The sequence below is a fragment of the Dromaius novaehollandiae genome, chromosome 2, assembly GCF_036370855.1.
Source record: "Dromaius novaehollandiae isolate bDroNov1 chromosome 2, bDroNov1.hap1, whole genome shotgun sequence".
In the NCBI taxonomy this organism is placed as follows: domain Eukaryota; kingdom Metazoa; phylum Chordata; class Aves; order Casuariiformes; family Dromaiidae; genus Dromaius; species Dromaius novaehollandiae.
In genome coordinates this window covers 10,467,655-10,538,306 of record NC_088099.1, presented here as the reverse complement: position 1 = coordinate 10,538,306, position 70,652 = coordinate 10,467,655, and the positions used below count along the sequence as shown (strand labels likewise).

Genomic DNA, 70,652 nt, shown 5'->3' with positions numbered 1-70,652 from the left:
TTGTGTTTCCTGAGATGACGTAGTTTCAGTATGAGCAAGCCCGGCCTCCTGTAAACACTGTTTACTGATGCAGTTGAGGTTTGAGCATTGTGTAATATCATGTCAAATGGCAGGTCACAGCTGCAACACCGTGCATTGCTGGTGCAAATTCACACCGTTAGGGTACGGTTTGGCTCCAAGAGAGTGGGACAACTCTGAAGACTGATAGCGAGTTTTTTCAAAGCGTGGCAGCATTCTTTTTGCATGGACTTCAGCCTTGATAAACTAGGTAGGTCTCATACAGAAAACCAAAGGGCTAATCCAGGTGGTCATAGAGGTTGATTCATTCATTGATTTTCCTTAGCTCAGAAGCAAACTGTTAGGTCACAGTTTTGTGTGAAATTTTTATCAGGAGCAAAGCCAACTTAGGGATCCCCTCTTCATGTGACAACCAAAACGAATGTGAAACTGCACTGGGTGGTGGTTGGTTGGATGAAGCAGGTTTTGGACAGATACACCTTTAACAGGGGCCAGCTTCCAAGTCAGAAGGATACAAGATCTTCTGCTGATCCAGGCTGTTACCTACCTACTAAAGAGGTAGTTTGATGAGTTTTTCGTGGTTGTCAAATGACATGAGCCCAAGTGATGAATGCACGTCTGAGAAATCTTAATGATTTGTGTGTGCCCCTAGAGGCCACTCTGGGTGTAGTTTTATTAAATGAAAATAACTTACATAACAGTTTGTGTCTTGAATACAGTGAGTTTATGGAAACAGAAGAAACCATAAAATGTGTTTTCTTTTTATGTTTCTTTTTGGTGCAAAAATACATTTATATCACAGTGGAAAAAATGTACAAAAGTCAGAAAAATCAGTGGTGGTTACTCAAGAAGTCTGAATGGTGAAGAGTTCATTATTTTCAGGGAGCAGCGAGAGCAGGGCTGCTCGATGAAGGAAGATGAGTGGGCGCTGAGGGTGATGCCAGCACTGGCAGTGCAGTCCCACATGGTCCAAACATGGTAGGCAGAGCCAAACACTGGCAACAGGGTCTATCAACAGTCCTATACAGGGCAAAGGGATGAATCGTGTCCAGCCAGGAACAGCAGGAGACAAAACTATGATTTAAGTCCAGGATCTATCCAGACCTGCTTAAACATGTCTGCCTGAGCTTAAATGGAGATGCCAGACTGATCAGCAGAGGGTTGAGTGAGTGGTGGTCCCAGCTGGGGCTGATCAGAACATTTGAGGCCTATTAGTGCACTCAGGGCCCTGGAAAAAATACCAAGGAATTTAGGAATATTACTGTTTTATGTATGCCTCTTTTAACACCCACAGGAGTTCACTTCTTTTGCCTCACCAGCTGCAATAAAGTTAGCTCCATACAGAGTTTCCCATCTTTCTCATCTCCTTTCCTATTGCACATTCCACGAGATTTTTTTACTGTCTCCAAATCACAGTTTTACATTGTTCCTTTTTCCCCTTGCAGGCATTAGCATATGTAGACATTGCTTCCAGGTGCAACTGGACTGCAGAAGTCCAATTGTTCTTCAGACTACAATCTGTTAAAGAGATGTAACTGCTCAAAATTTTCTTCACTCTCTGCTACAGATATCAACCTTTTCTGCTTTTTATTAGAAATTACATGTGTAGGGCCATTTCATCTGGATTGGAAAATCACCAGTGACAGATGTTCCATTTCCAAGACAATTCAGTTCTTTTATTTTCAGTATTTGTGGTAATAAAAAGGTTGTGAATATGAATGTCCTGGGGAGTTAGAAACATGAAGAATCCTAGAAATACAGGTGTAGGAGTGACCTCTAGTTCATCCTCATGCTCTATGAAAAGGATCGATTTCTGTAAGTACATATAAAATATCTCTAAATATATATATTTCTAATTATATGCTGATTTAAAGCAGCTTTCACACATCTGTGTCAAATCAGGTAAACCACTGCAAACCAGAAGTTTCGCAATGTGCCTAGCTGCTCACAACAGAAAGTTAGGCATTTTCTCTTGATACACTACATAAATTTCTGTAACTACCTGCTAAACGATTATTTCTATCCTGCCCACAGTGAACACACAGAACAACTGATCATTTTCCTTTTCAAGGCAGCCTTTATGAAGAGTATTAGTTATTCTCTCTCCATCTTCTTTATGTTAGATGGCAAAAATCACTGCTTTCAATTTTTTATCATCTGGCCATATTTCCAAAATACCAATCAGTTTGGTTGCCCTCCTTATGACTCCATCCAGGCTGACTACATTATTCTTTGAGAGCAGTGACCAAAACAGGACTCCCCCTCTGGCATTCAAAAACATTGCAAATAACTTTGATGCTATTTTCCCTTTGCTTTGTTTTTGCCAAAATTAGTAGTAGATGTGCAACATATGTAATACAAGCATAATTTCGACAAGGCAACCAAATAAATTCTGCACTTGGCGGAAGTATTAGTTATATTAGTTACATGCATACATACAAGAGGCATATAACAACACAGATAAGGACGTTGCTTACTACATACAGTCCAAGTAACTATTCCTTTAGTTAGGGTTACCCAGAATTCTTTGATTAGAAGATCACTGTCACAAGGGCAGGGGAACACGTGTTTGTGTACAGTGACAGATTTAACCGTTTGGATTGCAATTTTCCACTTCAAGAATTTGCCTCAATCTGAATCTGGAAAGTATCATTTAAAATAAGGGAGACATTTCTGAGACTATAAAAAAATCTTCTTGTGACTGTAGTAAAAATAGTATGTCTTTATGTGGGGCTTACCATGCTTCCAGAGTAGTTTTTGCTAGTTTAGTTCCCTGGACTGGCTGACTGTGGGACTCGATGAGGTCCAGTAAGAGATGGTGATTGATGGTACAGATTGATTATGTCTGGGCTACATGGCCGTTTTCTACACTTGCTCCACTGAGCATGCTATAGCGATGAAGATGTGACTGCACCATGTCCTAACAACCCTGCACTAGCTGAAGGTAGCTACTGCTCAGTAAGAAATGAACAAAAGGACATTTTCATAGCACCCGTATCCTAGAGGTCCCTGGATGGTGGACATTCTCTGGAAAGACATCTTTTGTGACTGAGCAACTAATATCTGAATCATAACATGTAGGCGTAGTCAACCCCTTTCAACATGCTTTACATCTCCTCTGAAATGTTATATAGGTTTGATAGTCTGCTTTGCTTTTGGCTTTGAAGGGCGGGACAGAGTCTCCTCATCAGAGGAGACTGCGCCTGAGCAAAAAGAAGGTTAAGTTCTGGCATGGGCGTGGAGAGGGGGTAAGGTTTCAGGGGCTATCCAAATGCCTTTTTTTTCCTGTAAATGCATCCTGTGAAAATGAAGAAAACAACACACACAAAGTAATCACATCTGTAGAAAATATGGGCAAAGTGTGATGCACTCCACATGAGAAAGATTATCTATAGACATTCTCATGGGCCGAACTCCTGGTACCAAAGGACAGGCGTAATTCTGTGGTTCATATCTGAGTAGTGCAAGATCATACTCACCTGTACCCCTGGTTGTCTTTTACCTTTCTCACTAGAGTGACTTGGAGCAAAGCTATATTCTAAGTGTAGTTTGTTGATGCCATGGTACTGAGCAGAAGGAAACCAGGGAGGAAGATGTGGTAGGGAGCAATCATGAAAAAGAAAAAAAAGAGAATTCCTTCCCGACAGTGATGAGGATCTTTAGTTTATGGTGTGCTGGCTGCTAAGCGTAACACTACTGAGGTAACTTATTAACTTTTATATTTATGGAGCTGCTTGTGACTTACTGTTACTTTAAACTTGAGGCACCCTCTGCCTCTGTCAGGGACAAATTTAGTAGTTTTCTTAAACTCTCTTTCTACATATTAAAAAATGTCATTAAAAAAGAAAACAAATATTGTGCATATTGTTTATATGCTTTGCATGAGCACCAATGCCCACAATATTTTTTATCGTCAAACTAATCCCCGAACAATTTAATTTCTGATGAATGATCCTTCTGGCCCCATTCTGTCCATTTATTCCCGTTGGTATATTCCCTATTTAGAAAGGGTAACCAATCAAGAGCATATTTGGCAATTGCTCAGTCCTTTGGAATATGATGGCCAAATTGTCACCATCTTACCATTACTTTCCATTCCCTGTGCAATTATAATAAAGTGTTTTAAACTTTTGTGCTGACTTGCTGAACTCAGATACAAGTCTAAAATGCACTGACAGTGCCTCATTATGTGCTGCATTTCTTCTCAAGATGTAGAAACATTTTTTTACAAAAGCACATAAAAAATGAACAGAAAATAAGTTAAAAATACTTTAATTTACAAGTGATTGGGCTTGAGATTAGCGCTGTGATAGGCCAATATCTGATTTCTAGTAATACTTTATTAAGGTTTGCTACTCATATGGACTGATGGTGGGAGGTAATTTTTTTTTTAATTTATTTACTCTGGGTAAAACACTGAAAATTAAATCTATTCTATAAAAGAAGATACTGGCAAGACTGCAGTGTGGAAAGCACTTCACTTAAGCACTTCCTTTAGTTAAACATGAATGCCAACACACACTGCCAAGGAATGAAGACATTTTATTTAAAATTACGCTGGCAAGAGACCATCAAATTATCCTTAACATTTTCATTAAACTGAGATACAGATATAGTTAGGGTAGTAAATCTTTTCAATACAAGGAGTTTATTCCTGAGCCAAGGCCAGATTCAGCAGTAATTGTAGGAACTATTAAGACCTAAAGCCTCATCTATGTTACCCAAACAACTGTTCAAGGCTTTAGCCCAGTTTTGAAAGAGGGACAGGATCCATCCTATACTACCAGCTAATCAGATCTGTGAACTACAGTGATGCATTTGGATACTGATCTGGGGTGATCATCTCATGTTTTGTTGGCTTGATTCAATGAGATTTGAGGGTTTCCATTAGAAATCTCTCAATATCACTACCTGTCTTCCGTCCATGCTCCCAAGGCTTTGAAACAACCAAACAAGTGGTACCTTTTGTAATATTAACACCTTATTCCACTATAGGAATGCCTAAATGAAGATACTAGGGAACGTTATGTTCATAGTTGTTAAGATGAAAAATCATTACCCTATAGTCTGACCTCCTTTATAAGATAAATAGTAAAATTTCCCGCAGAGATTCCTATGTTTGATTCATAACTACTGATTGAACAAGAGCATTTCTTTTAGGCATTCAGTCTTCTGAAGGGTGTGTGAGGAAGGATTCATTATAGTTTTATAGCTATAATTGGGAGACTTTATTATGTTAGTTGGCAAGTGTTAGTTTACCATAAATAGTTTGTATCGTGTGTTTAAAAATTGTAAACACATTTACTTCCAATACTAGTGCTGCAAATATATTCAGCTAAATAATAAAATAAAAATTAGGGTACTCTTTTCCAAGTCCACCTATAGACTTAAATATCAATTTATTTTAATTGGAATTGAGTGTCCAGGATCCTTAGGTATCTTTTAAAGCCCAATCAAAAAGAATAATTGCCATCAAGTGAGCACAAATACAATTTCATATTTACTTTTGTTATCTTTGGCTCACCTTTTCTATACCTGGAACCTTTCGCATTATACAAGCGTTATAGAACTTGTCATTCCAAGCAAATTCCAACTTGCTGATTTTATGCTGACAGGAACATAGGTGCTATGGGCCAGTGCATATCTAGCTGTTGTTAAAACAAGTTCCACTTCATTTCTTATTTAAATTGGTTGGAATGTTCTTACCTTCCCTTGGTGCCTATGTAAACAAGAGCCTTATTGAAATTAAATATTTCATGTAGTTTGATTTTTTCTTTGGTTTAGGTTACCTGAACTTCCAGAGAGACAAACATACACACACACACACACACACACACACACACACACACACACATTCATGTGTATATATATTATTTTCAAGTGTTTTCTTGCAAAGGTTCTTGGAAGAAGAATTTAAAGAGGTCCTTCCTAACAAATTATTTGTAATTTAAGTTTTGTAAGATCTTGAATGCCTGAAAAAAAAGATCCCCGTACATCCTAACTTCTGTTCATTATGCATGAACACTCAGAAGGATTGTTTGTTGTACAGGGCTTTGGCACTTCCAGCAGTGAAAGCAAAATAATGAAAACACAGGCTAACATCATACCCTGGTGGAAGGTAAGTTTTCATTGATTCTCTCTTATGAGATTGAAATGATCTTCAAAACTCCTGGAAACAGTAGAAATTGAAGGCAGCTGATAAGATCATGTCTTGAAGACACATCCAAAAATCATTTAAAGGACACAAAATACGATCTTATGGAAAATGATTAGAGAAAGCAAGAAAAAAAAAAAACAGACACCAATTAAGATAATTAACAGAAAACAATAGTATTCTAATATTTTAAAGGCTTTTGAAGAATTTGCTACAGCTACACTGTGGAATCCTAGAAGATTATTCTGACTTACACTATGTACACCGTTGGAGTTTTTCAGATTACATGTCAGCATGGGCATATTAACTTAGTCCTAAATGAACTATATAAATTCATTTATAAACTTAGATTTTGCATCCTTCCCGTCCACTAATTTAGCTCTGCAGCTGATGAAAATCAGCATAGTTACACAAAACACAAAACTCAGTAGGGGTGAAGACAATTTATGCTGCCTAAGAATAACATTCCTGGATATTAATCCCACCAGCAGTAACAATTCATTATTAAGATCAATGGTGTCATCTAATTTTAGCTATCTAAATGTTAGGCACCTAGCTTAACCTCCTTATCTAGACCTCTCAATAAAGAGAGAGAGGCACTTCGTACCTCTGCTAAGCCCTACCTTAGAAGAGGATCAGCTGCTCGCCCTCTGGATGTGACTCTTCATTGACTGACTGTTGATGATGACAAAAGGCACTTACTGTTTGCACAGCTGAAGTTAGCCAAGATGAATTCACTGCTGTCTAGCTATAGGCAAGCCACACAATACCCATCCGTAAAGAAGGAGTGATGATGTTTAGGCACTTCTAAATAGACTTGGGGATCTAAATGGCAAACGTGCAATAAAAGTGTTCAAGATTATTAGTAATGTCACAGAATGACATTGATAAAAGTGCCAGAGACTGCCGAATAGTTCTCATTTTGCTTCAGTACTGATTCTAAAGGCTAACATCTCGTGCTGTGGAAACACATAGAAATGACATTTGTCTTTTGATCTCTGCCAGTCCATTTGAGTTTTCAAAATACCATCAGGAAGAGACACAGATGCCACAGCCAGGACTTAGGAGACATAGCCTAAATGTCCACCACCTCCTTTAACCCTCTGCGTAATCACGATCAAATCGGTTGGCTAGAAAGCAATTTTGCAGAAAAGAACCTGGGATCCTCACAGACAAAGAGTTGAACATAAGTCAGTGGTGTGCCCTTGCAACAAAGATTTGCTTCAGTATTTTAATCTTTCTTGCAAATCCACTCGAGGATGGGGATCCACAAGATGATAAAGGGCTGGAGCCCTTGATGTACGAGGAGAGGCTGAAAGAATTGGGTTTGTTCAGCCTCGAGAAGCTCAGCTAGAGAGAAGACCTTATTGCACCTAATGTGCAGAGCGTAAAGAAGGTGGAGCCAGACTCCTCTTGGAGGTACACAGTGAGAAGGCAAGAGGCAACAGACACAAGTGGCAGCAAGGGAAATTCTGACTAGATATTAGGAAGAAAATTTTCATGGTTGAGGTGGTGGAGCATTGGGAGAGGATTCAGAGACCTTGCAAAATCTCCATCCTATAGATATTCAAACCTTGACTGCACAAAGTCCTGAGAAAACTGCTCTAGCTGATTCTGCTTTCAGCAGCAGGGTTGGACTAGGTGAGCCTTCACAGGTCCCTTCCAACCTCAACTGTTTTCTGACTCTGTGATTCACTTCACCTAACTTTAGATGCCTACAGTGTAGTCATTCACATCTAAGCTAATTGCCCTGGTTTCCCTTTGGCATCGATGTTGTGACTCATTTGACATTCACTTTAAGATGAGTTATATCAGTCTATGGTCGGTACTGTTGCTCTATTGATGAGACCTCTTTTTATGTCAAAGGAGAGTCTATTCTAACTAGCTACAACTTAGTCATGTCAATCCCACCGTCTTTACCTCGCCTGCCTGTTTATAAAGCAGAGGTGCTGCTACCTCACAAGCACATTGATCAGTGGTTTTACAGAGTAATGCATTCATTAATATTTGTGTTTCACACAGTGACTGTGATGATGGCTGCTATTTGGGGAAAGAGAAGAAAGAAATAAAGCTTTCCAGCTCATGACAGTACTATGGCTGTCTCCTCCCCTAAGAAATGGCAACGATAATTAAAAAAAAGTCTTTTATCTTCAGATATATTTCAGAGCCAATTCAGAGTGAGAAGAGCTTCTTAACATATGAACTTTCAGATGGCTGGGTGGAAGAAAATATGGAGCTTTCCTTTAAACAATTAGAGCCCATTTTGCTAATCAATTTGTCAGGCACCTAGAAACATTTTTCATGATCAGATTCCAAATCGTCTTGAACAATATGAACTAATGACCTTTTATCAGTCCAGTTTTGGGCACTCTGATACATCCCTGCTCAAATTAAATAAATCACAAACCTTAATTAACAAAGACTGGCATGATTGCAAAAGCAATGAATTAGTTTGTACTCTGAGGGATCACAAACGTACAGTAGTTAGAATTAATGGATTTAATTTTAAATGCTGGGGCTCCTGCATGAAAGTGCCTGAGAAGTCCATCCTAGCATTCTTATTACTCTTTAATTATAATTGATGTACCTGGGAAAGATGTCAGCAGTGTACATTTTAATACAGGTGCTAGTCTCCCTTAAGAGCTAGTCCTTGCTTGAAACAGTCAATGATAGGCAACAAGATTTTGATGAAATCCAGATTTATTAGGGTTTTTAAAAGTCATTAATTATTTGGCACTGTAGAGATGTAATCTCATACTGTTTTTTAATGGACAGCTTTATATATTTAAGTTTGAGAAGTGAGATTTATTTTTAGCTTAAAATACTTCTGTTCCTCTTGTCCCCCTCCTGCCATTTCTGTTCCTTGCAGATTTCTCTTTTTTTACCTCCTTTGGCTTAGCTCTTATCTTTCAAGCAGGTATTTCCAGCTATTTTTCATGCTCTTTTTCAGCTTCAAGAGAGGTCTTTACTGCTCTGCTATTGGTATTCTTGTGTGAAGCAGCTCCTCGGTAGTTCAAACAAAGATGAACAGTTAGTCAAGTCTAAAAAATAAAGTCAGCTAACATCAGCTAAAAATAAATTCATCTCTGATTAAATGGCATCAACTCCACTGGCATCGTTTGAGGCTGCGAGCTTGATTTGAACAGAAGTGGCCTGAAAGTTTAATGTTTTCCAAGGGGGAGTCATCTACTACCTCCATCCTACGTGCAGCCCAGCAAGCAGGGCTGACCCCAGGCATGGATGAAGATCAGAACAGCTCTGACCTCACTGCGTACTTGCCCGTGCGATCTGGAAGTTGCAGCTGGCAGCTCCTGCGAGAGGGCACGGGACATAAAAGGTGGCAGCAAGGAGAAAGGGGGTGGACAGTCCTAAAAGTAGATGGCATTGCCCCAACTCTTCTGCCCCTGAGGAGGAGTGGTGAGAGCAGCTCTCCTGGGATTTGCGTCTCTCTCATCCGCCCTGCTTTGTCTCTTCCACCTTCTCGGAGGTGGCCGTGGCACGTTCCCGGCCCTCGTCCTGAGAATAGTCCTTCCCACGATGCCCAAGTCATCAAATTTCCCAGCAAGGCATTCTGCGCTCTTCTTGCAGGATGAGTTTAAAGGAAATATTTGCACTGTAGCTGACTCATAATTGCAGTTCAAACCTTATGACAGCTAGAGCTTCTCTTAATGCCATGACTTCTGGAGTTATTAGACTGCATGAAAGCTCCAACCGTCAGTTAAAGAGGAAAATTAATTTTCTGGTTACAGAGACTGGAAATGGGAAGTAGGTGAGTCCTGAACGCTCATAAAAAACAAAAGGCAATTAAAAAGAATCCCATATGGATTTCGTCATTGACTTTATGAAAGGTTTGTCATTGACTTCAATGCATTCAGAATTTTCTTTATTTCTTTAAAAAAGTATAATTTTTAAGGATGTATCATGATTATCAAGGCCAGATTCATCGTTTTTGAATATTAAGGTTGTCAATACCATATTTTATGGAGCTGTGTAATTCACTGGTATGACCGTTTGGTAAATTTTATATATTATGCATGTCTGGAGCACAAACCTATAATTTAAAAACTGAATAATGTAAACTGAAAAATGTGAACATATAAACCATATTTTGTAATAAATATACACCAGCTTTCATCAGTTCCATTTTCCATGCTTACCAGTTAGTTTCTACAGCTATTGAAGTCAATAACAATGATAAATGGTGCAGAATCAGGCCTTACACAAATAAAAATACTTTAAACTGAGAAATGGAAGTTTGCCTTTTGGTTTTGCTTGCTTGGCACTATCTGGTGTCATACTCTTAAACAAATAAATGTTTTGGCCCAATAAAAACACTAGTCGGGACTCTCGTGTGATACAGAACACGGAATTTGATCCCATTGCCTTTGCCATGATCCATACACTTTGGGTATAGGGCTTGAAAAGGCATCCTAGATCATGCACTCCAATCCCCTGCTCCCACAGGCTCCATCCATATAATCCACTACACAGATTTGTGGAGCTCCATACTGAGACCAGTTGGGCTCTCTTAAACAGAAACTGAGGGGTTTATCCTTCAGGAATTTGGCCAATCCCTTTTTAAGTTAATTTATACTTTTGGCCTCTGCAGCATCCTCCAAGAACGGGCTCCTGTTACTGCATGCCATATGAATGGTCTGTAGGCGAGAAAGTATTGCATTCTGTTTGTTTTAAATTTGTTACTTGGATAATTGATTGATCTTCAGTGTTTACATTTTTTCCTTTTTCCCCACTAATCTCATTAGAAGCTGTTGCAGAATCTGACTGATATGGAGGTTAAAATCTTTCCTCTAATTTCTAGCCTAACTTTGTTCACGGCCAGTTTCTACCCATTTGTTTTTGCAGCAGCATTGGCCTCCGTCTTACCCAGTGTTTATCTCTGTGTTCACAGACAAAAATGTTATTTCTACCCAGTCCAGTTTTGCTAGGCTTTTCTGAATTAGGTGAGGTTTCCAGAAGCAAGCTAAGTCCATTTAATAGGCTCTTGCCATTGAAAGGAATGATACCTGATTTTTTTCTCCTCCTCCTCCTCTCTTTCATGGCCATGCATATGCTCCCTTTGCAAACAATTCTGGATCTGGTCTGACTCTCAGTTCTGTTTATTATACTGGCAGAAAAATAACCCAACAGAAAATGGGATGTGTGCCAAAGAAGTGAGCAGTCAGGGCAGTTCAGTAGATGAAGTTAGACTGGCTCAAGCCATCTGCAAGAATGGCACTGACTGCGTCTTCTTGTAAGATAGGCTTCCCTTTACCTTCATCATCCTAGTGATCTTGTGCCTATTCTCCTTTCCATTCATTTTTTGTTAACACGGCTGACCAGAATTGTACCCTGTATTACAGACGAGGTCTCACCTTTCACAATCACACTCGCTTTTCACTCCTTGGAATACTTCTTCAAAGGCATGGTTTGCCTTTTCTCATCTCTGCATAACACTGATGTCTCAAAATTACCCTGAGATGCATGAGTACATCCTGATCTTTCTCTTCCTCAGACACGTTCAGTTGATAAGTTCAATTTACAGCAGAATTTTCTCTTATTATTCCCCTAATACAGGACACTGTTTTGAATTATGGCATCTCACTTTTATCTCACTTTTGGGCACCAGAACTGTAGGTTATTCTGTACAGTCTTTCTGAAGGATATTCAGATTCACTTCAGCATCGACAGTTCCTCTCAACTTTCTGCCACTGGCAAATTCCTCATGTTTGTGTCCAAGTCACTAGTAGAAATATTATACAAGACAGGCCTGAGACTGGCCAGGTCCTAGAGAACGTCTCTGGTAACCTTCCTGCTTAGACAATTTCTGTTTGACTAAAGTATCTCTTTATTAGCTTAACTGGGATTACAGTCATTTTAAGGAAAATGCAACGTTGCAAAACGGTCAGATTATATCACACAGCTTGACCTTGATTTTTTTCCTCGCTTTCCAAAGTAATTTAAAGCCCAGAGAGAGAAGTGAAAAATATACAGGCTAAATCTTAAAAATTACTATAATCCTGTTGTTATTTTCATTTATTCATATTCAGCTTTTTTAATGGGATTTGTTTCTATGGTGGACTCTCTTTGGAAGGCTTCCTGGAAATGGTATATTTTAAAACTAACTTTAAGTGAAGAGAAGATCATGAATTTGATTCAGAAAGAGACTGACTTATGCATCTGATCTCTTTATTGCTTACAACTAGTGGTAATAATTTTCTGGAAATTATACTAAAGGTTTTAGGAAATTTCTTTGTTATTTATTGTGCAGCTAACTAAATCCCCTGCCTCCAGTTTAATTATTTTTAAATTACATGAAGTGGCAGGTTTAATGTGGTTAGGAGTCACCAAGTAGTATACCACAGATAATCTCCAGATATCTATTTACCCGACTATAGAGGTAGAACCACTAGGTCTTGAATAATTGCTTGTTAGTTGTGGTGAAGTTATTTTTAGAATCTGTAATAAGAAAGTTCAGTCTTTCTTCCTGACTCTGTTTTGAACTGATGTATTTCTTTGGTGAAGCACCTATACTGAGGAGCCATACCAGCAAATACGCCAGTGTGATGCAAAAAATATACAGACTATGAAAGGTATTTGTTGGGCCTGTATTGTCCACTATCTCTCTAGTACTCCAGACTGAAAAGAGAAGCAGATTATATAGATATGTTTAACTTCTGAACTCGGGAAACTTTATTTACTTAGTCTCAGACTGTTACTGCTAGAATTATAGTTTTACAGGGCAGTCTCATGCGGTATTTTATCTGCTAGCAATATGTCTTTGCTGATCATTAATTTACTAAAATGTCAAAATGGAAAATACCTTGGGTAACAATTTCCCCAAACATGACATCTTTTGTAGATTATATTTTGGTTTAAGAAAGTCAGTCCACCAAATCTAATAGCAAGACCTGATGGAAAGTAACATTTTCTGTAACATAACCCTGGTATCTAGAAAAAAATTATAGCAGAATGAATACAGCGAAAGCATAATTATATTCAAAGAGCAGTTATTGCTGTACTTGCATTAACCTTGCAAGTCTCATGCCTAAAATGTCTATATAATGTATTTAACCTTGCGTTTGATAATGAAATATGATGAACAGATCACTGTAGCAAAGTGCGGAAGACGCCAAGGCAACCCTCATCACCAGGCATTCCTGGAGCGCTAGTATCAAATGGTGCAACAGCAAAACAAGAAATATGGCTGCAAACACTTGCAGTATGACAGATAAGGAAAAACAAAGCAAAAGATGAGGCAGAGAGACTAAATGGGCTGCCCAAGGTCACACAGGAAAGCACTAGCAAAGATCAGCAGAGTTCAGCTCGGGTCTTTTTTGTCTTCATACCAGTGAACGGGCTGGGCTGCAAATGTTTCCATTAGCAAAGAAGTTTAACCTATAAGGCAGAAAATGCTATCAGTAGTTTTGCAATAGATTTCTCTTTTGTTCCTATTCAAACATGCCTAAGTTACTGAATGTCACATTGATTCTATTTGTCAACATTTTGCTTTTCATTGTTAATCCATGATCCTTCAAAAATGATCAGATTATTGATGTTCAGGCAACTGAGCGACAAATAACTTTAGAATTAAAACATAATAGCCATATGACTAGTATTTACTGAAAAGATAGCTGATGTCATCATTGAAGTGTAATTTCTAGCCATAGTTCAGTCTACACACAAAAACCTTTAATCTGAGCAAGATAGTGCTTTTAACTCAAGTTGGATAAGGCACCCCGGGTAGAGATGCTGAATTAGCCTGGTCTACTTACAGAATTAGGTAATGTGAATCCAGATGAGCTCTGTTCATCCAGGGCCTTCTTGCACTTTTCTCTATGAACCCAGAAGGAAAGGACATGTTCTTCCACAGTTCCCTGGGAATGAAGTTGTTGAGCAGGCCAGCTTCTACCAGTGCCACAAATTATAAAACTTGGCCTTGGAAGACTTGCTCAGACAAATGGATGAATGCAGAACAACACAGACACAATTTGAAAGTTAGTTCACAGTGTAATTCAATTCAAATGAAGCTAACTCAAGAAAAGAAACCTAAAGGAAGATGCGTAAACTCTGTAGTGATGACACTACTAAGGCTGGATTAATTCATAGGAGTTGTGGACATTGACGCCTCCTAGTATCAGACCGTTATTGGGAAAGCGTGCATTTTCCAGCATCGAGAAAAGCACAAAGTTCCAGTTTAATATTGGGGTGTTAAAACTGCATGAGCCCATTTAGTTATTCAAATCCTGAATCATCCCCTTTTATGATTAGAGTCAGCTTAGGCTGAAAAAAAATCCAAGACTGGTCTTGTTATTTATCCCATGTACTCAGCTTCTATGACAATGAAGCAAACATAGTTTTGGAGGCACGGTTTAATATGAAGCCATCAAAATGGCTCTGCACTGAAGGTTTCATGGAGTTATCCACTGAAGCAGGAATTTAGATATTTTTGTACTACAAAATTTTGACTATCGGAGGTTTTCTGAAAATTTACAAATGCATTTATTATATAGTTTATAAGATGTAAGAAACTCAACATGGTTCTTTTAGGGGGATTCATGTTTTGTACTTATTATTCTTGGTAAGATGAAGTTTTGGTCATGCTTACCCTGTACTCAGGCCTTCCATATGAAGAGCAGTGTTAAAGGTAAAGGATACAACATTTCAGTGATTTAATAATTTGAAATCTGATTACTAGACTGTAGCAAAACAATGACGGAAGGTGCACTGTATGGATCTGCTGATGTAGCATTTCTCATTCCTTGGATCTGCTATTCCTAAAGACTTCCTAGAAGCTGTGTTTAGTTTTCTTTCTCTCTTGTTTGTAACAGTAGCAATATACTATTTTTAAATACTGGGACTTAAAAAAAACCTACAAATTTGGGAAAAAAGCAAAAGTCAGTTCAGTGATATCTTTTTGTGCTTTGCCTCTGCAACCTTCAAATCATCATCTGAACGGTATCACTTGATGTTCCACTGCTGCTTATTTTAGAAGAAACGCTGGCTAATGTGGCAAATACATCTGATCACAAATGGACTTAAGATTCAGATGACTAATGGATTTGATGAAAATATTGAAAAGGAAGCCCAGCAGTTAGAGCTGCACTGACATTTGCATTTAAAACAGGAATTAATTTTTTTCTATTATGTAAATAATATGTGTCTGTCCTAAACTCTTACTCACAGGAAAAAGAATGCGTTAGCTGAAAATGGTAGATAAGGTCATTAAATTATGTTCTAACCATTTTTAAAATAGTTTCTTTGGAAAATTTTATTGGCAATTGAAATTCTCCCTTGGATATGTCTAGCAAAATAGCTTCTAAAGTCTGTAGGTTGAAAAATGACCCATTTGTAGATTATTATAAAATCTAGGACCTGGACTATTTTAAGGTTTATTAATGTATAAATGTTGGCTCTATTAAGCGTCACCACAGTTTCTGTTTATGTCACAGAGCTAGCCATATAATACTCTTCCCAAAATGTATCTGACGCAAATTACTTTTCAGATTAATTTGTCATAGAGCCTTTTTCATGGCAAATATTGCATCATATAATTGATTTGGTATTAATTACTTGTGATGAAGACTAAGCTATGCACTGTATTTCTCCAGGACAAGTCACACAGAGAGCATCGGAGATAACATTTTATCAGAGGAGTAACTTCAACTTGGCCACTTGAGTGATTGAGCATTTCATGGACTGAGTTATAAACTTATCTCCTGCAGGATGAGAGCCTCTTGGCTGAAGAAGTCCCTTGCTATGGTCCCATCACCACAGTCCAAGCCCAGAATTTCTCCTTTTCTCTCCTGCTGTTCCTATCACTTCTATCCAGTTTTCAGTATGTAAACTTGGGGCTCCTTCCTTCCAGATGCTGAACACTTTAATCCTCAGCCCAGCAAGCAAGTCGAGTACTGACTTATCAATGTGAAAACGATAATTTACTTAAAGCCCAGCTCCTAGAGCCGGGGGCTCTGTAGAGAAAACCTTACAATGTAAATCAACCAAGGGTGTTCATAAGTTAGCAATCAGAAGCAGTCAACTATTTATGGATTTCAGTATCATTTTTAAGCCACATAAGGTCTCACAAGAAGTCTTTCAGAATGAGCGTTTGCTCCTGTGCCGTAGTTCCTGCGTAAGGAGGGTTCTCGCACAGCACTTAACCCCCATCACTGCTGCTCTGACGCACCAGCCTGGTAGAGTAGCTCAGGGCTGTGGTGAAGATGCTCAGCCCCACATTTCAAGGCCAGAGAACCGTAAGAAATGAATTGCACCCCACATAACAAAGCCAAGGAAATCCACCAACCAAGGAAATCCAGCAAAGCAAAGATGACCTGGAAAATTTATCTTTTAAACTAGGGTTGGTATCCTTTTTCTGCTTCTTTACGACATTCAAGGAAGGCCTAAAATCTGTTGTATGTATGCATTTTGGGTTTCATGAGAAAATATTTCAAGGTTTGCTTTTCTTTTTTTTTTAGACTTAGCCAGCCAGCTCCTGCCTGGGCCAGAAATACGTCATGCCTCACAGCTAGTGAATTAGGACATCACGAGATCCAGGAGACTGACAACTCTGAATTGAGATTATCAGTCGGACAACTTATGCAGGACTTCTGGGAGGGGGTGGTTTTAACAGCTGTTTCACTTCAGTTACTGACATTTGGGATATAAGATGTTAGCTCTTTCATCTGGAGACAGAATTATCCCACCCCTACAGCTATGATTGGAGAAATTATAGTACACATCTTCCAAGCTACCAACCTCTCCTAGGAAAAACAGAAATGAACAAGATGCAAAATCTCAGCTAATTTTAAGGCAACAGTGAAGTAGAAGAGGCCTTTTATTTAAGAAACAAGACAAACTTTCTGCATTTTCTTTATAAAGGCATATAATGAAAGACACAATTACCATTCCTTAAGAGTCTTTTTTGTGTTGCCTTTAAAGCACAAGATGGAGTGATTGGGTGTTCTGAAAGCAGAGAGGAGACCTAAAGAAATTACAGAGGTTAGTTTAACAACCAAATCAGTTATGATTAATACTCCATAATTTATACTTTCTAATCCTCATAAAGGAAACTTCAAATGACCCAAATGTCTGAGGAAAGATGGCCATCAGCTGGAGCTTCCTTCTCCTCACCTACAAGATTGTACGTGGAGAAGATTAAATTGGCTGGCTTCGCAGCCCGAGTTCCTCTGAAGCTCAGTGCTCCAGTCACTCAGTCACTGCCCATCATTTGCTAACATTATAACTAGGAAATTCCCCACAAAAACAAGCAAAGACTACACGTGAAAATCCCACAAAACTCTTTCTCCAGAAAAATCTTATTAAATCATATTATTAAAATACTGTACAGAATTGTTTAATGTCTTCTTCGCTGATTCAGAATCATAGAGAAACACTACAGGACCAATGTTCATCCATAGCCACCTGCCACCTTAGTGCTGACCTACAGCAGCAGAGCTGTGCGCTCGCCTTCCCATCAGTACCAGCACCCACAACAAATGCCTGCAAAGCAGGGGTCTTCCAGCACCTCGCATGTCGCTGGGCATGAGAAACCCTGTGCCCCTCAAGGAGCTGCCCATTTCTGTCCCCATCACCTGTACTCTCACACCCCAAAACGGCAACAGATATCTTTTAAAAGACATAAGGTTAAATCAGCACCCACAGATGTTTGCCTTGTGTTTACTGGGAGAAACCTGGGCTAGAAGCTTTGGCCTCCCCACTCCTTATTTCACTCTGCCTTGCCAGTAACTCGGAAGTTGTACAGAGCTTGACTGCAGAGTGTTATCCTTGGGACTGCGGAAATATGCAGGGAGAGAAATGGAATAACGTTGCTCATACTATCCTCTGATCCCTCTGATGGTTTTGTAGATGTTTTGGGTTCTTTTAATCCATTCTGTGCTAAATACAAGTTCTCAGCTTCAGTTTTGCAAACTCTTAATTTCAAGCAATAGGCCCACTTACAACATAATCCTGTCAAATGCTATAATTCTTGCAGGATAAGGTTTACAATATCTAAAATCATGCTTACAGAATGACACGGTGGTCTGGATTTATTATTTCTCAGTTTCTTCCAGATCACATCTGGTAGAGTTTCAGCATTTTTTTTTATCTGCAACTACATGTGGAATCAGAACAATAAAGTGGCAGCTACAAAACTTGGGTCGATAATGCATAAAACAGAGCAGAATCTAAGGATCCTAGATGGAAAGCATCGTAACTTTGCTAGCTGAGTTTTTCTAGTAACTTAGTTCCCCAAAGTTCAGAAGTTGGGCCTCAGCTTAATCCAGTAGGATTTAGGTGTGTTATTATTTTTACTTCATTTTTCTTTATGTTTTTTACAGCACAAAGCTGCCATTCCAGTTTCTCAGGATTTTGGACAACTCACACAGGAAGGGAAAGCTGTATTTTGTCTGCTAGAAAACATCCCCAGTTCCCCTGACTTCAAAGAGCGCAGGGCTGGATCCTGATCATCTGCTTTGCCTCTTTGTCAGAAAACATCTCCCCTGTTTCTCATACGGTTAAAATACTACTCTACAAATTATGTTTGTACATGATGATTGTACGAGTCGGTTCAGGCTGAGCTGCGTGCAGCCTACTGAAGGCACGAGGATGGAGGAAACCAAACACCGTCACCCCAGCCCTGGGACCTCTGGGCTGGTCTTCATCGATCCCATCTGCCTGTGGACTCCAGGAGTCATGGCTCAGCCTACTGGGAGGGTTTGGGTTGTAGCCCTTTTTCCTAGGAATGCATAAAAGGGTCACGGTAAAGCTGACTTCCAGGCTCCTTGCAATGTTGAGTTGCTAGGAAATAGCTATAGAAAGCACAAGATACAATGAAATCTGTCCTTAAAACTCCCCTTTCTTTTGATGCCCAGTGCCTATCAGGTTGTTTCATTGTTTTTTATTGTGCTACCTAAATGCCCCCGTTCTCCTTCACCTCTCAGACTTCAGAATGGTTTTGTCTTGAATTTGTATAACACCTACCGCAAGGGGACTCAGCACAGACAATAAATAGTGTTACAACAATAATTAGAATTAGAGGCCAGTGTCCGGTATTGCCAGGGAAAAACATCAGGTTTCTCCATCGAGTGCATTCCTGAGAGAATGCAAAAGCAAGATCCCTTTCCTTTCTTGGCACTGAGTCATGGATGTGACTATCAATTAGAGATTTTAGGAGCAACAAAGATTATGATAGGAATGCAGTTTAATCAGTCATTTTACAACAGCTACAGTGGCAATTAGAAGTGTTTTAGTACTTTTAGGTCAAGATTAAAAATGAAAGAATTTATTACTGCTGATTTAGAGATTAACATTGTGCCAATTAATCAATTACTCAATATACAGAATTGACAATTCATTGACATTCTTCTTCCAGGCTGGCAAACTCCTGTTTAAGAGCTGAGGATTAAAAATATATATATATCTGGAGTTAGAGAAACAGTTATTTTAGAAAGAAAGGGAGCTGGGAATATAGAGCCAAAATAAAAACAACATTGAGAATCCTGGCATTTTTCATCAATCTCCACAGCCACAAGGTTATTTCAGAATGAAAGATCAGAAACAGCATTTAACTATTACCTACAAATACTCTGAAAAAAGTATCCTGACCGGCTGGGTAAAGACAGCCTCGAAGCTGCCTAGTCTGAAAGTCCCTCTTTCCACTGTTAAATTTGTTAATCAGTTGTCTTTGGGCATTCAGAGAAAGTGGAATGAATGAATAAAATGATAGACCATTCACTCTTAACCTTCCCCTTGGCCTTGACCATATCTGCATTCCTCGTCTCAAAATAATCCACCCTGCATGTTAAATCTAGGCTCCAGAAATAGCCATTCCCACTTGATACTGTTTTCAGAATTGCCTGGAGAGCTACTTCTGATTTGTACAAAAGCAGAGATGAGCTTTGGATGGGGAGGTTCCACACTAGTGTTTGTGCCAATTCTAGGAGAAGTAGCACCAAAGGGGTTACACAGCTGTGAAATCTGTGTGAGACAAGAAGCCGTTCCTAAATCTTCAGGATGATTTCAGCCTAACCCAGGAGGGGGAGATATCATCATTTTCAAGGCACTGAGAGACCTCTGTATTGTGGGCTGATGAACTCAAATTTTGTTTTCTCCACTCAGAAAATATTGGCTCACTAGATAAATCATCTAAATCAAAGTGACATGGTTACCATGGTTACACAGTACTGTGCTCATCAACCAGAAATACTCCAGTATCCGTAAGGTATAATTGTGTGTCCATATTTTTTTTTCAGATATCTCAAAATATGAAAGAGATTGTTGTACCGATCAGCATTTTGAAAAGAGGAGAGCATGAGCATTTGTGGTCAACCATTTCGCTAAAGTCCTTTAGGTGGTCATCTTCACTGCACTTCCACCTTGGTATCTCCATGGTGTCCTCTAGGCCTGGTGTTGATGCAAGTAGCATCTGTTCAGGGTTTCAGGCATATGATCCTGCAGGATCCTGCTTGGCTAATTTATACCCCCTGAGGAGCTGAGACTGGTACCCGGATCTGGTCTCGATGTGCCTAAAGAAAAAGACAAATCCTTCTCATAAGCAGGAAGGAGAAAGAAAAAGGAAGAAAGTCAAAGCTGCGAATTCCTTTTGATATGAGTATTAATACACATGCAGAAATCAGGTAAATGCAATGTACCAGAAATACCTCGTTATTTGAATCAAATCTACCAGAAGGAAATGAAGGAGCAAAAGAGGGCTTTTGCATTTAAGTAACTTGTTAATGCCTGGAAACCAAAACAGCCACAGAACAGCAATAAAGTAGCTCTTCAAATGTTGCTGGAGGATGTCCATAAAGAGGATATAATGAAAAGGACTGCCCAAATGTGCAAGGATAATATAGTTAATGTATTACTTCTTTTATTATTTTATCATCTTTCATTAATTGCTGGCATCTTTCCTACAGGAGCTGGTTTCATGAAAAGGGCTTTTAGTCAAATGTCCTAAATGAAACGACCACTTAGAACCCAAGAACAAGGTTGAAACAAGGTTCACCTGACTTCTCTAAATCAAGCTGAAAGGAGGGGAGGGGAAAATAACACACTGGTTTCATTTTGTGGCATCCTACTATTAGGATTGAATGAGACTCCACTGAACAGTGACCCCAAGATTACAGCTACATCTATACTGTGGAGTAAAGACCAGGCTTGAGAACATTAAGAAGTATTTCTGTCCACCTTGCTGGCTGTTAGTTCACCTGGGCTTGGGCTTTAACTATCTTTAATGAACTTAGAAAGAATCAAGCCCGGGATATATGCTGGCTGAGTAGGCTGTAATGTTTTTCACTCTACTTAGCCAAGTGACTAGGTCTACACTTAGGCACCAAGCAAGCTTGGAGACTCCCCACCAGAGTCCTGGGGTCAATTTTATGAACCAACAAGAAGGAGGCCTGGACAGTGTGAATATCTCCCTCTGCATTGGCTATTGAAGGTCAAATGGCTTTTCCAGACACACTGTGAACACTTTACCAGGATAGGAGAGGCAGGATGGCGGCAATGGCCCCGAGTGCAGACAGCTGTAGTAGGTAACGCGGATCTCCAGCTACAAAGGTTTGTGCCCAAAACAGGGCTACGTTCATCAGGGTTGCTTTTCATCTCCTGGCTCGCTTACCTAAGCCAGCAGAAGTCTGCTGTGTAGGTCTGCCCATAACGAGGCACATGACCGAACTCCGAGGGGTAAGAGAGAGGTTCAGGTAACACTTGGACTCAAGTGCTGGTTGTGAGGATATTTGCTTGCCGCATAGAAATGCAAAGAGACCTTACTTGTGCAAAAGTAAGAACATAAACTAAGCTGGATAGTGAGGCTGCCGCAAAGATGTTTACAGGCTACACCGAAGTGACTGGAGAGTTTATAAGCTTTAGGAAAGAAAGGCCAATTTCAGGTCTGCTCAGTTAAGTTCCCATGTACGGGCACTTCGGAAACATAGTCCCAGGAAGGAGACATAGCCACTGCTCTGAGCTCTGGTCCAGGTCCAATGAAGTCCACAGAAACGTTCCTACCGATTTCAGAGAGTTTTGAATCAAGTCCTCCGTGCCAGAGGGTCTGGATAACTGACTATGTTATCTAGTGGGAACCTCCCGAACGCTTCCAGATGGCCTGGTAGTTCCCTGGCTGCCACTTCAGTTTATGTTATATTTTTGGAGAGTGGGGCAATCTACACTTCTCCTTCAGAAACAGCAGCTACCACAATTACACACTGTCTTACCACCAGCAGCTTTGAAAGATTGGCTTGGGAGTGTTCCTGTCTCCCTTCCCATAACTTCTAGGATCCACAAATACACTTCCAGGTCCAGTTGTTGCCCCTGTCATCTTTTTAAGTTGCTAGAGAACGGCAACGAACCCAACTGTATTAGGGATAAGGAAGTCACATGCAGATGTCACCGCTTTTGACTGACTGATTTTTATTAAAATTCAGTGAGAGTCAGACATGATATTTCCCAGAATTCCACACGGCTACTTCCTTAATCATGCTATATCAATTTTATGTTCCCATTGCAATAACTTGCCGTTTTTCTGTAACAGGAACTTACATTTGTCTCTTTTCCAGGTACCAAACATTCAGCTTACATTAAAAATATTAAACGGAAAGGGTATTCTGAAATTTATGGAGAAAATGTCTAGAGAGGAACCCATTCATTCACACTGGAATAGGCACCACAGAGACAACTCGGGCAACCAGGAGCAGCCTGAAACGAAGAGAGACTTTTTGTCAGAGCAGATTTTCCAGCAAGCCTGTGCTCTTGGCCTTTAGACCACAACGACTGATTTCAATGAAATGGCTCCCAGGTTACTTGACTGTAGCTGAGGGGAGAATGAATCCATATGTCTTCACTTTATATTAATTTCTAACACGGTAACTATGCCTAAAGGGCCACTTCGTTCCAGGCAGTGTGCACAAACCGAAGGACAAACCCTGCCTCTTACACAGGATACGTTCTTCCTAGCTGCTACCGCTTTCACTTAATCACACTAATCAAACTAAATTCAGTTAACTAGATTTAACTATACCTAGTTAAACGGACATGAACAGAAGCTGAACAGAACTGCTAGTGTTGGCAAGTGCTAACAGCTACCACGTTAGCAAGATCTGTGGTTTAAAAACACTGGATGGGTGCTTTTAAATCACAAGGTACAGCCTGCTCTCTTCCTTGCATGCTCACGTGAGCACTTGCTGGCAGTGCATCAAACATTGCCCGGCCCTGCACGTCCTTCCTTCTCGTTTGGGCAATGTTCTTATAATGAGAACCTATATCCCAAGGACCCAGACACGGGGATGTAGGAAACCGTCATTGCACGCAGCCTCAGACGTCGCTCTTTCCCATTCATCCCTGCCACGGAAAACACTCGGACTTTCTGATGCCTTGTATCAGAGGCGATTGCTGCTAATAAGTAACTGCGCAGGCAAGTGCGACGTCACCCGAGGCAGCGTTAGGACCGTCGGGCACTCTGAGTTTGTGGAATCCAATCCAAACCCCGGGAAACACAAGACTGCTTTGTTAATCGAAATAACTTCAGAGTATGAAGTTACTGTGAAGCCACAGATAAGGAATTTGAGGCACCGAGCAGCCGTGAGATTTGCCAGTTACAGAACCAGTCGCCGATAACCTTGCCCTTGCTAACAGAGAGAGTTTCTGCGCAAGGCAAATAAGAATTTGAAGGCAGTTTCTCGCTGAACTGACAAATTTAGCTCTTTTGTGTTATTCTTTTGCAAGACCATTCGCAAATGACCTGGGGGCCATAAGCAGTCGCTGAGTAGTCAGGTGAGCAGTTTCAGCCCACATTCACAAATTAGTTTTCACTGAGTATTTGCTCTCTCTGACAGGTGCCACATGGCGATCTTTCTGCTGATTGATAGGCAGGCTGAAAGCCTGGAATATGAGGAATACGATGATTCACAGCAAAGGCCTTTCGCAGTGAAGAAAATGAGGTTTCCCACTGGCAAAGATTCACCATCACGTGGTGACTCGGAACAAGGGCACAAAACACAGCCCTTCCGCAAGCCCAGACCATACACCAGCCTGGCCCTGAAAAGCAAATCCAGAGACAAGGGCGCAGCTGAACCAAACAGCTTCTGGGAATCTGCAAGACGGTTCCCAGCAACTGGGGTGTCCAACCAGCTTCAGGGCTCCAGTGCTGCTTTTGGGTTTTGCTTTTTAATTAGGGGCAGCTGTGAAAGGAGTCTCTCTATTTCACATAAGACTCAGAAGTCTGCGTGAGCTCCTGGGACGTGGTCTGTAAGGGAGCCATCAGACTGCGTATGTCTACGCTGCCTGTTGAGGACCACCCAAAGGCAGCCCTCCTGGCCAGCTTCTCTCCATATAAGCAGAAAATCTTGAAGCACTGCTTGAATTAGAGCCCATTCAGGGCATGAGGGATCCTTCTTACCCAAGGGACACTTGGTCGCGTAGCACCTCAGAACAGGAGCTCTCAGCTGGGTCGAGGTAAACTCTCTGTGAGCATCTTGCAGCTAGTCTGCGAGGGAGCCACACGGGTGGAAGCTGCAAAGAACGGGGACTCTGGATGTGCAAGCCCCAGTGTGTTGGGTTAATCCATCTATCAGCTGCAAAACCCACCCTGGGAATAAAAATGTTCAGTTTGTAGGCACTTATCCATAAGCTAACCACACAGTCGTGCTCAAATTCTTTTTGCCTCTCAGACACATTCTCAGTCACTTCCTCACCGCTGCTGCACCGAGCCGCTGGCAGGTTCATACTGCAGCATCAGTGGCCTAGCAAACTCTCAGCCAACTCTGCACAGGCTGCCGAGGGCTTACCTGCAGATCAGAGAAAATAAGGCTGTTGACATGGCCTGATCTGGGCCTGGGACAGGATCAGATATATCTAAGCCATCTCTGGACTCCATTTTTCTAACCATGCCTGTTTTTCAGGCCTCCGCAGCATTGCTTTAGGCTACATCCATGCTCCAAAACTATTTTCCATTGAGGAAAACAGCAGATTTTATCTCTTTGTCTGCTTGTATGTTGTTTGTTTGGTGGGGGAAGGATGAGTTTGGGAGGTGGCTACAAAAAAGTCTGTATTCAGAGAGGGATTTTCTATACATATAAAGAATAAAAATTTTCTTTCAGGAATGAAAACTCCTTCAAGTTGAAGTGATTCAAGAGACACAGACTCCTGCCCTGCCTCCACATCCACTGCAGCACCATCCACTATTAATCCGTCAGAACTGGAGTTTTTCCACCCCATCCTTTACATTTGATGAGCAGAGGGTTGTGAAAATCCCCCTCTAGAGATTTGATTTCAAAGCTCTTGCAAATTTTTCTTTTGTGCATACTTTTAATCACTGCCCACTATTTGCTGCTTCTTTCAGCCCTTCCCAGTTCAAGGGTTGGTGGCACATCAAACCTTCTTCAGCTCCTGCCTTCATGAGGGGATGGTGGGCAGTCACCACCTTGATCCCTTTGGTCCTAGAATGAGTTCATTGATCCTCCTGCCACTGCTTTTCCTCATTAAGAGAGGCTCCCCTTCACTGCAGCTTTCTGCTGACTTCGTTGCTCTCATTCTCCAGAGCTTAATGGTTGTAAGGTTTGATGATTTTTCTGTGTCTTGCCAAAACCAAAAACATTTAAATGCTTGCTTTTCCTGTCACAATGAAAGAACCTAGCAAGCTAAAAAGTGGATTTGGGAGTTCAAAACCCAAGCAAGATGTGATTGCCAATATTTTAAAGTCATTCATTTCCAAAACAGAGGGAAAAGCAATTCTGTCATGATCCGTATTTTATTATCCATCCTGTATTTGCATGCCAGGAGGACAGAAGGGATATTTTCTCTCTCTTGGATTGGCCAGGCTAACTCATAGCACTTTTTAAAATCAATTATATTACATAGCTGGTTTTCAAGTCCAGCCTGGAACTGCTGTCAGATCTTAGAAAATAGGGTTGTCAGAGACCTTGAGAAGCCCTTGATCCAGCTCCAGGGCAGGATCAAAAATATCGACGTAATCCCTGATTGATCTTTTGCTAGCCTAATCTACTAAAAATGATTTTGCTGGATTAGACTTTCCATATATACCTTTCTGTATACAACCTTTCATGCTTTACAGGCTGGCTGCCCATGCAGGAGGCCTGACCTCCCCTGATATAATCCAATTCATGACCAGATTTTTATTCCATTTGCTTTCTTAAGTTCCAGGTTTACATACACCTACAGTAGGAGACCTATTGTTAAGACTTCGGTTTCCTTTAATGAAACTGAAACACGCAAAAAATATGTGTATTTAATGCTACGTAGTTGTGTTCCCTCTATGGTTCCATTTTGGTACTGGAGGGTTCTTAAGGTATAAGGAGAAGAGCTAGTCAGAACATTTAAGCACTTTTTTTGTGAATCGAATTGGACAATTTTGTAGAATCTGAAAGACTGCACAGGCAATGAATTAAAAGACAAAATTTCTGAACCCCAGGATAAGCTTTCAGGTCATTGCAAAGCTGCAGACTGAAAACAGGTCTTGCTTTATTCCAGTCCTGGATGTCACCAAGCAGATCCGCTTCACAGGGGGCAGCTACGAAAGCTTTGATTATGGGTTTAAGAAAAGGGCTGACCTTAGCGATTCTTGCCTTTCTGGAGCCCTTTGCGGGGAAGGAGGGGTGGAAAAAGATAAATAACACACCAGAGACTGGAGATGCATTAGCTAGAATGGCTGTCAGTCCCAAAACTCAGGTGAGGGTTTCGGTTCAGGTAGACCGTGGTTGTCCTAGGAGGTGAGTCTAAAAACACCCGTTTAGAAAGGAGATGGCATTTCTGTTGAAGTGGGGCCAGTGAGCTACAGTGTCTACTAACAGACAGCTCCCCTAAATGAAACTTAATTCGAAATTTTGGATGGCCAGTCTTCCTTCTTGCCCCTCATGCAAGGTCTTGAAGTTCTATGCTTGCTAAATAGGCTGATGTAATTCCACTGCTGAATGGCAGCAAAGGTGAAAATCTCAGCAGTTCCACCAAGGGAAGCTGTCCAGCTCTAGCAAAGGTGTCCACCTCAGCGGCCCCATCTGCCGCTCCCTCCGGAGCCAGCTGCCGGCAACATGACGGGGGGCCGAGGAGCTGTGGTAAGGACACCTCGCCAGGAGACCCAGGCGGAGAACAAACACGGTTTCGCAGAAGCTATCTACCGACAAATTGTCCAAGGCGGCTTCTGGATTTTGAGTTCCTGCCTCTGCAAATCCACAGCTGGATCTTCAGCTGGGAAGCAGAGGTGCTGGGGCCGGGAGAGCAGTGCTTCAGTCGGAGTGCTGCGAGTGTAACCCTGCGGGACAGAGCTCCCTTTAGGCAAGGTGACGTTTCAACCTTACCCGCCTGCACAGTGGAGGGTTTGCGCAAGGGTAGACCTGGTTAGCGAGCCCAAAATACCTCCGGATAATCACTGGTGTCTATTTGTGTATAAAATGGTCATTGCATTACAGCAAGCAGTTCTGATAAAGGTTAATTACTTAGATAAACTGAAAAATCTATGTTCATTTACAAATGGACATAAAATGAAGTCTCAATTATTATAATTTATTTACACTGTCAACTTAGATGAAAGCATATTCAAAAATATTGCTGAAAGCTGGGACCCTGGAGCCTGATTCTTCAAAGCCTCATCTACACTAGTGGTCCTTATCCACCAAGTACCAGCATTTGAGTCAAGTGAGTAAAGATTTGGAGCTTTTGTTTTGTGGGGAAATAAAACTGATCTTATTTAAGAATAAGGTGTATAAAGAATCCTTCCTTGCCTAAGAGTCATGCATATTTGATTTGGACAGTCTAGAGCATTTCTGTGCTACAGTAAATTCACAGCAAATATAAATAGACGTTTCCATATATTTATGACTCCAGAGAGACTTGTAGATGGATTTCACCTCACTTACCATACCACAAGCAAATTATGTTGAAATCCTTCCAAGTTCTGAAATGATATGTTTATAAATTCTCCGTATTGAACTCTTGGCCTCAAGTAACTTTATTATAATAAAACATTTAGGTGTTTATTTTATTTATTTATTTTTGAAATGTGTTCTGTTTACTGTGAGAGAAGTGGCAGCAGTTTGTAATTTCACATCCATCGGCTGAATTTTGTGCTGCAAAACAAGCATGCATCAAATAATAGAATAACACCCCAGTGTATCAGATATGTAATGAATTTCTGCATGTGCTGTTGTATTCATTATACTGATTTACAGCCGTTTTAATGTACGCAGCCTTCTTAAACAACTTATGGTTGATTGTTCTGGAACTAGACTGCGATCCAAGACAACATACTGGATCCTTGCCATCTTTTGGGAAAGTTACTTTGGATTAAAGAGATTAGGTTATTCAACATAAGAATGACGTGCTATCCACTGAAAAGGATTGCTCAAAAATGGTGCAAGCAAAATCAACACCACTGGAGCTGCAGACAAGCAGGCAGCAAGGGATCATGATGTACTTAAGCAAAACAGTGTCTTGCAAATGACACAACCGTCCGGGAATCTTAGCTCAAGGATTCCCGGTGCATTCAAGGTAACTTTGCTTGAGGCTTACCCTTCAATGACATGAAGCAATTCCTGCCATGCGGTGCATTATTTGTGCTCACGTGCAATATCCTCACAGAGTCCTTTTTGACAGCGAGAAAGCCTGGCCCCTGCGGAGACCGAGTTTTCCGGCTAGGCTAGGATTTCAACCAGTGCCCCGGATCGCCAGAAAGTGGAGGGAGGACCCCCTCCTTGGAGTGGAGGCAAGGTCAGTTTACCTGCTGTGCTTCCAGGAGGTATCCGAGACTTTCAAATAGCAGAGAAAAAGAGGCAAGTGTATATGTTTGAGACAAATAAGTGTCACCACAAAGCCTCTCAGAAACCCCAGGTCCTGCTAAGAGTATTGCCCGGAGCTTGCACTTTCTGTTCACTGCCAGAGGTTTGGCCTGGAGACAAATTTTAATTATGGTTCTGGAGTTCCTCTTTTACTTCCCCTCCATCTCCTCCACCTTGCTCAAACAGCTCTTGAAACGGCGTGACAAAACCTCGCTGGTTCAGTTGCAGACCTGCCTGTGCCTGCTCAGCACCCGCTGCTCCTTTGTGCCTCCTAGCACTCCGCATCCCCTGCGCCCGCAGGATCAGCCCCGCGAGCTACAAAGCAGTAAATACCTCTGGTGACTGTACTGGGAGTTAAACCAATTGCTCTTCTAGTTTGCTGCTAGAAATGGGGTTGGAATTAATACAGTTGTTACCTCTTACAGTCCTATCTCCTTTACTGGCTCTCTCACCACCTTCCTAGCGAGCAGTAAGTATTGTAGTAACAGCAATTACGTGTCCATTAGTGCTACAGATATCACTTTTCATGCAGCATTATTGAGGTACAGATGTATAAAATGTCAATATTTTCTTTCCGTGCATTATGTTAATCATGCTGCAAGTTGCCACACTAATGTCCTTCATGGAGGCCACGATATTTATGCTGATTTAACATTTACAAGCCACCACTCTGCCTGAGCGCTGTGCTCTGCGCAAACACATGTGAAAGCCTAATGGGCTGAACTGAAAAATGTGTCCGACTTAAGTCATTTTACAAACACTTTAAGCACATTAGGACACATGCATTGCTTTGCAGACATAAGGCCTGATCCCATTCCTCCATCAAACCGGTGGCAAAATTCCCACTGGCGTCCCTGAGAGCTAGCTCCCGCGCAGTGTGCCTTCATGAAATACGTGCCCAGAGTGGAGTCCGCGCTTCCCTGCCAGTGGAAAACTCTTTGAGCAGAAGATACGCAGGCTACGGCGGGGAGCCAGGACCTTGCCACCAGGCACCTCCGGTGGTCTGGAGGAGGATCACGGCCTCCGTCTGGACTGAGAGCCTGCATTTTTGAGGAGGTGTTTTCCAAAAAGCAGGATTCATTTCACCTGCGTCATTTCACCTGCCAGCCGCGCACGAGCTGCCACTGCAGACAGCGAAGCTCAGTCGAGGCCTTCGGGGTACCCACAGCACCGGCCAGCTGCGTGTGCCCACCAAACATCTGCCGCAGCGTGGGCTGAGCAGATATTTAGGTTACAGTATTGACTGGACCCATCTGATTATAATATAGCTCCCTTGAGAGACGTCCCTGGTAGATATTTAAATTTAGGTGAGATATGTCCTCCTATCCAGATATCCATATTCTGATGCCCTTCCAGCCGTTAGGCTGGAAAAGAAAGAGCTAAACAGCAAGTATTACGGAAAGCCCTGCGCGAAAGGACTTTATCAAGTAGTTAAACAGATCTGGCAACAGTTTTCCAGACTACAGTGAAAAAAGGTATAAACTAGTACCTCCAAAGCTCCTGGAGCTGCTCCTCTACCTAGTTGCTGTCGTAAATTCGTGTGGCTTGATCAGTCATCCACGCCAGTCACACCGTTCACTGAGGGGTACGTTACAGTGACCGAATGGACATCTAATGACACTGCTCAACCATGCTGCATGTGCAGTTTTGGGTATAGAGGGAGATCAGGGGCACGGTCCCTGCACACTTCACAAATTTCACACTTCAAGGAGAAAAGAGCATGGGACATATTAACTAAGCCCTCAAAAATATTAGTCACCCTCTTAAATAAGATGTTACTTAGAGAAGGGATGGAGACACTTCACCATGAACTTTTCCTTCCCATCATGATGCCAGCTCCCACCACCAGTCCTCCACTTGTCACAGGCAACCACCATCCCCTACTGCTCCTTGGGACACGTCCCCTGCACAGTTCCCAGAGCTCCACCCCCTCTTTCTTCACCTCTCTTTTACACACAGAAAATTCAGCAAAGCAGAGGCCACTGCCCCCGTGCTGACCACACTGTATTTGTCTCTCCTCGTACAGTGTCATGTCCCCTTTACAGACAACTGCAATTCCTTCTCTTTGGATGCTTGCTGGGACAGGCACTGTTGGAGGCTGTGTTTGCTCCCCACCAAGCACAGCAGGGCCCGGGTCCATCGCGGGAGTTCCTCGGCCCTGTGGAGCCCCATAGCTGCTGCCAACAGAATTCGTGAGAAAGCATTAGCCTTTTGTCTTCTTTTAATGAGACAGTAATTTCTGTTGACATTGTCTGGTCTAAATGTTGGTATCACAGTATCATCCTCATTTTGCACTTGTTTCACATAGTCCTGACATGATAGCAGTGTCCACTTAATCTTGCATGGAAATTTCCCTTTGATATCCATTGGTCTCCACTGATTTATGTGGGCACTGCTTTCTTGTGTCACTGTAAACTGCTCTCCATGGATTTTCTGTGTCATTGATTTGCCATCATCGCCACAATCCAATACAATTTTCCTCCACTTGCATTTGATATTCTCATGCTGACACCAAGGACCTGCATTGCTAATATTGTATTAACATCATTCTGACATGGGAACAAATCCTAACACTAATAACATTTGCTGATAATAACATCACCATGATGCAGTTACCAGTAATTTGCTTCTATAGGATTCAGTCTTCAGGCTTGACATCTAAACATGCTCTCTGAAGTGTTTCTGTTGATTGTACCCTGCAATGCAAAGTTCTACCAAAATGAATATAGTAACTGCAATGCTGATACTTTGATAGAATAAATCTTCAAAGACCTTTACAAGCAATTATTTAAGTCTCGCAGCAATCTGCACAAGAAAAACTTTCCATTCCATATCAGAATAAGCCTGGACAGTTTTTTAAGTTTGTTTTATGGAAAACTAGTAGAGGATCCTCTGAGTAAGCAATAGCCCAAGGGCTATGTCAGTAATGGGGGAGACCCAAAGTCCATTCTCTCCTCTACCTGACCCAGACAAGCTCCAGATGGCTGCCCTGACCTGTTGGCCATCCCCTGTTCAAGGATCTCATTTTTGTTACGGACAAAAATCCTGGCTCAGACCCTAGCAATCTCTCTCAACAAAATTTAATCAGTACTGATCTGTTCCCATGAAAAGTTTCAGTTTCAATAAATCAACATTTTCCAAGAAAAAAATATCTGGTTGGAAAACTCCCAGCCAGCTCTACTCACATCTCTGCTATCAGCTACAGAAAGTCAATATTATTCTCCATCATCAGAACCACCTCTACACTCCAATTTTTTAAGAAAAAGAAACTAAGATGCTAATAAAGGATATGATTTTTTTTCAAACGTGCCCAAATGATTAAAGACCCAAGCAATTTCATAGGATGTGTGTTCCAAAGTCACTCGTAAGCTTTTGAAAATCCCACCTCAAATCTATCATTTTGAAGTCTCTTTGATTTTTAAAATCTCAGGTTAAAAAACACAACAAAGCTAAACAAAGCTTATTCAAGACCACACAGCAAGACCACACAGCCCGAACTGTCATGAGAAGAGGAAGGTTTGAATGCACGTCTAGCCAAGGTGTGGCTAGGGAAGCCAATCCGGGCTCTTTTGCAAGCCACGTGGATGGAGGCAGCTCTTTTTCCCCCCTTAATAACCATGTATGTCACCCAACTAGAGTTCGACTCACTTGCCAAAACCATTTGCTTCTTGAACTGCCCAATCTCACACCAGGGCCACTGCCAAAAGGGGAAGCTGTGCCCCTAGCCCAACGCCACAGAGGCACTTTAGCAAACTCTTCTTTGAGACGGCTCCTTCAAGCTCAGCCAGCAGAAACTGTGGATGAATCTGCTCCTCTGTGCACTTCCCATTAACGCAAGACCTCAAGCAGCCCAATACTGACTTCCAGTAGCAAATCACAGATACCCACAACCAACTCAGAAATTTTTGAACAAATGGGTCGACTGGACTTGTCCACAGCCGCTCTTCTACTAACTGAACCAAACAATCTATTCAACAGAGAGCTTTAGGAAAGCTCGATATCAAATTGTCATTTTGTCAATACAACGTCATTTCATCAACAGTGTGTCCAGGTGGCCAAATGTTTCTGCATAATTAATCCTACTGATGCATTAAGGAATGTTATACACAATATTAATCAAAAAGTACTGTCAATATAAGGCCCATATATAAACCCAGCTAAGAAAGCTACAAACCAGTTTGAAAGCTAAGCTCTTTTTCTCCAAGATGACCCTTCAATCTAGGGAGATGCAGATTCCACCACCAAAAAGGCAATTACAAAAATAGCATGGTGGTCTGTGGAACCGCCGAAGCAACAGAAATTTTTGCAAGTGTATTAAATATTTAATTCCCCAAACCAGTTCCTTATCAGCAGAGCTTTACTGGGACTTGAACTTAAGTTGTACCATCTGATACACTGGAATCGCTGAAGACCAGAGCCGGGAGGGAAGCAGAGTTCACAGTTCTGAGAAATTCTACAGTTTTGGTCCTTGGGCTTGTTCTGAATAAAAGTAAATTACAAGATGTTTTAAAACTTTCTGAGAAACTGTGGTTTGGAAAATACGGTGTCAAGTCGAATAGAGGACTTTCTTTTGGTTTGGACTTGAAACGCTTTACCATGTAAAATTTTTACACGGTCAGTTGAAATGCAATGCAATGAAGATGAGGACATGTAAGCCCAGGACTGTCAAAAACCACTCGTGGAGCAATCGCCAAATGAGCGCAGCAGCCGTTTCTGCCCCACGGTCCTGACTACCACCTCCTGGCCTCTGCCCCTCGATGCCGACATCCTCTTTCCGCCGCGCGCTGCAACCCCTGAGCTCGCGCCCCGCTGCCGCCCCCCTGCCCAGCCCCATCCCTCCTCGCCCCCGCCGCCGTCCCGCTGCCCCAGCCTGTACCCAGCTGCAGCTTTCGCACCGCTGCTCCCTTTCCGCTGCCTCCGCGGGGTCCGATGCCCAGTATCCCTGTCCGCTGCGGGTAGCGCGCCGCGAGCATCGCCCGGCTCCGTGCCGACACCGGCTCCGTCCTCCACCGCATTGGGGCCGGATGCCTCCCGGCTCCGTGGCTCCCAGCACCGCTGCAGCCCTGCAGGGCAGGAAAAATGAGTTTTACGTCTTGGCCAGATGCTGGGTCGGTGGGAGCGATGCCAGCGGCGATGCCCCCGCGCCGGGGCGACCCGCTGCCCTGCGCCTGCGGCAGTACGGCTCGGCACGCCGCGCAGGGAAGCAAAGTTGCTGGGAAGGGTTTAAGCCAGGCAAAACAATGTCTTTTTTTTTTTCCCCTTAACCTCATTCTTGGCAATGGCTGAGGCATTTTTGCTGCCTTCAAAAAATTCAGACCCAGGCAGATATTTTAGCTCAGAAATTTCAGCCCACGTTGGTCAAATTTGGTGAAATTAGAAGCAAGTAAAATCAGGGTTTTCTGATGGGCATTTTAAGCATATATATTTACAGACAAAAATGAGCAACTCTGCCAGTAGTAGCAGCAATAATTCAGGCAGGGTATCCTCACACTTTAGAGAGACTGTAGAACAAGGCAGCAGGATCTGCCAGGACTATTTTGAAATTTATCTTAATATACCCAAATATTCTCAGGAAACATTCAATCATTTTATTTACATGAATATTTCTACCATGTTAAATATCTACCGTAATCAGCAGAGCTACATGAGCAAAATAAATTGGTTCTGCCTTTAAAATAAAGCAATTTATTCTGAAGTTAATAATATGAACTTTAAATGATTTTCTAGCCTTCTATAAACAAGATCATGTTCTACAAATTTTCATCAGTGATGCTATTAACTCCATTACCTTCTTGTAATTATTTCCTATCCTTAACACAGGGAAATCGATGCCACAAAGTGTTATCTGTCCCCAGAAAATTATAGATGCCACAACAAGTTGCCATGTGCTGCACAAATAAGCCAGTGAGGCAAAGAAACCACTTAGATTTATTTTATTTGTGTTTGATATTTTCAGTGTGTCTGCATTTTAAATGTATTTTAATGTAAAGGTTAATGGAGTTTTAATAAAGGGCAGATGGCTACTCTAATTGCAGAACACCCAGCATACTCTTTTAAAAACCTCTTTAGCTGGCTAGACAGATATTAATAATTCTGAATGCCATTAGAAAAAGCATAGGTTTGAATCAAATGATTCTTCAAAGTTAAATTTATCATTAAACCAAAACTGCAATCATTGCATACATTTTGCAAAGAAAAATTGTATTATCAATATATTTCCCATCAAGTGATCCTGTGAACTCTCTGTTATCTATTATCTATAGCTAAAGTATATATACTAAAGCACCAGATGTTGGACTTGCTATTATATATTGTTTCTTATCCAGATGTCCACTTTCAGCCCTTTTTTTTTTTTTTTAATTTTCCAAACACTTCTCCAGCCGTGCAGTCTCCTCCCTTCACTAAGCTGATCTTTTTGGGAAGACCGTGATTCCTCAGCCACATAACATTATGCATGCACATTACCGTCCACGGCGTGTGCCTTAAAAGAGAAGAAAAAGGAAATAAAAAGCATGAGCTATTTTGCACTAGGCCCGGTGCCAAGCAGAGCCTCCTGCCTCCAGAAAATCCAGTGAAAGCAAACTGCATCTATGAATACCTTCAGCGCAGCCAGCGCAGGGGAAGGTGGCCAAATGCTGGAGTGAAAAAGGTACAAGTGCTGTGGACTCAGGCATCAAGCAGTGACCAAAACCAGTTGATTCTTTAAGTGTTTAAAGTCAGGTTAAATCCTCAAGAGCTCTGATGTAAGTGGGAAGTCGCTGGAGTTGGAAACGTAGCAGCTACTGGAATCGCTCCAGATTTACACCAGGATTTCAAGCAGAACCAGCACCAGGGCTGCCCCCAGCCACTCGCCAGCTGGGTTTGTTGCTCTCCTCCTCTTTTTCTAAGTAGTGACGCCCTCCTGTCTGTTTGTCTGGGGTTTTTTTGTTTGGTTTTGTATTTTTTTTCCAGTTTGTAACAATTGAGCCACTCTTAGTGTATCTTTCCTTGGCAGCGAGGAGTGGAAGGATAGAGGCACATAACACCTTAAATAATTTAACCAGATAGCAATTTTCTGCTTTGGAAATAATTTCTATAACCTCTCTAACCCATCCCAGACCCCTCCGCACCAGCCCATGTACACCATAATCATCACCATCACCCTCCTGAAATTAGCAGTTACATTAACAGGGTTTTGAAATATTGGCTGGAAATGCGGCGCGGGGCTGTACAATGGAAGAGGAGAGAAGTAAGTTTTATATCATTTTATGAACGGTCATTAATCAATGCTAAATCACAATGAGAGTCTTATGGAATCACATATTACAATCTCCTAAATCGCCGAGCAGCTCGCCGTGATTAATGCTATTACAACGACACTTGATACAATTAATGGCGGGAGCGGTTCACACCCAGGTTTTACCACATTCGGTGCTTTCTCCGAGCTCGCCACGGATGGGAGGGACCTTTGGAGCCCAGGCCAGGAAACAATAGGATTTGTCACATTATTAATCTGCCCTTACGTTTCATCTTTTATCCTTCCTGACATTTATGTCCCGGAGCTGAATGACAAGAAAGTAAAAGGAGTCCTCATCTGTCTCCTGGAGATGTGGCAGGTACCACACTCTCCATCCACATGGATCTGTTATTTCCCCAATAAGACAGCACTCTCTAAAACCCATCGCAAAATGCCTCCCCAGTTGGAAAGGGGTTTTGCAGTGCTGCACAAAGAAGCAGCTATGGGTCTCTGGGCTCCAGGTAGGCAGGCCTGGAGGCTGGGGCTGAGACCACCTGAGTCTCAAAAGCTCAAGGTTGTCTCCAAGGTCGGCAGACCCCAGGTCCCACCGAGACACTCCAGTTTGGAGGGACCGGTGATGCTTAGGTGGGCTGGGGACAGCCGAGCACCACTCTGCCTGTGTCGGGGTGACTGCCCCCAGCTTGCCCCTGTCCAAGCCCATAGCTCTCAGCCACAGGTTCTGCAGCGCCATGGACGTGGGTGGGAGGTGATGTCTCCGTCCCAGGCGTTGAAGTGCAAGCCAGTGAGAGGTCACCCAGAACAACAGCAAGCCAACAGGGTGAAGGATGTCCCGAGCACAGACACAGCATCTGAGACATGCAACCCCCGGAGCTGCCCCAGCTCCTGCTCCAGCTGTGCACGAACCAAGGCAGAGCTCAGATGAGGACATGGCAATGAGTCCTCCTTCACTGGGTTATCCCCAAGCTCACCCAGGGTAGGTCCTCCAGCTATGGGTGCACTTAGGAGGTCCTGGCATGGCCCAGCCCCAAGTCCTCGCATGTGGGGGAGCAGGACAGGGCAGGCAGGAGACACGAGCTGAGGCTGAAGCAACTGGGCCTGGGGTGTTGTGTGTCTGCACCCAGGAGGAGGCCGGCGGGGCGGCCCCTGCTCTCGCACACGTCCGGGTGGGCGACCCACGGTGCCCGGCTGCCTTCCAGGGCAGCGCCCCGGTCTCCCCCGGGGGCAGAGGGAGGCGGCGGGGGAAGAAGAGCTCCAGCCCCGCAGCCTGCTCGGCCCAGGGAGGACACGGACATCTCCCCCCCAGCGCCGGCACCGGGCCTCCACTTACCTACCTGCCCCAAAACCGCGCCATTTGTCCTTAACCGTGAGCGCCTCCGCGCAGCGTCCCCGCGGAAACCGGGCGCGGTGGGGGCGGAAGGGGCCATTTTTAAACGCCTGGGGCTGCGCGCAGGCTCCGCGGCCGCGCACGGCGCAGCTTTGCGCGGGCCGCGCTTCGCCAGATGTTTAAGACATATGGGAGGAGAGTAGTTAAAACCCACATTATATAGTTCTGCCTAGTCGAAAATTGCATGCGCTGACCCATATATTTTAAACTGTAAACGGACTCCAGTCATTTAAAATATTGCAACGTCGATAGGACTAATTAATTGGAAATAAGAAACGAAAGAATACAATTAAACGAGGAGAGAATCATTTTCTAATTTAATAGCGGGACATTTATAAAGATCACAAGCTAAAAGGCAGCGAATGATCCTATCGACGTTGCGCTAAATCAGCGCAGCCCGGGGGCGGCGCAGCCCGGGGGCCCGCGGCTCCCCGCGCTCCGCCCCGCGCCCGCGGAGCCGGGCCGCGCCCCGCGCCCGCCGCCTGCTTAAACACTGCGGGCTTTTGTACGGCCCCCATTTCCTAACGAGAATTTATTGCGATAAAACAGACACCCGAGGTCCTCTTAAATTGTCTTTTCATAATGAATAAATTTAAACCGGCTAATTAATATATAAACTAACGCAATTTGTCAAGTTGATTTGTATTTTAGTTAATTGTGAAAGTAATTACCACATGGGCAAATTAACAGCTTTCTGGAAATGACCAAGGCAGGGGTTTTATTTCCTTCCTGGGTGAAGAAAATTCATTTTTCCCAGCTCTTGATGTGATGAATAAAAGTCATAAATCTGGGTGATTGGTGCAGGCAGAGTCTAAATGGCTTCATATTTCATTTTAGGTTTAATAGAAATATTCATGCTCTGTTTTAATGAAATTAAATTGAGGGGGGGACTGCGAGGCTCTCGCTCGGGGCTTAAAGGGGCAGCGCTCGGCGGCGGGATCTTGTTGTCCGCCCGCGGCTGAGCGGGAGGCGTCAAGGTTTCGTTATGCCGAGGGGAGCGCGGCTGGCGCAGGGGTTTCAGCGAGGAGAAGAAATAAATGTGAAACTTCTGCCTGAAGATATCTGAAGAGAGAGAGAGCCTGCGGGAAGCCAGGCAAAACTTTGGAAGTTGGTTCATGGGGAAGAAAATACATATACGCTGGCCTCGCAGCGCAGGGACAGCCTTGTTTGCAGGCAAGGGGCAGAGTGAAGGGAGTAGCAAGGTCCTGCCTGCAAAGCAGCCCGTCTCCCCAGGAGCGATTTTGAGCTTTTCGCCCCCAAAAAGGCCTTTTCCTGGGAGGGGGCGCGCAGGGGCGCCCGCCCCAGGGCGAGGGCACGGCGCGACCTGCCCCGGCTCTCCGGGTTTCTCTTTTTCGCCCTTCCAGACAAAAAACCTTCGGCCCCAGAGACGTTTTCCGACGCCCGCGGGCGCCGCGGCCGAGGCCCCGCCGGCTCAGCCCCAGGGCGGCCGGCGGCGGGGAGGCTCCCGGGCGGCCCCGCTCCGCACTTGTTGATTTCCCCCGAGCAAACGCGGCTTTGATGCAGTCCCCGCGAGGGCGGTGAGCTGATGAATTGACAAAAACTAATCAGCTTTATTGGGAAACAGGTTAAGGGCAGCAGAGTGTCAATAATTCTCAGCCTGACCCCCTCATCCATTAGGAGAGGCAGCCTGATTAGACCGCGGAGACCCCGTGCTTTTTGCACCGAAATTGCTTTCATAAACTCACCATTATTAGCAGTCAGTGCGAGCGGCTAATTTAGAGGAGACATCGCGGGGATGTCACATCCATCAGGGAGCTTTATGTATCATTAGCTCATTTACAGAATGTCGCCGCGTAATATGTGTTTTTGGCAATAACGCGGCTTCGCCCGGCTCCGTAGCGCCCGGCCGGGCTGGGGGGGCCGCTCCCCCCACCCCCGGCCGGCGTTTCCCCCCGCGGGGCCGCTCCGAGGGGCCGATAGCATCTGTTTGCGCAGCGCCGGGGGCGCGGGGGGGCCCCGCTCAAAGGAGACCACCGGAGGCGGCGGCGCAGCGCGCCGGGTGCGCTATCTGCGCCGAGATAACCGCGCATTGTTGTCCCCGGGGCAATATACTGGATCAACACAGGTGCGGGAGCCCGGCCCCGGGCAGGCCGGGGGCAAGCGGGGCAGAGCCGGCCGGAAAAGGGCATTTTTCTTCTTTTTTTAAAAAAAGGAGAATTTGCATTCTGTAAAAAAAAAAAGAAAAAGAAATCGAAATCCGGCTCCGCACACCAAATCCGCCCCCCCGGGAGAAGCGGGGCCAAGGCGGCTTCGGGAGCGCTGAGGCCGCGCTGGCGGCTCACGGCGGGCGGCCCCGACGGGGCGGGCAGCCGGCTCGGCCCCGACGCGCTGTTTCCGCCCCTGCGGTGCCGGGCAGGACGGTGCAGCCCCATCGCTGCCCCCCGACGGCTGTGCCCTCTGCCGCCTCTCCATCTCTAAAGATAGTAATAGGCACCGGCCAGCCTCGGCCGCCGTCGAGCGCGGCCCTCCGCGGCTCGCCCACCTGCAGCCCGTGTCCGGGAGCCGCGCATCCCTTCCGCCCCTGCGGACCCACCGCGGGCCCCGGACACACGCAGCCCCACGGCTCCTGCACGCAGCGGGGTCGCCCGGCCCCTCCGCCCTCGGCGGGGACCGTGGGAGCCGCCCCCCCCCCGCCCCGGGGCAGTTGCTGCCGTGATTTTTCCCCGCTTCTGGCGGCTCAAGCGAGCCGCGGTGATGCTGCACGGGAAACGGGGCGAGCGGGGCGGCTCCGGCGGGTCGCGGTGCCCCCGGCCCGGCCGCTTCTCCCCCCGCGCTCTTGCCCGTCTATCCCGCGCGTCCTCCGCGGCCCCGTTGAAAGCAGCGGGCGGCCGCGGAGAAAACGAACCGGCGAGAAGGGGAGCGCCCCGCGGGCGCGTAACAACGGGGGAGACGCGCCGGCAAGGCCAGAGGGCAATGCGGCCCGCGCGGCCGCGCCGGGGGCCAGGTGCGCGCAAAAGGGGGGCGATGTGCGCAATGTGCGCGCAAAGGGCCCCAGCCTCGCTTCGCCTCCAGCCGCCCCCGCGGGCAAATTTTGCCCGTGTACGTGCGCGTTCGTGGGGCGCATCTGTTGCGAGCGCGCGTGTGCGCGCGGGGCTGCCCCGATCGGGACGCGCAGAGGTGCGCGGGTGCGCCTGCTGCTGCGAGCGCGTCCGCTGCGCGCGGCCGAGCGGTGCCCCGAGGCTCCGGGCACGGAAATCACCGAGAAAAGCAACAAAACCCGCCCCGCAGCGCGGGAGCGCAGAGCCGGGGGGCGCAGCAGGTACCCGAGCCCTCCGCCCGCCCCGCAAGGGCGAGCAGGGGGCAGTGGTCGGGTGCTTGTTGGCCGCGTTGGGCTCGGGCTTGCTTTCCTTCCTTTCTTTCCCTTTTCTCTTTCTTTCCCTTTTTTCTTTCTTTCCTCCCTTTCCTCCATTTTTTTCCCTCGTTTTTCCCTCTCACTCTTTTTTCTTGTTTTTTTCTCGTTTGGTTGCTGTTTCCCAGCCCGGGCAGGAGGCCGCGCCGACGGCCGCCCGGAGGCAGCAGCCCCGCCGCCTCCCTGGGCCCGTCCCGCTGCAAAGCGGAGCTGGGGGGGGGGGGGGGGGCAGCACGGAGGGGGGGCGAGGGCCGCGCCACGCACCGGCGGAGCGGCGCAGCAGGGTCCCGCTCTGCCCGGCCCTGCGGGGGGGGGGGGGGGGGGGGGGGGCGGCGCCCCCCGGGTTGCGGGGAGGGAGGGAGAGCCGGAGCGTGCGGCGGGCGGGCGGGCGGGCAGCCTCCCTGTCTCCCTCCCCTCCCCTCCCCGGGAGCCCCCCCGGTGGGGAGGGGGGGCCGGCGGGGGCGGGCCCGGCCCCGGGCCGCCGCCAATGGAGGCGGCAGCGGCGGGGGCCCAATGGGAGCCGCCTGCGCGCCTTGAAGGGGCCGCGCCGCCGGGCGCCGCCGCACTGTGCCGCCGCCGCGGGGCCGGGGCCGCCCGGGACGCGCTGCGCTGCGCGGGGCCGCTGCGCCCGGCGCCGCCCGCCACGGCGCTCCCATGGAAAAATCCAAAAATTTCCGCATCGACGCGCTCCTGGCTGTCGACCCCCCCAAGGCGGCGGCGCAGAGCGCGCCGCTCGCCCTGGTCACCTCGCTGAGCGGCAGCGGCAGCCCCCCGTCCTCCTCCTCGTCCTCCTCCTCCTCCTCCTCCTCCTCCGCCGCCGAGCACCCGGCCGCCGCCGACCGCCTGCGCGCCGAGAGCCCCTCGCCGCCGCGCCTGCTGGCCGCGCACTGCGCCCTGGTGCCCAAGCCCGGCTTCCTGGGCGGCCCCGGCGGCCCCCCCGCGCCCGGCGGCCCGGCGGCCGGCATGGCCCTGGGCCTGCACCCCGCGGCGCCCGGCGGGCCCGGCGTGCCCCCGCAGGCCGCCCTCTACGGCCCCCCGGTGTACGGCTACTCGGCGCTGGGCGGCCAGCACCCGGCGCTCTCCTACGCCTACCCGCCGGTGCAGGGCGCGCACGCCGCGCACCCCGCCGCCGAGCCGCTCAAGCTGGGCGCCGGCACCTTCCAGCTGGACCAGTGGCTGCGGGCCTCCACGGCCGGCATGATCCTGCCCAAGATGCCCGACTTCGGCTGTGAGTACCGGCCGCGGCGCCCCGGGCCTACGGCGACCTGCCTGCGGATGCCGGCGCGCGACGCCGGCCGCGGGGAAGCGAGCCGCAGGTTTAAGCCGGCGGCGACTCACGTATATATATATATATAAAAAAATATACATTATTTTTATTTATATATTATATATTCTTATATATATATTATTTTTATGTTTCGTTAGCACGGAGGCGGGAGGAGGAACTAGCATTTCGCGGTGCCCCCGACGGCCCGGCTCGCCGAGGGGCCGGGGCGGACGCCTCCCCGGCTAGGCCTGGCCGGCGGTGCGGACCCGGCGAGCACCGCTCCCGGCGAGGGTGGTTTGCTTAGGCGTGAGCCCTGGGTGGGAATGGCCGCTTTTCGTAGCCGCGGTGTAGTCTTACGAAAATCATGCCAGGAAAAGATTGCGATTTTTATACATATATATATATGCACTTTGCACGCTATTCGCAGACAAAAGTCCATTGTTTTCTCTCGATTTGGGGTTGCTTAGACTGAAACCTTCAGGGAGAACAAAAAATAATTAGCCGTCAGGGTGCTGCCTCTCAAACAAGGCGCGGGGGGATAAATAGCCGGGGAGAAACGATAACGGAGCGGCGCAAAATCGCACCGCGGTGAGAAAATCTCAGCCGAGCTCCGGTTTGAGGCGCACACTGCCCTTTTTTCATTCGGCCCCGTTTAACACGCTGCCTCCAAACGCGTTTGGGGGCCGAGAGCTGCCCCTTTATATCGCCGTCTTCCTATTTCCTAACCCAAACAAGCGAAGGCGCCCACATGCCAGCAGCAGCGCGGGCGCGGCGGCGCCGGGCATGGCCGTGCCGTGCCCCGGGGGGGGGCAGGAGGGTCCGGGATTTTTTTTTTTTTTTTTTTTGATGCAGTCCCTGATTTTTAATTCTTGCTTTCGAATGAGGAAAACACGCCGATGGCTTTTTTTTCCCGTTCAAAAGCGGTTTTTTCATACCTCACTTCTTAATACTATTTTTTAACGGAGCCTCCCGGCGCGGCCGGTCCCCGCTCCCCGGGCGGCGGGGGGGCCGGGGGGGCTGCGGGCTCACCGGAGACCCCGCTCAAGCCGGGCGCGCTCGGCGGGGCAGGTCGCTGCCCCCGGGAGGCACCGGCCGCGCTCCGTTTTGCCGCCTCGCCCTTGCGCGGCCCTCGGGAAGCCGGGGGGGTGGCTGCTCCTTTTCTCCTTCCTTTTTCTTCCTTTTTTCGTTTCGACGTGCCCGGGGGCCGCGCTCACCCCGCGCTCCCCTCCGCAGCCCAGGCGCAGTCCAACCTGCTGGGGAAGTGCCGGCGGCCGCGCACGGCCTTCACCAGCCAGCAGCTGCTGGAGCTGGAGCACCAGTTCAAGCTGAACAAGTACCTGTCGCGGCCCAAGCGCTTCGAGGTGGCCACGTCGCTGATGCTCACCGAGACGCAGGTGAGTGCCGGGCGGGGGGCCGCGCCGCGCCGGGGCCGCCGCTGAGGCCTCTCCCCGCTCGCCCAGGTGAAGATCTGGTTCCAGAACCGGCGCATGAAGTGGAAGCGCAGCAAGAAGGCCAAGGAGCAGGCGGCGCAGGAGGCCGAGAAGCAGAAGGGCGGCGAGGACAAGGCCGCCGAGGAGCTGCTGCTGGCCGCCGCCGAGAAGGGCGGCGGGCGGCGGCTGCGGGAGCTGCCCGACAGCGAGCCCGACGAGGAGGAGGAGGAGGAGGAGGAGGAAGAGGAGGCCGCGCGGTGCTGCCCCTACCACTCCTCCGACTGCTCCGAGGCGGAGGAGGACGAGGCGCAGCCCCGGGCCCGGCCCGGCGCCCCGCCGCCCGCCCCAGCGCCGCCCCAGTGAGCGGCTCCCCCCCCGGCCCGGTCCGGCCCCCCGCCTGGAGGGGGGCGCAGAAGAGGATGCGCTTCCCCGCGCGGGGGATCCGCGGTGAATACAGTGTTATTTAGTGACTGAAACCAGGCAAAACTTGACCCCCCCCCCCATCCCCGGCCCCTGGAAACGCTCTCCTTTCGCTGAGTATCGGAAATGTTTTGTTCTTACTCTATATCGGGGGAGGGGGGAAAAAACTGTTTATGTCATGAACGTTAAAACTGCTGGAAATCTCAATACTGTCTTTATTTTTGTATATTGTATTTATAAAAAAAATTACCTCTACTTATGCATGCTAAATTATTACCCAGGCCCTCCCACCCGCGCGGTGGGGGGGCAAATAAACAGCGTTTTGTACTTGAGACGTGTGGGCGCTTTGTGAGGGGACTGGGGGGGGGGGGGCTCGCACGGAACCGGGGCGTTAAAGCGGGTCTGCAAACGAGCGGCGGGTGAAAGGGGGCGACGGCCTCCCCCCCCCCCCCCCCCCCGACGGCTCCCCGGGGCCGCGCCGCTCGCCGCGGAGTTTAGCGCGGATCAGCCCCTTGCCGTCGCCGCCGCTCTCCCCCAAATCGATTACCGCGAATTTAAAAGCACCCGCGGGGCAGCACAACCCCCTGCACCACCCCCCGTTCCCACTCCTCCCTCCTTTCTAAACCGGAGCGTTGGACACCCGCGTTCACCTCCAAACGGGAGCAGCGCGGCTTCCGCGAAAACCGTCCCCAAACGCGGCCCGGCGCGGGCGGGGGTTGCTGCGCGCTGCTGCGCGGAGGAGCCGCTCCGGGGCGAGGCAGCGCTGCGCCTGCTGCTGCTTCGAAGCGGGGTTTGGAGACGATGCGGTTATTTATTAGCCCGCGGCCCCGGCCCGCCCGGGAACACGCCGTAAATCAAAGCTGCTCACTGAGTAAATCACAAATCGCGATAGCAGCGCCCGTATGTCCAAAAAAAAAAAAAAAAAAACCTCGATCGGGATAAACTCGGTTTGGCGTGAGCGATACCTCTCCCCTCGCACGAAAATAACAGCGTTACGGGGAGCGATTGAAAGGCGCAAAACGAGTTCCTTGCGTTGCAGCGCTAACTCGCAGGCTGCCGCTTGCTTTTAGGGGTTTTAAAGCAAACGGGCCGCAGCCCCGCTAGCCGCTTCCAGCGGGATTTGCCTCTCCGTCCACGCTTAAAAATTTCCCCAAACGAGCCGGTGCGAAAGACGCGTAACTAGCCCGGGGCCGCCCGAGGCCGCGCTGCCGCGGGTCCCGCCCGGGCCGGGGGCGGCTGCGCCCCGAGCCGGTGCCCAAACCCGCCCCGGCCGCGGGAGAAGCGGCCTCGCCGCGTCCAGGCCGCTGCTCACGGCCTCGGTATCAAAGTCCTGCTGGTGCATTGTGTCTGTCTCAATAAAACTAATCTTTTTAAAGCCCAGCGTCTCGCAAGAATACCTCCAGTGTTCCAGACTACAAGGGCAAATATGTTTTTCAGATTCTGTTTTTATGGGCGGATTAAAGTTTATTTTCCATAATAGGGCACCTAATAAAACTCATAAAGCTCTGTCAGTCTTACAGCTGGTGGCCTCATTTAACACTTTCACTTCGTAAATCATTTTACAACTTACCAGGTGTTTCCAAAACTGAAAGGAGAGAGGTGGGGGGAGGAAAAAAAAAAGAAAGGGGAAGGAAAAAAAAAAGGAATTAAATTCACTTAAAATATAGATACAGTCTTTTAGCGGTAGATGCATTCGCATCGTCGTTTGGAAGGGCTTCAAAGAAGGTGTCGATCCCAACGGTGGGGGGAAAAATCCGTCTAATCAGGCTTTCCCACGGTCTTTCGGAGTAAGGAGGCTGGCACCCAGGCGCAGCGCTAGCAAAGGCTCACGGTGATCAGCGGGGCCCCGTTAACATGAGCGCCACGCTCCGCGCCGCTCCGCGCCCGGGGATGCTCTGCGCCCGGCCCGGCCCGGGGATGCTCCGCTCCGCGCTGCTCCGCGCCCGGCCCCGGGGCGGCAGCTCCGCGCGTTTGCCCGGCTGGGCAGGACAAAGCGGCGCCGGTCTCGCCGGCACCCTAAGCCCTGGGGTCACTCCACCCTGCCCCGGTCCCCCTGCACCCACCCCGGGGTCCCTCCACCCTGCCCGAGCCCACCCTGTCGCCCCGGCCCGGGCAGGGCCAGCGAGGGCTCCTCCTCCCCCCGCTGGTGCTTTCCTTACCCGCTGGTCGCTGCCCCGGCCCCGGCGGGCAACAGCCCCCGAAAGCTTTCGCTGCCCTGCTTGAGAGGCGGTAGGTACGAACACGGACCTCTGGTGGAAACTTTACCTTAAAAAGCAACCTGGGTTAGGCATGGATGTCATTAACCTGCAATTTCATAAGCATTAAGTGCTAAAACAAAAGGACCAAAATAGGAGCCATATGGCCGAGGTAAACCTGCTAAAAGTCTTTCAAATGGGAAACCATAAATATATAATCCCCCTCAAATGCTCCATGAAACTGCCGGGAGCAAAGCACTTCGCCGGTAGAAGGCGCATTGCTTATTTCCGAAGTCCAAGCTGCTAGACTCATCCAAAACCAGGGCATGAACGTCATTTTTTCCCAGTCTTCCATAAGACCCTGCACCATGCTCCATCCTCTTCCCTCCCCAGTGCCCTAACGCTGCTTTTTAATCCCCGAGCCACGCGCAGCTCCCGCGAGCTGGAGGGAGCTTTTGGGGGGCTGCCTGAATCCACCAGCTGCAGCGTGGAGCGGTGGCCGGGCCGAACCTCCCCGGGCCTCAGCGCGCTCGGGCGTTGCGTGCGGTGGCAGGATTACAGCCTTCTGCCCCAGACTGCTCGTCCGGGTCCCGCCAGAGCTAAATAGTGAGTGAAGGTTTGAGAGCTACTCAGCGACGGTGATATTTCTGATTTTTGTTTACTTTTCACTACTGCTCGTGCGAGCTGCGTCACATCTAAGGCAGGTTAGGGATGTCCCAGATCAGATTGAGGGATTTTGCCTTTCCTGGGAGGTTTTGCTCATCTTTTTGCCCGGAGGAGTGGGGGGCTGCGCAGGCACGTCGCCTCCGCGCAGCTCTGGGCGAGGACGGTGGTGCTGCGGGTACCTGCCGTCCTGCTGCCTCCACTGCAGGGGCTGAGAAGCTTGAGGTTAGCCCGAGTCCTGGGGCCCTGCTGGCATCCAGGTGGCATTGCCTGTGACACTTAAGAGGCCAGAGGGATCATCTAGTGGTCGTCTTCTGACCACAACCTATTACCAAAATTGGGCTCGCAGCTTTGCTTTGGGAAGCAGCACAGGTCTCGCCAAGCTACACCTGCCTGGGGCTGCTCTCCAAAATCGGCACAGAGGGAGACCGAGTCCTTCTGCTGCCGTAAAACAGCGCCGAGCCCGCGACTCGCAGTGAACCGCGTAGCCGCAAGGCCGAGCTTCGCTTTGCTGCTTGCAGGCCATTTGCAGGCGGATCACAATTTCCTCTAATTAATCCATTATTTGAAATGATTATGCGCAGGACTCGGCTAATGTTCTTGGCTGCCTGCGGCTTTTGGCCGGGGGCACTCGCGGCTGCGGGCAGAGCAGGGCTGTGCGGGAGCCACCACCGACTCCGCCGCCCGCCTCGTCCCCGTGCAGCGGCGAGGGGGCCGGGGGCCCTGCACCCATGCAGCGGGGTTGCCGCAGTTTAAATACAGCTGGAAAACCGGCACGAAGTTGAGCATGGGCAAGGGGAGGGGGTTGCAAGCTGGAACAGGCCTCAAGGACGGGGGTGGCTCTCCGTCGCTTGGTGTCCCCGGCCGCCCTTTGGGGCAGCGCGCGGTCCTGTGGCGCGAGAGCGGCCTGCGACGACGCTCTGCCGCGTCTCCCTGGCCCTCGGCGCGCTGGAGCTGTAAAGCATGCCTCGCCCCAGCAGCGAGGGGCGATTTTAGAAATGTTAATGAGTAATTACATAAAGGTTGTCCGCAGCCGTCGCCGTTAATCACCGTGCTTCTGCCAGGGAGGATGGAGGCGGCGATCCAACGGCTGCAGCCAGCGGCTGCCGCCACCTCCGCCGTCGCCTCCCTGCCCAGCTCCTGCCGCCGCCGCCACCCTGCTCAGGGACCTTCCCCCCTCCCTTTTCCTTCCAGAACTTCACCTTTAGGGCTGATAAACACACCTAAAGCTCACATCTGAGGGTCAATTTTAGCAGCAGAGGGATAATGTTGAAGAAGCTTAACCCACTCTTCTGCAAAAACAGCTCGTCCTGCGCCTCGGCCAGCTCTGCGGCAGCCCCCGGGCAGCCCGGCTCCTCCCCGCGGGGGCTGCTGCGGCGAAGGCGCTACGCGGCGCCCACGAGGGTGGCAAAATCCCGCCGGCAATAAAGCTTTGCTTCTCCAGCCCTCACTGGTCTCAAAGCTTCTTTAAATTCGCAAACCTGGTGTCACTTTTCGGAAAAGAAGGGCGGTCAGGTAAAGCCTGGTGGGTCGGGTGTCCATCGAGAGCCAGTTCTCCTGTTGCCTTCAAACCACGGGCAAGAAAACTGAACGGATTTGAAACCAGCATCAGCTTTTGTGCCTGATCCTGTCCTTGGCGGCGTGAGGAAGCAGCACGGAGACTCCAGCTCTTCCAGGCAGGTCTCGAGGGAGCAGCTTGCATCGTCAAAGGCAACGCTTCTGCTCCCCAGTCGCTTTTCGTGTCTCTATATGCTGCTTCCTAACCTGCGCTGCGCAGTACCTGCGTGAGCCTTGGCGTGCCAAAAGGCTTCAGGAGGCCAACGGGCTTCGTTTCATCGCCATCCGAACAAACCACTTCGTTAGGAAAATCCACAAATCAAACATTGGGGGAGCTTGCCGCCCCGATGCTCCCTGCTATTTCATGCCGGGGGTCGCGTGTGCCCGTGCCCCCAAGAGAGATTTGTAGATGCTACTACCGTCTTCATGGTAAAAGGTCCATAATGGATTTTTTAATGAAAAATGTGCCGTGCTTGGAACTCTCTCATGCCCGAAAAGGAAGCAACCATTTTCTTGTTACTGACAAAAGACTCTTAAAAAAAAAAAAAAAAACTAGTCCAAGAAGGGCTCCATTTGCAGTTTTACCGTGTATCCCCCATCCTAGTTGCATCACGTTTCTTAGTCATGTTGGATTTTGCTTTAAGGTCATCCATCCACCCAAAGTGAGCTGTTTTTCATGTGCGAAGAGCTTCGTCCGACGACAAAAGTTTTAAGAGACGCCAGGTGCCAGCTGGCTCTTTCCTAACCGACTCCGGGTAGATGTTTATTTCATTTCCTTTGAGCGTTACGGGGGAAACCACGTGGGATGCGATTCTGCAGTGCGCACGCATCGAAATGAGCGGAGGGCTACTGTAATTCACTTACTCTGAAAGCAGGAACGCAGATCACGGCAGTTTGACGATAGCACAGCTGTTTTACAGGGGCAGCTATGATTTGCATCGCCTGCGGGCCTCCTGGTAAACTCGGCTTTACTGGCGGGCGCAGGAAAGCTCCTGCAGGAGATGAAATCACGAGGAGCGGCAGATGGTAAAAGAGTCATACCTTTATCTACAATTTCCTGAAATGGGACCAAACCAAGAAGTCCTAGATAAAACCACTGCTTTGGAAAACTGATCCTCCAGACCAGATTGTCCCATCGAAGCAAAGGCTGAAGATGGCTTCGTCTTGCCCAAAGATGCTCTGCCAGGTGCTGAGCCGCTACGAGCGCACGCGACGGGAGTCTGAACGTCGGAGCTGATCGATAGCGACGCGGCAGCGCAATGGAAAACTGCGACGGTAAAAAAGCCCTGCAGAAACTTGGAGCGTTCAGGTGCAGCGTTAAAGCCCTGCCAAAAGGGCTTGCGGATGATTTATCAACATAACACTCTGGCCAAAGCTGAAAACCAGACTTCCCTGCCCTGTTAATTTTGATACAAAAACCAGAGAGAGTCTAAAATATTCTTGTCCAGCTTAAAAGTAAACAAAAATTGAAATGGTGATAAGAGCTGCGAGTGGATACTACTACTTTGTTTCAAGGGAGATTGAAATATTGTGCTAAAAATGAAGCTAAATCCATCTTTAAATGGCTCTAAAGCAGATCACGTTGTATTTCCCGCTAGTTTATCAGACAAAAGTCAATGTTTGGCTGCTTGGTTTTCCAGTGTGGTTTATTTTGACCAATTCATAGCCATTTTCTGCTCAGCAAGCGGTAAACCCCCCACCACACACACTGTATTGGAGAACTGTGGATGTTTTATGTAGCGTTTTTCTTATTAGGATGAACAGGGAACACTGCTCCTGGAGTTTTGACTTTGGCTAACAGACTGATATTCAACAGGAAGAAGTCTCTGGACGCTGTATTTTGGGCACACACCTCACTGAGGTACATGGTAAGAGGTGCCAGAGCCCTCGGTGACTTCTCCAGCAGCTTCTGCTGGCTGCTAGCGCCCAGCGCACGGTTTTGCCGAAAGCCGCGTGCCAGCGTTTGTGCTCGCTGCGGTTACAGGGAGGCCTTGCAGCACCGACAAGCCTGCTATAGAGAGGAGATGCTCTGTTACCACTAGCTATGCTGGTGAGGAGTTTTTTTCCCCAAGGGGGGAAAAAAAGAAGAAGAAGAAGAAAAAAAAAAGTTATCTCAGTTTTTCTCTTCCTATGCGCCTTAGGTCCTGGGGACATAACTGGCCCACAGGACTGACAGTTGGTGGATGGCAGAGGAATACGTACATATATCCAAGACTCAGAAACTCCTGTTCATCCGAGAAACGTCAAATTTCTATTTGATGAGTTTTTCCCCCACTGAAGCACAGCGTCAGTATGTGACACAAAGCAACCGTCCTTGTACTGCAACTGCTGCCTTGTGGACTGGCAGTGTGTTTTGGCTGCTTTCCTTGAAAATGCAGTTTTCCAAAAATTTATGCTTATACATAAACGTGACCAAACTAAAAGCTGTAAGAAGGTAAAAATCTGGTTTCCACAGAAATATAGTGGTGGCTGAAGTAATTTACTAAGTTAGAACAAAATGTACTAGTTGTTGGGAATAATAATTAATGCAAGTTTCAGTTTAAAAACCCCCAGCGATTGCAGTTTTAGACCGTAAGGTTGAAACCGTCTCCTCTAATTGCATAGCAACACCTGCATCATACTGCCTCAGGCGGCTGCAGCAAGTGAGCAGATTCAGACCCATAAAACACTAGGCGATATTTCCACGGGCAGCAAAAGGTGTTTAGCTCTGATCGCCAAGGAAAGCAATCGAGCAAGGAACTGACAGCCTGCCACGTTTCAAGGAAGATGGTTTAAGATTTGTCTTTAAGAGCAGAGTTACCTCTACCTCCCAGCTGGAGCAATGTGTTTCCATTTACGTGTTATTAAACCACAAACACGTTGAAGCGCTGGGGCTCCATCAATCCCTGCAAAAAAATGTAATTAATTAGGTGGTTGCTGCGGTCTAGTGGGAGTGATTTTTACTTACCTAGGTCCCATGCATTCCACTGCAGCCACAGTCTCTAGGGACTTGCACAGATTTTCTTCACCCAAGTTCAGCTTCAAAAACTAAAATATGAGGTTTGGCACAGTTGTTGAGGAACTGTTCGTATTCACTCAAAGCTGTGACTTATGTATCACAGAGAGACATTCCAGATGAAACAGTGTCGGCGCTTCTGCTGCCCATACTGCTCTATTAACTGGTATGTTTTTTTAGAAATGCTTTTAATAAAATTTTCTCCTCTTCTGTCTGGTGCATGCAAGATCCAACTGAGGGGAAATAGCCATTTTGTTGTACACCTAAAAACTACCACTGGTCTGAAGCCAGCTAAAGAAAGCATCTTGCTCTGTTCTTTTGTTAGTAATCTCTTCTAGGTTAGTGGTTACCTTGCATTTTGGAAGTGGGTCTCACTGAGGGCAGGACACGTCAATCCCTACAACTTGCCCTCGCCACAGGAAGAAAGGCCAGAGAAACAGCTCCCAGGCTGTTGGGGGAACACTTCCCTTCCTAAAATGCTACTTGTTCAACAGAGTAAGCAAAACTATTCCAAATTCATCTTTCTGACTCAAAGTCTCGACCAGCTCTTTTGCTGCAGAACCGAAATATTTCTGGTGGATGCCTCCTGGGAGCAAATTCTCCCAGGAGGGACAAATCCAAAGGAGCAGAATAGATCAGCTGGTATCAAATGCAACTGGGAGGCACCAGCAGTGACTGGACTCTTGAACAGAGAACAAGCCTGCTTACAGAAATAGGCCTAGCAGCTTTAGCGCAGACAGGTTATGTAGATGCACAACATACTGCAAACTGAAAACTATGTATTCTCCCTGCCATTTAAAGTCATTCCCTTCCTGACTAACCACTAGAATAAAGATAACTCAAACAGCAACCCCCCCCCCCCCCCCGGCAACAAAAGAAACGGACCACTCGATATTGTTTAAAAAAAAATGTACATTTTGTATAACACTTGAGTGGAAAGTGAAAGCAAGAGAAGATATTTTCTCATCAAAAGACTGATATTATTCTTTATGTCCAGTAAAATCTGATTATCACAAGCAGTAAGACTGATAACTCCAACTTTAAAGCTGAGAAAAGCAGGTTAAAATAGCATAAAGCTATGCTGTGATCTTTAAACCCAATATAATTGGGCAAAGTCAGATCTTCAGGTCTTTTTATTCTAACTTTGAATACAGCTGAAGATCTCCTCCTGACCCACAGTCATGCAAACAATTCTCAGAATTAGCTGATAGATTCAACACTTTTTTTTTTTTTAAAAAAAAGTTAATTTCTTCCAAAACTGACTCACCAGTAGCTATGCCATCTAGTGGCCTGTTTTTTCAAAGTACAATGATCAGTTATTAAAAGCTCTGGTTAAAAGTGTAGAATACCGACTGCTGTATGTTTAAAAAAACATTACTTTAAAAGAAATGGTTAGCATATCCAATGCTGAACACTACTGCTGACTGGGAGTACAGCTGAAGAGAAAATCAGCCTCTTCTCTGGATGTTAACACTCAACATGAAGTACAGGTACTGAAAAGGCACATTACAAAAAATACATTTTCCCCTTTCTTCAGAAAGGCCCTGTATCGCATTCAAACTTATAACTAGCATGTAGAGCAAATCAACTGTTTACATCAAAACTTTGGATCCTTTACAGCAATACCGTTCCCCTTGTTCTCAATCATTTGGGTCTGAAAGGCTAATGTAAAGCTTTGTATCTTCATGCAGATCTAGCTTTTCCCATAAGTGTTTTATTTGAAGAACAGAATTACAGTTTAAATCTGGATTCTTTTGATTGCAAAGCTTTGCTTGCCAGTTCAACTCTTTCTTTTAACAAGCTAGCTTCTTCACCACTTCTGTGGGCTTGTACATTTTTCAGTAAGAAGTGGGTAAGGAAAAGCTTCAAACCTTCCCGTAGCATTCCCAATTTGGGGTTCTCGGATATCCTGTAAAGATATAGACGAGAAATAGTATTAGTCTTCTATTGCCAAGTTAAATTTTTTAAATGGTTCTTCTTCAAATAGAGCTGTAGGGGGAAAAAAAAGCAAGCTATAAAAGGAGCTTTTCTGAAGAGGCTTTCAAATTAACAGTAAGTCTACATTGGTTTGGCAAACAGCCCAACACACTCAACAAGCAATTGGTCCTCAGCAATAAAATGGAATACTAGAGTATTTGAATTGCTTTATGCAAACAACTACATCACAGCCAAATCTGAGGCAAACACCCTGGTCAAACTTCCTTGTGTTTCAGCATAACGGTTGAAACGACATCACTTTTCTAACATGACACTGCAAGTCTAATATAACAAAATCACGGAATCGCAGAATAGTTTTGTCAGAGCAGACCTCTGCAGGCCACCTTGTCCTAACTCCTATCACAGCAGGGCTAGCGTCCAGGTGTGGTCAGGCTGCTTACAGCCTTACCCACTCCAGTCCCATGCATCTCCAAGGATGAAGATTCCCCAGCCTCTGGGTAACCCACTCCTTTGCACAACCACTCTATGAGCAGTTTTTTACTTCTGTCCAGTCAGCACTTCCCTGAGGCAATCTGTGATCACTGCCGTTTTTCCTTTCACTGCACACCTCTGAGCAGAGTCTGCTTCCGTTGTCTTTATAACCCTCCTCTAGGTAAGGTAAAGACTGCCCTCTCAGTCTTCACCTTCTCTTCTCCAGGCTAAAACCCCAAGTTCCTCAGCTGCACCTTGTACGTTATGTGCTCCAGCCCCCCAACCATTTCAGCTGTCCTCCTCTGGACTCTCTCCAGTTTGTCAGGCTCTCTCTCTAGCACTGGGAGAACCTGACCCCAGGCACAGTACTCAAGGTGCAGACCTGTAAGTGCCAAGCAGAGGGGAACGATACTTTTGCTAATGCAGCCCAGTAGACAATTGGCTTTCACCACTGCAAGTGGGTGCTGCTGCCTCGTGCTCAACTTCTTGTCCTCCAGATCCTTTTCTGCAGCCCTGTTCCCAGCTAGTCAGTCCCCAGGCTGGACTGCTGCAGGAGGTTACTCTGCCCCAGGTGCAGCACTTCGCATTCCTCTCTGCTCCACTTTACCATTCCTGTTGCCCCACACCTCCAGCTTGTCACAGCACAACTGAAGAGTAGCTGCATCCTCCAGCTTATCAGCTAGCCCCCCCCAGTTTATCTGTGATGACTAGTAAAAAGTTATTTTGGCTGAACTGTTTCCCGAGAGTAGAAACCACTGTTACAGCTTGCACACTAAGTGTTTATGCAGTGATAAAAGGTCAACCACCTGAAAAACAAACAACCCACCCAAACAACAACAAAAAAATCCTAACTTTCTTCCTGGATTGAGTTACAAATTAAGGCTGTTTCCACAACAAATAGAGTACATGTGAGAACACTGGGTTTCCTGTGACCTATATTCTTGCAAACTGTACTAGGGATGAGTCTAAAGCACCATAAAAAAAAAACTTCACAGAACTTGAGGATATTTATTGATATCTTTGTTGCTTGTAGTGGGTTAAAAAAAAAAAAAGAAAAAGAAAAGGAGGAGTAAGAGCTACATTTTAGCCTCTTCAGTAGAATTATTTCCTTTGATCACTTTGGAGAAAGATTTAAACAAAGGATACCTGTCCCATATACAGAAAGAAATATCTGAACAATATCTGAAAAAACCCTAATCTTTTCCTCATTAGAATTTCTTTATTTTCCTCCCTACACTAAAGAAATCTGTGAGCCACAAAGACTGCTGTGAGACTGAATCCCACTACACACAGATGGTAAAGCAATAAGGAAAGCAGGTAAATACAGAGCTCTATTCATGAGAATCCAATGACCAAAGTGATACATTGAGTATGTGAAAGCCTAAACTATTGTGTGTCAAATTTTACACAGTTGTATTTATACCAGATTCTATATTGACACATAAACTATATATTCCCCCCCACCCCTTACTTTAAGGAATGGACAGCTGGTATTTGGAGAAGGCATTGTGTACTTCCAAATAAAATAGGAAAACCTCTTACTGTTTAATCACTACTCACCAAGCATTCCCTGGAGATGTCTATGATCACTTACCTCCCAAAAATGTCACTAAGATCTTCAGCATCTGTTTTGATTAACAGCATGCTTAATACTTGTCGCAAGAAACGGACATTGGGTTTATCCAGTTCACTGAATTCAATTACCTAGTTAACAATAGAGAGAGAATTAGATTAACAAATTCGAGTATTTCAAACAACCAAACTCTCTTTAAAATAAACAGCTTTTAGCATATCGGCTGGCCTCCCATATATACTGCGTCTGAAGTTCAGCACAGAACAGTAAGGCAAGAACATTGCCCCCCAAAGCCAAACAATAAGGAAGCAGTGAAGTTTCTACAGAATAACCTGTCCACTAGTACCAGAATACTGGGATATGTTTTTCCAGCAAGACAAATACTTCAGAATTTTTGAGGACAACGTAGAATACTGCCTGCTTAATACATTTCAATGACTCTTTTGAAATAAATTTATGCACTCCTCATTCTGAAATCCAAGTGCTCAGTAGATTTCTGTCTGTTCTATAAAATCAACATTGGCTAAAGAGCATAGCATGAAATCCACTGATGAAGCTTGCTAATGTAGGGGGTCCTGGTTCCAAATCTGGACGCTGTAAAAAGCAAAAACCCACCACTCGTACAACTCTACATATAGAATGGTATAGGGTAGTCAAACCATTAAAACCCCTGTAGGTCTAGCAGGGCTTCATTAACATTGCCTTCAGCAATAGCCATGGTCAAACCCAAATCCCACCCACATCAGCACCAGCAGAACTGCTTGTAACTCTGTACCATCTTTTGTACTGCTCTGAGGCGCTTCACTGGTTTGGGAGCAACACCAAGCCCAAGCTGGGTCTCCGGGTTTGCCACTGCAGCAGAACCGTCCTCCCTGATCAGGGAACATGTGATAGTGTGACACAAAAGCCCCCCAGTTTTTGTGCAGGAGCCACCTGGGAACTAGCACAGAGAGTGGCAAGTCAGAGCTACTGAGGCCTTACTAGACTGAAGTTATCTCCAATATTTTTATAAAAGGATGCTTCTGTACCATATTCTCCAGGATCTCTATATGCTTGGGTCACTCCAGCTTCCCTTTTTCTGCAGATTACTGGGGAACATTATTGTGATCAATGGGAACATTAAAACGCTTGCTTATTAAGTTGGTAATTTTAGGACAGCTTTCATCTTAGCTTATGAGCATAAACAGCTAAATTACTAGCTAAGTAACAGAGAACATACATTTTCCACATAACTAGCAAATGCAAGGAGAGCACAGAAATATTTTGAGAAGAAACACACCAACCTTGAGAACTGAAAGTGGCAATGATTTTGTCCTTAACAGGTGAACTAACAGTGAAACCAAGTTGGAGATAGCAGTAGTTGACAGGTTTCCCAAGTCTCGGATTTTGTCCCAAATACTAAACTGAAATGTCATCTAGGTGGCAAGACAGGAAACACTATAAATCAAGCAACTATTTAAACAAGCCATAACACAACAAAATCTTGTTGCCTTCTATTCTTTATGAAGGCCCCCTTGATTAAGAGATGTTCAATAAGACTATTCAATTCTTTTAAAATGTGTAAAACAGCAAGAAGCAAACCTGTTGCAGAAGTTACTCTGTTTCCTACTTAGATCTGACCATGAGCGTGCCTTACTGAATGCATAGGTATACCAGCATAATTTTTGTCAGGATCAAGATCTTAATAGGTATTTATCTACTCTCAGGTATTTAATGACTGTCTTTCTAACCACAATAATGACACCACAACAAAGCATAAACAGATCTTTCTTCACCTGGAATCGTCTTTCATATCCACAAAACTTGCTAGCCAAAAACGCATAGAAGGGGTTATATGTCTTCTCCTGTAAGCAACAGTAAAGGATAACATGAACAATTTCTCTCTCCTGCTGATCTTTCAGTCCAAGTCTAGAATTTAGTAAGAGAATAAAAATAGTTTAGTAAGGAAAAACAACTGCCACAAAGCAAGAGCTACAGTCAACATATCAGCATAATATAAGAGGAAAAAAAAAAAAGTCACACTTAATTCTACTTGTCACAAAGCCCTTCAAACACCAAATGGAAACAAACCGCCAGGACTGCCAGCTAACCCGACACCCCTGTGTGGCAATGCTACAGTAGTACCACTGCTGAAGGACTGGCTGCAAAAACAGGACTGCAAGGTCAGGAGTGGAATGACACAAATATAATCAGCCCCTGGGGAGGGAAACGTAGCCCACTCCATGTTTGTGCCTCTCCACAAATGGAAACAGAGGAGTGGGCCCTGCTTTCATGGAGTCAGTCCATACTTGAAAGTCCCCAGCCTTTGAATGATGCAGTAGTATTGCAGCAAGCACTGCAACATGGTAAAGCAATATAGAGGGTAAACAGTGAGGTAAAAACTGTAGGATGCTATTTTGGTTAGCTCACACTTGTACCTGTGGTCACAAGAAAGAAAAACAGCCTTTGGATCAATATAAGCCCGTTAGCAGAACAGGCTTTTCACTTCTCTGGTACTTACTAGTGATTAAAAAAATGTTAAGGCATTTTTCTTATTTAATTGGTGATATTATTCTTTTCATCGCTAGGACAATTCAAGTCTATGTTAGATAATACTTAAAATTCATCATTGTTTGATAGTAGCCTAAGATGCAGTCAGTGATTTCAAGCCACCTTAGAAAAAATTCCTGAAGAAAACAATCAGTATCAATGAGTACCTCTGCTGGCGGTCTCAGCATAAAGGCCAAGGACTCCATAGCCTTCACACTTAAACAGCTGACTGGTCTGAAAGAGGGCTGAGACATTTTGGCAAGAAACAGTAACTAATTCACAATGCATCTGTTCTGTGAATAGTATGATTCAGTTTTCAGGGCTGTCAAATGCTTGGCAGCATTAAAACCAATTAAAATGAAAAATGCTTAATATTATAATCTGAAAAATGTCAAACAAAATTATTTTCATTGCTTCAAGCTCAAGTTTCTTCTGGCATTAGTAAATTCAAATGTATTTTCTAAGTAAATTAGACCCCACTGGAACTTGATCTACAGATTGCAGAGTACGGATTGTCAAGGCTTGTGTCTAATCTCTGTCAGTTGTGTACCCCTCCAGATATCTGTCATTGCATTTGATCATAGATAAATACCAGATTTACAGAGAAAATATTGTCATTCAGAAAAAAAAAAAAATCCAGAATGTAAGGTTTTACAATATGAAAATCTGGGAAAATTTCTAGGTTGATTGCTAATGAGCAGCAACAACTTCAAGTTTTGTTCTCCAAAAAAAAAAAGAAAAAAAAAAGAAAAAAAAAAGAAAAAAAAAAGAAAAAAAAAGGAAAAAAAAAGGAAAAAAAAAGAAAAAAAAAGAAAAAAAAAGAAAAAAAAAGAAAAAAAAAGAAAAAAAAAAGAAAAAAAAAAGAAAAGAAAAAAAAAGAAAAAAAAAGAAAAAAAAAAGCTTCACTCTAAATGCCAGGCCATTACTGTCATTTTCTTGCTCTCCCATCAGTCAAGTTCTACCTGATTTTGTTACAGGGCAACTGAAGCTTTTGGGGAAGAACATCCCCCCCCAACCTTCCCCCCCCCAGTTCTCAGCCATCTGATATGCATTTAATAGATGACTTGTGAAATTACAGTTCAGCCACTAATTTGGTACATTCTCCTTTTCCTTGTTCATCATCACTTCCACCACAACTTATTTATTTTGGAAATATTCACATTGCCAGATGGCTGTAACCTAGTAAACCAGCATTTTGATATTCAATTTTGTTCTTACCTTCAGTTCACAGACCTAGTAGTGCTTTCTCTTTTCAAATGTGACATTCCTAAACATCAAGAATTGAAGAGTTGGGATTGTCTTTCAATGCTTAGCTCCATCATAAAGCTGTAAAGATTTGCTAAGCCCAATAATCTTGGAGAAAGAAGCTGCAGCCATCTCTTCCATTAAATCATTTGCAAGATGCAACATGACCACAGACTTGTATGTCTTGACCACTTAAAAAATTTTCCCCCAAGTATGGAACAACACCTCTAAAGTAGGTTAGTTATCACCAGTGAAAGCCTGAAATAATCATTTTAGACCAAAAATACCAACATTCCAAGACACCTTTAAAGTCAATTCAAGTGATTTTAGTAGACACAATCACACACTCACAATCCTGAGTCTACACATGCACCAGGATATCCATGACTTCTACAACTGTTCCAATTCTTTGTGAAATGTTAACTTTCTCAATTTCTGAAACTCTATGAAAAAGCTTAAAAAAATTCCTCTCCACCAAACCTAAGAAGTTATTCATTCCCCCTCCTATACGGATCTGTGGTTTGTTAAGGAGGCACAGACTTTCAGCTGCTTAAGCAAATCAAGTCTCACTCGCTCCTCTGTGTCTCCAGACATACTCCCAACCCTCCCGTCACACTGGCACTTCTGCAATCAGAGGTTGAGCCACTTCAGGGAGATGCTCTGGCTACAAACCGATCACCTTCATTTGCTGGGAGGAGGAGAAAGACAGGCAGAACTATAGCTGCCTGGATTTAGAATGGTTTGAATTGCCATTGAACCACACCTCAACTCTGTCAGAGACCTAGCAGCACAAGAATGAACAAGCACGGTTAAAATATATGTACTTCTCATGCACTTCAAGAGGCTGACACCAAACATATGAATATAAATTCCCACACACTTTGGAAAGCATGTTCACATCAAATTTTCAATTCCTTAACTGACACTTCTGTGTACTTTCCATTATTCTCTGCCAGATGCAGGATGATTTGAGAATTCCTCTCTCTGCATTTGCTGTATAAAAACCACTTTCAACACACAGCAGGTAATCTGCAGACACAGTTCTTCTGCCAAGTTTGTGTGTATACAGATTTGTATACTGGTTTAAATAGCAAGGATGAGAGTCAAGGATCAATCTGCAAATTGAACTACCAGGCCTTGGCAAGAACTGCAGCAGCAGCTAATTTCTTTTTATTGAACAGGCCATATTAAGATATTGGAATGACTCCATCAGTCTTAAATCCAAGCTGTGTTTTGCAGAAGTGGCATTTAATCAAATATTAGTTGACTTTATTACAAAGTCTGTTTTGGTTCGGTTAGCAAATTAAATAATTGGATGCCATCCTGATAGGACAACTCCCTTGAATTACAAAGCTGGAACAGAAGAGTCCAGACCTGATCTCTCCCCTCCCAGTTACTAGGAACTTACAATTAGTATTCTGACAAACACACAGAATAGCTTAGTTTGAAGCTCTTTCCTGACCACGTCATCTTCTAAAGAGCTGTTTGTCAAATGGTAGGGGAACCAGTCTCAACATGAGACATGACCCTGGAGCAAATCCAAAGCTAATAAATTCTGCAGGATGGAAGTGGAGGTGCTAAAACATTACCAGGTCATGCAAGTATGGACAGAGGTCTACAAAATGGCCTAACATGGCAGCAAGAAGGGGCAAGTAGCAAAGAAAGAGGCAGCAGTAAAGAAATCCAGCCACAAAACCAAGAGATGTTCAAAAGGGGCTTAGGGACTCTCTCTATGAAGAGCTAAGCCTGCAATAAACTTTCATATGCTGGACTGGGATCCCCATCTCCACTGCAAAAACATACAGGCTCAATAAGTCGGAAGATGCTGCAAGTCACAGGTCTAAATGTAAGCAACAATAATGAGGGCTACTCCTTCCCTCTGACCTCCAGTCACCTCTTCTTGCTCCCTAGGCAGTCCTTACTCACATCAGGATTTTGATCCCCCTCCCTTAACTCTTTTACTCCATCCTCATGTGAATACCAAGCTATGCACTCCTTTGACTGCATTAGCAGTTAAATGCTCTTAAGCGCAGCTGCAAAAATTCTGCTCTGCTCCAGACCAACAATATTTTGTTTTTCCAACCCAAGGAACACTTTTTAGCCCTGGACCTTCCTCTGTCCTATTTTGCACTCACTTCAGAAGCTTTTCAAAGGCATCCAGGAAGTCTTCACTTGTCATCAAGACACAAAAAATACCTCTTCTGATATCAGTGTTCATCCTCTGCTTACGAGCAAGCTCCATTATCTTTGAACTCACCTGAAAAAAAGTGTATTTTTAATGCTATTTTATTTACACTTGCTTTAAGAAAGCAATTTCAGTGCAACCTCTAATACAACCATTGATGAAGATCTCCAGGAAACTGAAGCACCAGCCCAAAAGTCCTGAGCTTCCATCCAGCAGAGAAATACAAATCATCAGGGGCTTGCTTTCAAATAGGGAAATATAGTTTAATTGTGCCAATTATTTTTAAGAAGTGCTTCTCTAAAGGTAAGTGATCATGGCCATCTTACCACACTACTTTTAGTATCTGCTTAGATATATGCCACTCACTGACAGACAACACTACCTTGTAAGATTTCATGCTATCAATCCACTGTAAATCAAGTCTCTTCTTTCACTTCATGTAAGAAGTTACTTTTACAATTCTACAGGATTAGAACCAAACTATATCATAATATTTGTATTAACAGCTCTCAGGAAGGACATGCGCACAGTTTTTTAAATCATAAGAGCAGGTTTTACAATCTAAAGGCTTAATCTTACAAGAGCCCATTAAGTTTGTTTTGGTGGGCTCTGAAATGAGCTCATCCACCTGTATCAAGAATATTCAAAATACTATCGACAACACTGAGACTTATAACTAGTATTGCTTGGATTTACCTTTCCTATATGCAATTTTTGCTGAGTCTTGCTGTTTGTACCAACTATCATTGGTGCTCCACTCCAGGATGAGCCTACAATCCACCAACGACCAACCTTATCGGCATTGAGAAGAGATTCTAGGGAGACACGGAGCTGAGTTTCTTTTCCAGAACCGCTGCTGTGAACCTTGAACAACAAAATCAAAAACCCAGAGGCTTTTAGTTAGTTAGTTTAGTTAGAAGCACCTTTTCAAAAGCAAGTATTTCAAGATAACAGCATGACTTAATAATCTTCATAAAGGTCTTCACGTGTTGCAACCTCTTCTTTTAGGTAGCAACCTGAAAAGAATGTACAAGTTTTCCACATAACCTAATTCCTCAAATGCAAAAATTTACTTAAATCTATGTTTAGAAAAATCTGAAATTTAAAATGTTCATCAGTTAAAAAGTAGCCATCTTCCAATCCTAAAATTGGATTAGAATTCAAATTTTATGTTAACATTGAAGATTAATTGATTTTCCTAGTAAAGAGCTTTTGATCAAATAAAATAACACAATAAAACTGTGATAAGTTTTGTAGTATCAGCAAGACAGCCTAGGATTTGTTTAAAAAAAACAAAAAAAACAAAAAACCAAACACCCTACAGACGTAGGTTCTTAGCTCATTTTTGCCTGGCCTATTATTGCCAACCTGCACATCCTGTACTTATACCAAGTTTCAGAAAACTAAAATTCTCTAGATGTGGTTGATAAGTAGTGCAATTTTCAGGCTGGAAATACATGAAGTCTAGAATCAGATTCAAGTCTAGTGAAAGAGAATTAGTTCTCAATCCAACAGGACAGACAGTTACTTTCATGCATTTTACATTGGGTTGTTTTAGACATCTAAAAAAAACCCAACCAACTGCAACAATCTAAAGAGTGATTTTTTTTTTCTAAAGGAATTTTAGACTGTTAAATGAATTCCACTGTGATATTCATAGCTCATCAAGTCTCCATATACTACTTTTGTTACTTCTGAACATATGGTGTAAGAACAGCTGTACTACACATGCCAAGAAAGATCTTACCAGTGTCCTTTGCAATTTGCGGAGTTTTTCAACTGGTTCAGGATCATAACCAGGAATCTTACGCATGTCGTTATTCCTCAGTGCCAACATAGTCTCTAGCATAAAGCGAATCTATTGGGAAAAGAAATGCTGCTGTGGACTATATGCTGAAGAAGTTTGCTTAATAAAGTAGAAAGTGTACTTTGAAATTACTATTTTGCGAGAATAAGCAGCTTAGCCGGCAATGCATATTGTATTTGTGTTCAAGTGATCTAAATCTCAGAAAATAAAGTTTACTTTAACTCCCATTATCTTTGTTTGTGTTCAACCTTCAGTTCAAGGCTTAATCTGCTAAATAAATAAATGAGTAGCCTCAGACATCATTTTTAAGGTGTACAAAGTATCATGAAACAGAAGTTCTGTTCATTGTATAATACCCACAACAATTCCAGTCACACCCACTACAAGCATGTGTCTGTGTCCTAAGAAATAAGGGAGGAAAAACTCAAAAGAACAAAGTAACCAAACACAGTAACTGGATACTAACGGTGACTTAGAATATAACTAGAGTTAGAGCATGAAAATTGTTGGTAAATTAACACATTTAACCAAGCACTTACTAAAGTCTACTCAGAACAGAAAAATCTTTAACACAAACACATACCCTAGTCTGATCCTGAAGTTTCTTCTCCACTGTGTTTGCTTTGCTCTGTGCTTCACTGATCAGTTCCTTCAAAGCCAACGGATCATCTTTTCTTAAAGAAAAGCCCACATTTTTCAGAAGAAACAAAATCAATTCAATATCCTTTTCTGTGAAGGAGCTAACAAGCCTCTTCAGAATATCAAAGATCAGGAGGGAATGAACTACGTGGAAGTTATACAGATGGGCAATCAAAGCAAACAGATTTTCACATTCTTTCCCTTCAGCATCACTTTTATAGAGTTCATCAAATTTCTTCACCACAGCTTCCAAAAAGTGAGCACCAACCTATTGATAGTTCCATTAAAAGGGAGAAAAAAAACCAAAAAACATGCAGTTAAACATTAGAAGATTTTTAAAACATCTGAAAAACACTAATTTTGGAGACCATATCAATGTTAATTTTAAAGAAATACTGTTGTTCCTCTTAACCAATATGGATGCTATGTATTTAAATATACAAGTAGTATCTAAGCTGCAAGTGTGATGTTTTCCAAAAGTATATATTATACCTCATACATGCCATTCAGTTACCTTTTAAAATCTGTGCAAGAAAAGTAAATGTTATGAAATCAAGGCACACATCTATCAGAATGTACTTGTATACACAATTTTCACTGACACACACTAGCATCTTTCCAGCGGTCAGGTCAGCATAGTGTTACTGCTAATCGTTCATTCATTAAAAGCTGCATGTCCAAAATCAAATGCATCAGAGTTTAGCATTCCAGAATAAAATATTTAACAAGGAAAAAAAAAATATATCAATGAAGTGTAAAACAACCCCCAACATACCAAGTTTTCCCAGTTGCTGAGCATGATTTAGGCTGATTTTACAGTGCGGATAATTTTGGAATCTCCATCTTTGTATTTATGAAGAGAAAATTGATGCTAAAGATTAAAATAAAAAGCATACCAAAACAGACGTAGATAGATAATCAGCCTGCAACTGCTAAGGTACAAACAAGAAAAAAAAAACCAACCAACCATTATTGTTGTGCTAACCTTTACTGACTGATCTCATGTAAACCTGAAAAGTCCTCATAGTACCACTGACTTGTATTACAAGTCTTGAATAGTTTAGGTTTAAGCTTTATCCAACAGTCATACTGCACAATCATAAAAACAGAGCTATTGGAACCCCAACTTCTGCATTGCCTGAACTAATTTTAAATGCAGCTGTGTTACATTATCACAGTTTTGTGCAGTTCATACTCTAGGTTTATTTTACTGAAAAAAATAATGGGGCTTTCTAATGTATTCAAACAGCACAGGCCTGAAAACTGTATAACAGTCACTGGTATAGAAGACAGTCTGGATATCAGCTATCTATTATTAGGTATTTTTAAGCTTCAACTTAAGGTTAGTTCTAAAGTTAAGCAGAACAAGAATACAACTTGATGGGAACACGATGCTGAAACACCTCAATCTCTTGAGAGGTTTCATTGAAATTAGCCAAAATCTTGCCTTTGACACTATTAGCTTCGCCTTCTTATTAGTCAGCAAAATGCCTCAATCATTTGTCAGGCTTGAAAGTATAAAAAACTCCCCCAGGTTTGCCATACTTCTTGAAGTTTTTGATGTTCTGGAGTCATTTTTAGATATAGTTAACTTCAGTAACAATATACATGATTGGGCTTTAAAGAATCTCTACTGATGTAAAGCGATTTCTGTAACTACAAAGCTTTCCATATTTGGATACACATAATTCAAGAATGATGTCCTCATATATGCAAGAGAGCAGCAATGGATTAGTGTAATTAAAGATGAGAGAACTTGAAGCTTAAAGAAATTCAACACTATAAATGGATGCAGAAAGAAGTATTTATGATTTTAGTGACATAAGTGATGCTTTTGTAACAATGAACAAGCAGTGATTCATGGAGAAAATAAATCTGTTGGAAAAAAAAAAGTGTGTGGGGGAACAAGTCTGTTACTTTAACTTGTGAATGCCTGGCTAACAAGCTACAAATACAGCTACAATTGTCTTTTAATTTCTGCTTACCTGTCACTATGTAGTATCACTGACTAGGTAACAGGTAAGCAGAAATTAAAAAGACAATCTGAACAAAATAGCAAGGAAAATACTGCACAATATGTATTTTAAAACGAAGTTAGCCCCAACCACAAGAATTACCTCAATTCCTACTGTATGATGAAGAATGCTGACCAAAAGGACATGCTCCATCATCAATCTTGCAGGCATTGCGACTGCAGTAACACAAGCATTCATAAGAATATCTGTTAGAGTTTCATTCATGTCCTTTCTACTATTGGCCATGTAGAGCTCTTCCAGCTGTCCACTGATGGAAGACAAATTTGGTTCACTCAACCTAGTCAGAAACAAAATCTAAAGTTTACTATTTTTCTCTCCATACAGTTCCACAGTTTTCATTCAACCCATTTTTCTTAAGCTCCACTATTTTCTCTAAAAAGAAGAGTGAAAAGATGACTTTTTGCATTCTTCCTTGTCACTAACCTGAAAACTGCAGCAAATATTTAATTGTTCTCTTTAGAAAATATTTACATGTGAAAACGTAGTAACTGTAGTATTTGCAAAGCACTGTCAATGGGCTTACCGTCAAACTGAGCAGCCTTATGAAAACTGATTCTATTCTAGCATTTCTAACTTCGGTACATCATGTTCTTTACAGAAACTAAGTATGAAAATCCTTCATGCTTTTCTAACAGATCAGGTATAGGTATGGCAAATTCTAAGCGACTGAACAAACTGCATACTATACATAGTGTTCCTTTTACAGCTGCTTAACTTATAAAAATCTATCGGCCTTTTCTTTGCTCTGTGTTATATTTTAGGCATACCTTAAAACTCAAACACATTGAAGTGTAATTACTTTTTCTGTTCTTCAGTTGTTTAAACTATATAGCGTAGCTCCTCCTCAGATGCAGAGCTGGAAAATTTTAATCCTATTTAATTAAAAAAAAATCATGGTTTTGTTGGTACATAGTAGGGATCTGACAGGGATCTAACATTTAATGGGCACATTCCTACTGACATGTAGAGAATTATACGTAGCACTCACAGGCAACAGGTGTGTGGAATTCAGCCCAATCTTCAATTTTTGACATTTGCAACTTCTCTAACTACCAACTTTGAAGAATTTCTACCAACAAAGATAATTATTATTAAGGATGACAGACATGACTGCCAACTTAAAATCAGTTAGCACAGAGAAAAGTCACATCCATGGCACTTTTTTTTGAATGATGAGCACTGCCACATAGAACTAGAAAGATTAATGACTTGTCCTTACTGCACTACCTGTTAATGAGACCGTTCACCATTTTCTTCAGCCTTCCCAATTCTTCTCTTTTTTTGTCATCTAGTGCCTCCTGAGCTTTTCTCACTTGCGGGGGGACATACTTCGTAGCACTGTGACTAAGACTCTTACCAAGAAAACAAACAAACAAAAAGATAGCAGATGAGAATAGCATTTGAAGTATTTGAACATAGGCACACATTTCTATTTAACATACCAAACTTTCAGGTAAGCGTGCATTCTGCCAGCCAGTAACTAATGCCAATGGAACAAGTTCATACAGAAAAAGCATGCAACAAGTTATCACTTATGATCAGCTTGACGGCAGCAAAATCTTTTTCCCTTTACATGAATATTTAAGTTATTTTTCTTAAAGCTGACATCTTAGCTCTTCATGTCACCCAGCCAGACAACAGATGCCTCCAGAAATGAAAGCTTCAGCTGCAGCTGGACCAAGATTTTACCCATGCGGGCTAAGTCGTCTGGTTAGCTCCCTCCCTTCGACACACCACTATGAAACGTAACACATGCCGAACCTCTAGGGACACCCGGAAGAAGTAACACTTCAGTTTGCAGCTGATGCTCATTTCAATATAAGCTCTTTACGATCTTAGGAGAAGCGGTTAATCCTGCTGCATCCCTGTTCTTAAGTTCTAAGTTTGGGAGAGTGCTGCTTTCCTTTCTTCTTCTGTTATTCACTGATCTTGTACATACAAACAAGGGCACAGACCTCCCGCTTTCAGGAACGATCTGCTACTACACTGACAGGAGAAAACTCAACCCTCAGCACGTCATACTTGTCGCTGGGACCTGGAAACCCTCAGCAGCGGCGGCTGCCGGACCCAGCGCCGCTTTCACCCACGACGCCACCCTGCAGGGCCGTGACTAGGCCGTGGTGGCCGCACGCACCGCTCTCACACAGACGTGAAGCGGGACCCGCTTTACGCTCAGGCCGCGAGGTGCAGCCTGCATGGTGGGGCCGGGCTCGACGTCAAGCCCATACCTGCTCCCGCTCCAGAGTCGGGGATGAGCTCCCGCTGCCCTCGCTCTCCCAGCGGCCTCCCACCTCAGCTCCCTCGGACGCGTCAGAGGCGCCCTCCATCTCCTCCTCGTCTTCCAGCCCCTCATCTTCCTCCCCTGGTTCTTCATCCTCATCCTCGAGCGCCTCGTCTTCCTCCTCCGGCCGCTTGCCGCCCTCCTCTGGCCCCTCGCCTTCCTCCTCACCGCCCTCCTCGTCGCTGCTCGCGTACAGCCCGGCCAGGGTGGCCTGGGAGCCCAGGGCGCCCAGCACGTAGCCCAGCCCGTCCCGCACGAAGCTCTGCGGCAGTTCGGCGGCCGCGGCCCCCGCCGCCTTCCCGCGGCGCTTGCCCAGCCCCAGGCGCCGCTCCAGCCGCCGGATCTCCTTCTCCTCCGCCGCGTTGGCCTCCAGCAGCGCCCGCTTTCGCGCCGAGGCGGCGGCCGCCGCGCAGGGTGCCGGGGCCGGCGGCCGCGCCGCCTTCTGCTGCCGCCGCGGCGGTTGCTGCTGCTGCGCGGCAGCGAGGGCCGAGGCCGGGGCCGGAGCCGCGGGGTGGGGGGCCGGAGCCGGGCTGGCCGGGGCGGCGGGGGCCTCCCCCGGCTCCTCGCGGCGGAGGAGGCCGCGGCGGCGGCTCCGCTTGAGCCGGCGCTTCTCTTTCCTCACGTCCCGGCGGCTCCGCCGGCTCTGCTTCCCCGACCCTTGCGGCGGCAGCTGGTCTCCGGCTGCCTGCACGAACTCCTGCACGGCCAGCCGCAGCCGGGCCAGCTTCCCGCCGCCGCCGCGGGCCCGGCCCGCTCGCTTCATCCCCCCCTCAGGCACGCCGCGCCTGGGCGCCGCCATCTTGGGGAAGGGCTGACCCTCCACTTCCGCCGCGCGGCCGCCATTTCGGGCAGCAGCGGCCCCTGCCGGGGCGAGGCGCGGCGGACTTGGGGAGGGGGGCACTGGGCCGCTGTCCTTCACCTCCTCCCCGCCGTCCCCAGGCCCCCATTTTAAGCCCTTTCCCATCACTGCCGAGCTCAGGGGTGTCTTCTGAGCAGGCAGAAGACAACGTGCAGGCGCGTCACCGCCCGGAGCTGCTAACGCCCCTGCGGCGTGCCCACGGACGGGCGGCGCTGGGCCGCGGCGGGCTGGCAGCTGCGGGGCCAGCGGTGCCGCCACAGGCACCGTAGCCGCCCGCTCAGAGCGGTCACTGTGCGCAGCCGCTCGTCTGTGGGATCACGGGGAATTAACTGTCCCGGGCCGCTTTGCTGCTGTCAGCAGGAAAACCAGTTGGCAACTTGGTCTTATTTATAGTGTCCTTTCCCCCTCCCCCCCGTGCACTCGAGGCTTATGCAGTTGGCCTGGAGTACGTGTGAGGGCCCGGGTCTGCGTTTGTGTCCTTTCCGCCAACCAACTTTGAAATCTACTGTCCAGTTTCAGTCAGGTTTGACAGATGCCTGGAGTTGCTCAAAGCGCTGAATTTCCCCAAGTTTCCTGAAAACAGCCGGCTGGGTAGAGGAGAGTGCTCCTCTAGAGCTTAGACCTTAGCAGACACCGGCACATCCACACATGTTGAAGCCCTTGTGCGTGACCCAGTTTCAGAAAGAGGGTCTGCACTGAATCTCCTGTGCTGCCCCGATCCACAGGAGGCTTCATTAGTTCGTCGTGGGCTTCCTGACCCCTTTTGAACAGTGAAGTACTGCATAGGAGTTGTTGTAGCTGAAAATTGTGTATCGCATTATTGTTTAGAAGATTGTTTTTGTTCTTTCTATGCATCTTTCCCTGCTCTCTCATTACATCATATGTCCTAGATGCCCTTTGCTTCAGAAATCCAGCTTTCTCAAGGCTGATGCATAATGAATCTTTCACCCTCAGTGACACAGTATGTTTCACTGATTTGTCTAGGCATTCCTTTTGCTACAATTTAAACTATATATTATGCTGTAATTTATTGCTGGGCTGCTCTTTATTCATGCACAGACAGCTCAGCCATTTTGCATCCTATTTATAGATTTATTGATAACACTATTCCAGCAGCATGCTGGAATGCTAGATAAACACAGCTGAATATAAAATGAGTAACTATTAGATGCTTTTAAAACTCTAAGATTTGCATCCTCCTTCTGTCTCGTCGTGTAATTTGTCATTCACAGCAACACTTCCAATAATAGGAAATTTCATCCCTCTTCAAAGAAAGAAAACTTTAATATTTGCCTTCCTCAATACTTCACATTTTATAAGAAAATATGGGAAGTGTGTATTTTGCGGAACTATATAATCACAAATTTGGATGAAAATGGCCATGTTACTTTTGGGAAGAAAAATATAATAGAATTATCATCACCTGTTATGAAGTAAAAATACTTTCTAAGAACTAGAGCAAAGCAATTTTTCAGACAAAATATAATCATCAGGAAAATCTAATACTGAAAGAATTATCAATCTGCCTAATAGACTAATTCATCACTCAAGTCTAGTGATGCCATATTTAAATTAATAAATCACTACAAATATTTTAGAAATGCCTGAATTATGT

General features: G+C 45.3%; 2 protein-coding genes across 3 annotated transcripts; one reads left to right on the top strand and one right to left on the bottom strand.

The window, feature by feature from the left end:
- The first annotated feature begins 41,422 nt into the window (after positions 1-41,422).
- On the top strand, positions 41,423-44,396 carry MNX1 (motor neuron and pancreas homeobox 1). The gene is made up of 3 exons (XM_064505463.1): positions 41,423-42,175; positions 43,448-43,608; positions 43,675-44,396. The coding sequence occupies exons 1-3, from the start codon at positions 41,602-41,604 to the stop codon at positions 44,005-44,007; spliced, it is 1,068 nt and encodes a 355-aa protein (XP_064361533.1). The 5' UTR covers positions 41,423-41,601; the 3' UTR covers positions 44,008-44,396.
- A 7,975-nt stretch (positions 44,397-52,371) lies between these two features.
- Positions 52,372-69,027, bottom strand: NOM1 (nucleolar protein with MIF4G domain 1). Of its 2 annotated transcripts, XM_064505748.1 has the most exons (11): positions 68,126-69,026; positions 67,125-67,249; positions 65,979-66,174; positions 63,806-64,129; positions 63,163-63,273; positions 62,112-62,279; positions 61,366-61,487; positions 57,232-57,364; positions 56,740-56,871; positions 55,478-55,587; positions 52,372-53,383 (listed from the first exon to the last, which is right to left on the bottom strand). In XM_064505748.1, the coding sequence occupies exons 1-11, from the start codon at positions 68,975-68,977 to the stop codon at positions 53,206-53,208; spliced, it is 2,451 nt and encodes an 816-aa protein (XP_064361818.1). In that variant the 5' UTR covers positions 68,978-69,026; the 3' UTR covers positions 52,372-53,205. The 2 variants fall into 2 exon arrangements, with proteins under 2 accessions (XP_064361818.1, XP_064361819.1); XM_064505749.1 differs by lacking the exons at positions 52,372-53,383; positions 55,478-55,587 and having other exon boundaries at positions 56,738-56,871; positions 57,232-57,300; positions 68,126-69,027.
- Positions 69,028-70,652: the final 1,625 nt, after the last annotated feature.

Coding starts and splice junctions, on each gene's coding strand:
- NOM1 (XM_064505748.1), bottom strand. CDS start 68,977: ATGGCGGCGCCCAGGCGCGGCGTGCCTGAGGGGGGGATGAAGCGAGCG. Junction 67,250..68,125: donor CGACTCTGGAGCGGGAGCAG/GTATGGGCTTGA, acceptor TTTCTTGGTAAG/AGTCTTAGTCACAGTGCTAC. Junction 61,488..62,111: donor AAAAATTGCATATAGGAAAG/GTAAATCCAAGC, acceptor ACTTTTTTTCAG/GTGAGTTCAAAGATAATGGA.
- MNX1 (XM_064505463.1), top strand. CDS start 41,602: ATGGAAAAATCCAAAAATTTCCGCATCGACGCGCTCCTGGCTGTCGAC. Junction 42,176..43,447: donor CAAGATGCCCGACTTCGGCT/GTGAGTACCGGC, acceptor TCCCCTCCGCAG/CCCAGGCGCAGTCCAACCTG. Junction 43,609..43,674: donor TGATGCTCACCGAGACGCAG/GTGAGTGCCGGG, acceptor CCGCTCGCCCAG/GTGAAGATCTGGTTCCAGAA.